Source organism: Oreochromis aureus, linkage group 3, assembly GCF_013358895.1.
Source record: "Oreochromis aureus strain Israel breed Guangdong linkage group 3, ZZ_aureus, whole genome shotgun sequence".
NCBI lineage: Eukaryota > Metazoa > Chordata > Actinopteri > Cichliformes > Cichlidae > Oreochromis > Oreochromis aureus.
Window position 1 is genome coordinate 58,993,500 of NC_052944.1, and position 72,089 is coordinate 59,065,588.

The window sequence follows — 72,089 nt, forward strand, 5'->3', positions numbered from 1 at the left end:
GTCAAAGTTCTGTTTTATGTTATATTAATACATCTTTCTTTCTTTGAGTTACCTGGGGTTTGGCTTTTCCTTCTGTCTGGCAAAAAGGTGTGGCAAAGGGCTGGGAGAGCTGAAATACTACTGACAGCCTAATTGGATAGCACAACATGCTTCATTGCCTGGGGGGTGTTTCATGTTTGTTTAATTGTTTTGTATTAGTTGGTTATATGGCAGCCATTTTGTTTTCCCCCGTGTGTGTCATATGGTTTAGCTAAACCAGTATTTAAGTTCCCCCGTGTGTCATTTCAGGAGGTCAGTTTGTCCTATGTTTGGTTTGAAGTTTTGTTAATTGTTATCTTGAGTTTAGTCTATTGAGTTGACCTCTTTTATTGGTCGGCCCGTTTAAGTTTTGGCTTTGTTAAATATTCTTTTCATACTTTTGGGTCAATAAAACCTCTTTTTTGAATTAAACACCTGTGTCCTTTATGCCTTACTGCTTGGTCCCTGACAGTCTGAAGGTCATGAACAGTAAAAGTCAGAATTTCAGTCATTCTGCAATCAGATTTTTATTGATGTAATTTTAGTTTGATTCATACATTATTTTTGTTTATATTATGATCCTAACATAATACTATTTTGCAGGTGTCTGTATTTTTTACTCACACTTTCTATGGATGTAGCATAAGATACGATAAGACAAACCTTTATTGGTCCCACACATGGGAAAGTTGTTGTGTAGGGGGACCATATTTTGATTTCCAAAAAAGAGAACACTTGTCCCAGTCATGAAGAACTTTAATAATACTGTTTGTTTAAAGTAAACTTTAACATATTTAATCGATGCTTTGTCTGTGCGGTTAATGTCATGTCTGTGTGTAGGCAGGCAGGAAGAGAGCACCCAAAATGCAGGACTCACGGAGGCAGAAGTAACTCAAAATACACAGCTTTATTGCTGGTAAGAAGCAGAACAGGAAAACACTAACTAAACTGGGGAAACAGAATAACTAGGCAGGTTGACAGGCTGGCGAACAGAACACACAGAGGAAGCGAGGGTGAACAGACGTTAACGACGCGACACCGAGTAGGGGAAGACACAGACACTAAATACAAGAGGTGAATGGAGCGAAGAGGAAACAGCTGGGAGACACGGCTGACGCTGATTACACACAGGGAGAGCACAAAGCTGAACGCACTGACATAGGACACGGACCTACAAAATAAAACAGGAAGCACATGACAGAGACACAGACGCAGACTTATAAGCAAGCATAATGACATCATGGACAGACAGAGGGACATACGGACAGAGGAGACTAAGCACAGGCAACCTAAACTAAACATGAGGACAAGATAACAAAACCTAAACCAGAAATAATAATCATCATCGGACGGCTAAAGAATCAGGATATAATTATAATCAAAACAGTATCACCAAAGAATAAGAACTAATCCATAATGCAAAGATAAACCAAAACCTAAGGAACTCAAAATGCTGGGTCGAACCGACCCAGGACCGTGACAGTTAATGAATGGGGAAAATAAAAAATGTCATATCGGCTTTTACAAGCCAACAAGTGCAACAAAAGAGGACGGTTGGTCACCCTATTGTTGTGTCACAGCAGAAAGTGGACAGTGCAAAGTTACAGGAGCAAAAATTAAGAAAAACAACGGAATAGGATAAGATAAAAAGAATAAAAAACTACATTGTCAGAAAAAAATTACAATTAGTATAGCATGTTCCAGCTAATTCCAGTTTTCATTAATTCATAACTCAGTGATCGCTTCTGGCAACAAAAAACAACAGTTGTAAAAAAATTGAAGCTACAAATTAAGTCATCCAAAATCAATCGATCTTTCATACTGTCCGTGACAGTATGAAAGATGAGGCTGGCTGTGACAATGTGGGGGCTCGCCTGGGATTCAGACCTGGGGCCTCTCACCCAAAACCCAGTTTTTAAAGCTATGATAAAAAGAGGGCAGGGGGCCATCACAGCTAAAACCACATGAGCTGTAGGTACAGATACTAAAGAGTGACACAAACAACAGGAGAAGTTTAAAATGTTTCACAGGATGTGACTTTAATATCAAAAAAGCACCAATAAGAAACATTCTATTTCAAGGCTCAGTGAAAATTTTCAGCTTGTGCTGATTCAGGAAGAGGTGAAAAGACAAAAACTGCATTAGTCCAGTCTGAGGAATGTGATCATGTGTTTACAGTTTATCAGGCACCAAAACATTATGACAGTATCTGTGAGAGACAGGTAGATTGAATTCCAGTCAGAACCATCCGGACACCAGCTACACCAGTGAGGGGATCAGGTAGGATGTGGAAACATGAAAAACCAAAATCAAACAGTAGCATGACTGTATCGGCTTTATCTTTGATATCTGACCAGAAAGTGTCTTTTGTGTAAAAAAAAGCTGAAACTTCTTTCAATACATTAGTGACAGAGCTGCAGTGGTGCACACACACAGTACATGATGGATCTCCTCCTCTGAGCAGGAATATTTACTGTTTATCTACATAAAAATATCCAGAGATGAACATCAGAGTCCATTTATTCAAATAATCTCCACATCAGAGATGGAGAGGACAAAGATAATGAGACTCGCAACAGACACAACAGAGCTCTGATTTAGAAGTGATACTCTGTGGTGACATCATCACGCTCATTTAATCCCTGATCAGACCAAGTGGGTTTGGTTGAATCACTGATTTCATTTCCTGTAAAAAGAACAAATAAAAATGTAGAACGTCTATCCACTGTTAATTCTAGAAGAGTTCAGACAGAGACAGGATTTAATAATCAGCATTTTAATTTATCAGTGAATGATTCAGAGTCTTACCTTTGGCTCCACATCGATGTAAAGACACCATGAGGAGAGTGGAGATGAAGTATGGGCAGAACACCACAAGGTAGAGGACCACTCTGAATGCAAGCTGGAAGGGGCCGTAGCCAGGGGGTAGTGCAGATGAAGACGGGGGCACAGCAGTGCTGGGTTTAACTGTAGGTGTGGGTGGTGGTGTGGTAGTATGTTTTTCTGCAGAGAGAATCCCACCTGTTCAGGTGAATATGTGGATGAAATAAGAGGTGAAATCAGAGTGAAGCTCCTCACCTGTGACAGTGATCCAGCTGGATGGAGACTCTCCATGACCGCTGATGTCACACTTGTAGAGGCCTTCATCAGACCTGGAAACATGCTGGATGGTCATGTGACCTGTAGGCTGCTTCCTGATGAGGGAGCCATCTTTATAGAAAGCAGCTGGGAGGTTGGAGGGAGTGGTCTTTGTTTTACAGAGCAGAGTGACGTCATCTCCCTCCATCACAGGGAGGACAGGACTCTGCAGGATCACTGATCCACCTCAACACAGAGACAAACTACAGCATTTCATCCATTTACACACAGCTTCATCAACACTAACTCCACACACTCAGCTTACCAGTGACTGTCAGGTTAACCATGTTACTGATGGGACCCTCTCTGGACTCACACCAGTAAACTCCACTGTCATGAGGGAACACAGTGATGTTACAGGAAGAACCAGCTCCTTCTCCCCACCCATCTCCACACTGAGTCCTCTGTTGTTTGCTTGTGTTTCTCCTCAGAGTCCATCCAGCAGAGCTGTCGTCCTCCTCACAGCTCAGAGACACAAAGTCATATTCAAAGAACTGAGAGCTGCTGGGACTCACAGTCAGACGGGCTGTGAGGAAGAAGAGAGGGGACACATACATTGCATTGTTGTTAGACATATTTTACACTCACTGAATTCACATTGTGAGCTGTTTTTTGCTGACATTCAGTGATGGGAAATTATCACTTTCATTCTTGCACCCCACATTCATATAACATCTCATCATTTAGACTGATATAATAACATGATGAAATACACTGACAATGACTGAGGAGGAGTCTGCAGTTAGCTGCACCCTGTTCTTAATAAATGTCTCCGGGAAGAGTGAGTCAGGTTTACAGTGTGACAGAAGAAGGTTACTGACCTTGGTTTGTGGTGCAGCTCAGCAGTGAGATCAGAACTAAAGAGAAATTAAACTCAGGTTAATTCAGTTTTACATTCAACAAGACAGCAGACGCATGAAAAACTCAGAGTGAACTTACAGAGCAGACACAGCAGAGACGTTTCCTCCATCCTGTTGCTCAATTATATCAGACCAACACTGACATCAGTTCACGCCAAGTAAAACCCTCCTCTTCCTCTTTCTGTTCTTCCCTTTTCTCTGTCTCTGGGTTTCAGACTTGTGGTTATAAAAAAAAATGTGTGTAAAAAAACTTTGTGTTTATTAGTCTGCTACTCTGAAGCCATAATTTTAAAACACAAAGTAAAGATCAAAAGCAACAAAATCTACAACTGACATTAGACCCTGAATGCAACATCAGTACCTGTATGATGCTTTCACTGACTCTCCGACCTCCTTGGAGGGAAGGTTTCGCAGCTTTTTCTTGACAATTACATTGTCAAATGTATTGACTATGTTAATGTAATTATTGATTTAATTATTAATATGACAGATTAAGCCAAACAAACTGTGTCTTCCTGTAGTTGACTGCCCGTTAACTCTGAGGTAGAAAGCTTTAGTTGGTTTTGTGCATTTCTCTGTTCCAACCACTGACTTGTGGTCAGAAAGAGTAAACACACTGAGTGGCTGCAAAACATCAGACTACACGTCACGCCCTGGTTAACATTTAGAAAGGTGTAAAGCTGACATGTGCTGGATACAGAGAGCTGTGTTCATGTACCTACAGTGAAAACACAGAGTCAAACATTATCTACAAATAATGTTTATAGGAGACACTGTGACATGAATGAAAATGGCTAAAAATTCACTGATTTGTTGACATTCAAAGGACAATGCCTAAAAAACACAGAGGTAACAGAAAACATGGACACTACCTTACGTAAACTTAGACATTTGTGGATTCCTCTACAGATATCAGATGTAAACCAGAGATGAAGAGGAGTTCATCATCAGCAGCATATTATATGGATGAATAATTCAGAGTGTTACCTGTGGCTCTCTGGCAATATAAAGACATCATGACATGAGTGGAGATGAAATATGGACAGGACACCACCAGGTGGAGGTGGATATAATTTATATCAGTGCTTTTCTTCTTTGTTGCCCATTTGATGTATAGCGTGCAATGTTCATAATTCAACATGCGAGGTGCCACACAGTCAAACAGCATTGATTCATTACTGAAGATTAAAACTTTCAAATGCCTTTGTTATTTGTTTTCGACAGCGATTCTTAGATTTACCTTAATATCAGAGTGTTTCTTAGTTTTTGAATTGTTGATTTGTATGACCTTTTTTTCCTTGTTTAGTTTAGACTAAGAACTTAGTCGCCAGTAATAGAATAATAGAAACACAAATATACATGTGTTTAAACAGTCACACATTTTATAACCTCTGAGTTCATTACATTAGCTACCTTTGCAACTACTGAATTTACGATAGAAGTAGATATTATTTCTTAAACTACAGAGGAATTTTTTTAAATGTTTGAATTAAATATAACAAGAAATTGTTTAGACTTAAATACTACTACTACTACTACTAATAATAATAATAACTTTATTTATAAAGCGCTTTCAAACAAAGTGCTGTACAACTATTTGAAACTAAAAAGAAAAGTAAAATAAAAGCGATACATAGCAATACAGATAAAAGACACAATACAAGTTAAAAACAATAAAAATTTAAAAACTAAAAGCAATAGAATTAAGACATGTAAGATAGGGTGAACAAATGTGTCTTCAGCTTAGTTTTAAAAGCCTCCAAAGAGCATGCCTGCCGGATATCTTGAGGGAGGTTGTTCCACAGAAACGGGGCACGAAAAGAAAAGGCACGATCTCCAATTGTCTTTTTTCTGGCTCTAGGAACCTTTAGAAGGCCAGAGTCCTGGGATCGGAGAGCACGGGATGGAACATAAAGATGTAAAAGGTCGGAGAGGTATGTAGGTGCCAATCCGTTTAAAGCCTTGTAGGTGAGCAGCAGGACCTTAAAATCTGCTCGAGCCTGACAAGGCAGCCAATGCAGACAGTTCAGCACAAGGCTAATGTGCTCAAATTTCCCAGTTCAAGATTAAATAACACTGATGTGACTAAAGAGGAGTCTGTCTGCAGTTAGCTGCATCATGTTCTTAGAAATTGTCTCCCACAGTCTCCTTAGAGAGTGAGTCAGGTTTAAACTGTGACAGAAGAAGGTAAGTAAGCAAATTATGTAAGTAAAGTTTTATTTATATGTCACCTTTCTAGATAAAAGATCACAAAGTGCTTCACGAAGGGATAACAAAGTATAAAACAAAAACAGACACAAGTTAACAAAATGCAATTCTAAAAAGATGTTTCCGTTGTTTTTTAAAAGAGACCACTGAGTCCACAGATCTTGAGCTGAGTGGGAGAGAATTCCACAGTCTGGGAGCCACTTGGAGCTCTGTCTCCCTTAGCTCTCAGCCTCATATGCTGAATCACAACTAGGCCGTGATCACATGACCTCAGGGCCCTTTTAGGGACATGGGGCTGTAAAAGTTCAGTGATGTAGGCTGGTGCTTGTCCATGAAGAGCTTTAAAGGTCAGAACAGAATCCTAACACGGACTCTGAATTCGATGGGGAGCCAATCCAGTTGTAATGGTGTCTGTAATGGCAGCTACCAGTTTATGAGATGACAGCCGAACAAAATCTTCAGGGAAACTGTCTTCTTGTAGCTTATAGGAGTGCTAGCTCTGCTTGCCTGTAATCCTCTGCTGAGGGTGTCGAGTCAGCAGCTGTCCCATGGACGGCTCGAATGTAAGCTTCCAGCAAGTCCTGGAAGCCACTAAAAGAACCAACATCAGCTAGATGTGGATCAGATATTCTGGTGATGTTTCCACAGAAGCTCTCCTTCCGCAGCTCTGATGAATCATCAAGGGAAACATGGTTCGGGAGCTCTGGGCAGTATGATGCAGTCTGCCAGAGAAAAGGTGGGCCCCGGCGCCACCGATGATGAGTGGTGAGCTGCGAGAGCATTAATCCCCGAGTGATGTGGTCGGCAGGATTGTCACCTAATCTGACATATCTCCACAGGCCCCCTTCAGTTAACTCTTGAATGTCTGCGACTCTAGAGCCCACAAAGACCTTGTAGCGGCAGGATGGAGCCAGTTCAGGACTGTAGTGGAGTCAGCCCAATAGATAATGCTGGAGATACGAAGGGTGAGTTCTGTCTTGAGAACGGCAGCAAGCTGGGCTCCCACATGAGCAGCAGAGCTCCAACCTCGTAATGGACTGTTGACGGACGGGAGCAACTCGAGATTGGGCAGCTGGAAGGCTACCTGGATTCCCCCCATATGATCTTCTGTCCGAAGGTAAGCTACAGCTCCGTATGCCTTCTCAGATGCATCGGAGAAGATGTGGATGCTTTGCTTGCAAAGGGATAGGTCTGTCTCTGGCTGCACGTAACAACGTGGCAGGGAGACATCAGGGAGCTGAATCAATTCACTTTCCCATGCATGCCACAGCTGCAGCAGGTCGATTGGCAGATTCGGATCATCCCAGTCTCCCCTTTTCCTCCAGAGATGCTGCACCAGGAGTTTGGCCTGAGTGGTGTAAGGAATGAGGAGGCCAAGCGGATCATACTGCTTGGCCAGAACCCGATAGATGTTGTGCATTGTGGGCTCCACCAACTGCTCAGTGTGCCGAATCTGATATTTGAGCTCGTCAGAGTGACAGTGCCATTGCAGGCCCAGAGTCCGCTCTGGTACATCAGTCCCATTGGGGGGAAACCACAGTTCACTGCTCTGTGAGACTGATCCAGGTGGCATATAACTGACAAGTTCTGGGTAGTTGGAAGCCCGCTGGCGTAATTCAAAGCCACTGGTGAGCACCAACTGCTGGATTTTGTTGACCAGTAGCTGGGCTGAGGGAAATGATGCGAAGCTCTGGAGGAGACTGTCAACATAGAAACATCCACTGTGTGATATCTTCGCTGGGGCTGCTGTGAGAGTAGACACTGAGCAGACACAGCAGAGATGTTTCCTCCATCCTGCTGCTCACTGACATCAGACCAACACTGAGATCAGTTCACACTCACATCAAGTTAAACCCTCCTCTTCCTCTTTCACTGTCTCTGGGTATCACACTTATAGTTAGATAAAACCTTCTGTGAAACACCTTTATTTGTCTGCTTCCCTGAATCCAAGTTTTAAAAGTTTAACTGAACATGAATAAAGGATGAAAACTAACAAAAAATTAAAACTGACAGTAGACCCTGAATGCAACATCAGTACCTGTATGACGTCTTCACTGACTCTCTGACCTCCTTGGAGGGAAAGAGCTCTTCCTTGACAATTAAATTTTAAGTAAATGTATTGATTATATTAATAATATGACAGATTGAGCCAAACAAACTGTGTCTTCCTGTAGTTGAATGTATGTTAACTGTGTGGTAGAAAGCTTTAGTTGGGTTTGTGCTTCTCTCTGTGCCAACCACTGACTTGTGGTCAAAAAGAGTAAACACACTTAGTGGCTGAACAACATCAGACTACACATCACGCTCTGGGTAAGATGTGTGATTGTGTGAAGCAGACATGTGCTGGATACAGCGAGCTGTGTTAATGTAACTGCAGTGAAAACACAGAGTCTGACATTATGTCCATAATGTTTATAGGAGACAGTGTTACATGAGTGTCTATATCTGAAATAAAGATTTTTAAGAACTCGGTGATTTGTTGACCTTTAAAGGACTTTGTGCCTAAAAACAAAAAATAGAGGTAATACAAAACACGGACATTTACTTACTTTCAGTCACAAGTTTGTGAAATCCTCTACACATTTAGCAATGCAAGTACAGACATGGATTTTAGTGCACAGACAAAATGACATTTACAGACACACATGCATTTGCTGCAACAATATCCACATAGAATCTTCTATCACATGAGCTGGACAATGAAAGGAAAGTTCCATGTGCGAATTAAGGAGAAAGCTGTAAGATGTCAGCATTAGCAATCGATGGAAGAAATCTTACATTTTAACATTAGCTTTTTAAATTGTATTTTAATCCTCAAGGTTCTCAGAGGTTTGTGCTCAGTCAGGTAAGATAAGAAGCGATCCATGAATCCACTCCCAGTCACATGATGTTATTTTTAACATCTACTGGACACCAATTAAAGTAACATGTCAGTATCTGTGAGTGAAAGTGCATGATCCTCATCTAAGCAGGAATATTAATTTTTTTAGGGGCAGATGGAGCAACCAGACTGTCCACTGATTTCAGTCACAAAGCAGCAAATACTATAATAAACAGACCTTATCAATAACTCTTTTATTTATTCCCCAAATATCACTGCAGGTTTCATTTAGAGATAAACTGGATGCTACTGTCAATAATTAGTTACAGAGTTGCTGTCGTACACACACAGTAATGATGATAGAAATCCTCCTCTATGAAAGAATATTTGGTTTTTAATTTAGATGAAGATCAAACTCAGTTTATTCTAACAATCTCCACAACAGAGATGGAGAGGACAAAGTCAGTGAGACGCCAACATCATCATGCGTATTATTCAGTCCCTGCTCAGAGTGAGCAGATAGGATCAAGGTATAAAGATTGTTGAGTAACGAGTCCATTAGCTGAGCTATGCCAGAAAGCAGTTAGTGAACACCACAGTGGTTTAAATCATGTCCTCTCTGTCATCCTCTACAGGAGTCCTCAGGGTCCATTTCTTGTTCAAATCACTCTGCTGTAAATTATGATTCAAATAAAGACTCCAACGTAGAGTGAATTAACAAATAGTGAATGTTTACTAAGGATTACATTGCAAAGATCCAACTAACTCCAAAGGTTAAATTAAAAAGACGAATCAGCAAACCAAAGTCCAGGTAGTTTCAGGGAAAAAGCTTCAGATGGAGGCACCACCTGGTAGTTATGATTCCAGTCAACCACCAGGAGTCTAATCAGCTCATCAGAAAAGGACAAAACAGGAAGTACCAAAATAAAACAAAATGTACCAAAACATGTTCCTTTAACACCTGATCTGAAAACATCTGCAGGTTTCATTTAGAAATAAGTTGGATGTACAAAACAGTAGTGACAGAGCTGCAGTGGTAAACACACAAACAAACAAACCAGGAGATTTAAGCTAGAATACAAAACAAAATATGACAAGAATTTTAAAAAAAGAACAAACAAACTAGGCATAAAGCAGGATAATAAATATGACTTAAATTTTAAGTTAAACAGTACTGGAGCAAAGACCCAGGCCTGTGAACAGTCCATGGACCTGAGAAGGAAGGAGAGGGACTGAGGAAATATCCAGATGAAACATTATCTATATAGCAGATGTTTGGTGGTTTTTCTCCAACATCAGATCTGAAAACATCTGCAGGTTTGAATTTTTAGAAATAATCTGAATGCTTTGAAGAATCCCTTAGTTACAGAGCTGCAGTAACACACACAGTATATGATGAAAATCTGCCTCTTAGGATCAATTTATTTGATCTCCCCCTGCCAGTGGCAGACGCCCTCAGACATCGGTGCATTGGTGGTTCTTTTGTGTCCAGGGATGGGCGTCCGGGTACCCACCGGCTCACTCCTGGTGGCTGCTTGTCGGTGCCTGGAGCCTGGGGCTCTCTCGGGCCACTTCGGGGATGGGGTGCCCTCGGCCTCTCGGCCTGGGGCTCGGTCACTCAGGCACAGCTGGCTGCCGGTGGAGCTCACGGGCATGTCACTGCAACCCCCCCTGGCTTCTGCTCCGCGGCTCCTGAGTGACCCCTCATCTGGGACTCTCCTCAGCTCTTTCCGGGATAGTGGCGCAGCTGCCCCTCCGTTGGTCTTCCTTGGTCTCTTGTGCTCTGGGGGTCTCTGGATGTCTGGAGCCTGGATCTCCTCCATACCTGCTTCATGCCCTGGTGGACGGGGCAGTGGCCCCCCACACCCTCTAGCAGATCATTACATGAAGGAACCTTTTAAATACAAGCGCGTTCATGCTCACAGGTGTACACACGGCTGCTCACACACACAAACAACACCCTTTTTGGCTCCTACCTCAAAGCACACTGTGCGCTGTCGATATTACGTGCTGCACAATAATGTTTAACATTTAGTATTTACTGTTATATTCCTATATATCATTGTGATGTTGTTTATTCTATTCTCTATTTTTTGCTTGTTTTCTCTTTTTTCTTTCTCAACAGGTGATCCAGGTGATTGATATATGCATTTTTTTGTCTGTTTGTTTTGTTGGTTTATGTTTTTTGCCCTCTATGACAGTTCCTCTTTCCCACTGTTTTTCTTTCCCTCTTTCTTTCTCGCTTTTCCTTTCCCAGTCAAGTCTGTCCCATATCTAGCAAGTGAAAATAGAATAAAATAAACAATAAAAGCAAAGGTGAATCAAATAGACCAATACGGCAAGGCTGGGATGGTCTAGTTGGCAAAGTAAATCCGTTGGGCATCTTTCTTCGCCTTTAGACAATAATTCTGATGGCAAAAGAACCAAACGGGACGGGCAAAAAAACAAAAAAAACAAAAGGATCAATCTATTTGTTTAGCTAGATGAAAATATCCCGAGATGAACATCAGAGCCCATTTATTCAGATGATCTCTATGTCAGAGGTGAAGAGGACAAATTTATTGAGACCCACAGAGACACAACAGAAGTTTGTTTCAGAAACGATGCTCTGTGGTGACATCAGTAATTACATCCTCATGTTCATCATCGAATTCCTGGTCAGGATGAGTGTGCAGGTTCAAGATGGAAAGTTTGTTCCCTGCACATACAAAATTTGAAAATGTATCAGATGTGAACCAATGAAGAGTTCAGATGAAAAGAATATAATCATCAGCATATTAAGGGATTGATTCAGAGTGTTACCTTTGGCTCTGTGTCGATATAAAGACATCATGAGGAAAGTGGAGATGACGTATGGACAGAACACAAGCAGGTGGAGGACCACTCTGAATGCAAGCTGAAGGGAGCTGCAGTCAGGGGGTAGTGCTGAGGTGGTTGGTGTGGATGGAGTTGTAGGTTTTTCTGCAGAGAGAATCCCACCTGTTCAGGTGAATATGTGGATGAAATTAGAGGTGAAATAAGAGTGAAGCTGCTCACCTGTGACAGTGATCCAGCTGGATGGAGACTCTCCATGACCGCTGATGTCACACTTGTAGAGGCCTTCATCAGACCTGGAAACATGCTGGATGGTCATGTGACCTGTAGTCTCATTCCTGATGAGGGAGCCATCTTTATAGAAAGCAGCTGGGAGGTTGGAGGGAGTGGTCTTTGTTTTACAGAGCAGAGTGACGTCATCTCCCTCCATCACAGGGAGGACAGGACTCTGCAGGATCACTGATCCACCTCAACACAGAGACAAACTACAGCATTTCATCCATTTACACACAGCTTCATCAACACTAACTCCACACACTCAGCTTACCAGTGACTGTCAGGTTAACCATGTTACTGATGGGACCCTCTCTGGACTCACACCAGTAAACTCCACTGTCCAGTGTGTCAATGTAACTGATATTACAGGAAGAACCAGCTGGTTTTCCAAACCCAGCTCCACACTTTGCTCTGGTGTCTGTTGTCGTGTTTCTCCTCAGAGTCCATCCAGCAGAGCTGTCGTCCTCCTCACAGCTCAGAGACACAAAGTCATCCTTAAACAACTGAGAGCTGCTGGGACTCACAGTCAGACGAGCTGTGAGAGAATTCAGTGTATTTTTACTAAATAAATTGACCTGCTGACTTTTACAATTCATTAATGGATGACAGGAAGACATTACCTTAAGCAAAACATTACAGTATTTACATTGGATTCAGCATAAAAATCGCAGAGTGATCTCCACTGTGTTTATCTCATCAGGACATGTAATTATGCTAATATGTCTTCATCTATATTTTACCATTAAGTTTTTTGCTGACAGTTGCAACACGATGCATCTTTGTGTGCAATTAATTATTTTCTAAAGGCAGTAAATAAGCATGACTCTTAAAATAATTAAATAAACACTTTCAGTCTCACAGCCTTTATGAAAGGTTCATAAAATTAATAATCTGTCAAGTTAGTTCATCTTTTTCAGCTGTAAAAATGGATGAATAAATACAGAAATGAGAAAAGAGTGTGATCCTCATTATGCTTATATTTCATAACTGTCAGACTTTAGCTGCATGAAGTATCTGAGAAATAAATTAAAACACATTCTGGTCCTTTAGATTGATACATGATGATGTTACTGACCTTGCTTTGTGTTGAGGCTGAGCAGTGAGATCAGAACTAAAGAGAAATGAGTCTCAGGTTAGTTTAGAGTTTGTGGTGTTTAATGAAGTGATCAGAGAGCAGAGCAGACACAACATCTCTGTGAGCTGATTGTAAGAAAATACTGAAGCAGAATCAGAGCAGGAAGGAGGAAGGTTGTTGGATTCAAACATGTGAAGAAGATTCATGTTACAGACAAACATCACTGAAAACTAACTACAGACAGACTGGGACATAAAATCAGCTCTGGCATTAAGAGTGGCTCATGTTCAAAGTTGAATCTCTCCCTTTCTAATTACATTCCTCCATCTATTTCATCTATTTTCTCACCTTGTTACTTTCACCTCTTTGTCTCTTCCACTCACTTATTGTTGGGACTGTGCTCCCTCCTCCTGCACTTCTACCAGGAGTGGCTGTAGCTCAGGTGACAGAGCAACAACATCTTCTACTAATTGGAAGGTTGGTGGTTCGATATCTGACTTCTCCAGTCTGAATGACAAATATTCTTAAGAAAGATATTAACTCTAAGTTGCTCTCTCATGTGACCATCAGAGTGTAAATGTTAGATAGGAAGCACTCAGGGCAGAAAAGCACTATATTAAAATAAAAATCCAGCCCTGATTACATCTTTTTGTTAGATTTCTTCAGCAAAAAACACACAGACTGAACTTACAAAACAGCCATAGCGGCAATGTTTCCTCCATCCCAATCACCCAACGTTATGTTAAATAAAGTTGATCCTTTTCATCGGGAAGCTGTCAGAGGACGATCGTAAGCACAAAGTCTGATCTTCCTGTTAGTCACAGCAGGTCGGCTGAAACGAAATGAGGTGGAGATGGTTTTGTTGCTGCTTGTCAGTTCTGAGGTCAGAGAGACAATAAACTGTGTGGCTGCCACTGCACCTTACATCACCAACAACACACTGACTTTACTTAAGTTTAAGCATCAAAAACTGGCTTCAGTGCGAGTAAACCCTGCACGAGCCTAAAGCAGGAAGCAATAAACCAATAAATGTTCACATAATCTCATAACATGAATCCTAGAAAAAAAACAGATGACATAATTTAGAGTGTCGGGAGCTCATGTTTAGTGATGTGACTGAAAAACAATTTCTGCATTTCTTAATAAATGTGTCCCACAGTCTCCTGGAAGAGTGAGTCAGGTTTACAGTGTGACAGAAGAAGGTTACTGACCTTGGTTTGTGGTGCAGCTCAGCAGTGAGATCAGAACTAAAGAGAAATTAAACTCAGGTTAGTTCTGAGACGTTTCCTCCTGCTGATCGCTGATATCAGACAAAGACTGAGTTCAGGTCGCTGTCATGCAGAGTAAAACCCTCCTCTTCCTCCTCCCCTGTGACTGGGTGCCAGTGTTGTGGTTTCCTCTCTGAACTTCATGCAAAAGTTTAATTATTTGGTGTAAATTAAGTAGAAATACAAAGTTTTAAATGAAAAAATTGAACCAGAACATGAAGTAAAGATCAACAGTGACAAAATCTACAACTGACAGCAGAACCTGAAGGCAACATAAGCAGCTGTGTGATGCCTTCACTGACTCTCCGACCTTTATTTGTGAAATAAATGCATCAAACAGTGTTTCAAACAGGGGCGATTTTAGCATGTGCCGATATTGAACCCAAGGTACTAACTAGTAGTGATGGGATTTCCGACTCTTTTTAGAGAACCGGCTCTTTCGCTCGGCTCACTAAAAAGAGCCGGCTCTTTCGGCTCCGAACCGGCTCTTCAGGTTGTTTTGTTGCTTTAATTAATTTATTATTAACAATAATATAAAATTATGCACAAAAGGAATTACTAATGTAAAAAAAAGTGGTTTTATTTATATATGTTTATATATAAATATATGCGGTGGCCCCTAGAGACAAAGCATGTACAAATTCCAAAGCACATTTCTAGGGTTAACTGACCTTCCAAAACAGAGCTACCTACAGTAGATCACTTAAATTACACAATTGAAAGCATATGTGTATTGTTTGTGTATTTATACACAAGCACTCATATATATTCAAATAATAAAAAAAAAAATGTTCATTTACCTCTTACTAGGTTTGCCAACTCCCTGAAAAATAAATAAAGGACACCTCGTGGCCAGGGCCGGGCAACCCAATTGTCTTCACCCTTCCCAGTGTGGTGAATTTTTTAGCTCATTTTTTTGTGTGTGTGAAATTATTGTTTTAACCATTTGACTTGAAGTTGATTTAAGTAGATGCATATTCTTTGTGATATGAACACATGGGAAACAAATGATCATTTAGCCATTTATTTTTAGCACAAAATGACAACATTAACACAATAATGTGCAATAAATAACACTAATGTGCAATAATCTTTTCTGGCATCGTTGTATTTTTACTCAGTTGTATATAGCATTTGTATTCTATTTTTATCTTATTGTATATTTTATTCTATTTTATTCTACTGTATATAGTATTTTATTTTATTCTATTCTGTACAGTTGTGTACTGTATTTATTCTTATTTTATTTTATTCTAATTTTTGCTTCATAACTTTTGCACTGCACTTCCTGCTGTGACAAAACAAATTTCCCACGTGTGGGACTAATAAAGGTTATCTTATCTTATCTTATCTTAAAACAGGTCTCTTTCTTAAACAGAAGCCTGTCATGCTTAACTTTTGAGAATATAACTAAATCTTTCTTTAAAAGAACTCTGTCCTGCTTAACTTAAAATTATATAAATTAATAGAAAACAATAGAACGAAAAACATTCTTGTAACAGTGCACATATAGTGTATTTAGTGCAGTTGGCTTCAGTTGAGCCATTATTTCAGCTTTTCTAATGCTAATCAGCTGCTCCCGTTTGTAAACCCGCTTTCTCTCACCCCCTCTCTCTCTCTCTCTCTCGCACTTTTTTTCCCGCTTCACTCCGCACGCGAGCCTTGTGCTTTGCGCTGAGCAGAGGGGGGAGGGGCGGTAGTTACAGTCGCAGTAGCACAGGAACAGAGCGGGAGGGAGAGAGAGAGAAAGAGAGCCAGGGACAACAACGTCACATTAGAAAGGTATAGTAATCATCCACAACTACTTTCAGTTGCAGATGATAAAGGATACAAATTAACTGATACAAATTAACTGACGGGACCAGGTGGACGCAAAACTAGAAACATCAACATAAGACACAGACGTTCAAAGTAAAAAAGGAAATCCATAGACAAAAGTCAGCGGCATCGCACCAAACTTATATTAAACACCAGAAAAAAATTACAGTAATAATAATAATAATAATAATGATAATACGCAAAACACAGAATCCATAACCAAAAGTCCATCAGAAATGCTAGAGCCCATGACACAGTCCAATACAACACCCACAAAAGGCTCCGGGGCCGCCAAAAAACGGTCTATCACGGCCATGCGGAAAAGCAGTGATGGCGTGGAAACTGTTCAGGCGGTCGGCCACGCGGAAGGCAGTGGCGGCGAGGAAACCGTTCAAGCAGCCGACCACGTGAGAGGCTGTGGTGACGACGGGGATATTCTGGAGGCTGACTACGCCAGACAAGAAGTCTAGTCTGCGGCCTGGAAGGTGGCTGCTGATGCCGAACCAGACACGGATAAGGCAGCAGCATGGCAGCGGCAGGACCAGACGGCAGCATGGAGTCACCAGAGCCGCCAGTGAACACGAGGTGCTGGAGCGCCCCCCAGCAGGAACTGAAGACGGCTGGACGGGCCACTCGGACCCCCCAGTGGAGGCAGAAGGCTGGACGGGCCCCGCGGACCCCCAGTGCAGGCAGACAGCTGAAACAGTTCTCCTGAACTACCAGAGGAGACAGACAGCGGCATGGGGGCCGTGGAGTGCTGGATTGGCTCACTCAAGCCTCCAGCAGGAACAGGTGCAGGGTCAGAAGGTATTGGGACCCCTGGCTGAGTGTGTAGCTGACCAGGTGGCTGAGTTGGTGACAAAACAAGTGGCAGAGCTGCAGGTTGCACTAACGACTGAGCAGCGGTTTGCACTAATGGCAAGGCTACAGGCTGTGGCTCCTTAGTCTCCAGGGGTCCACAGCTGAGGTGGGTGGCTTGGCCTCTGGGGAAGCCCTGGGGGGGTGACAGTCTCTGGCAGAGCTAGATCGGCAGGCATATTAACCGTCCTTGGGTTAGTTTCTGCTGGGCAGACTACACTAGAGTTTTCTAAGAAGGGGCTAACAGTCAGTGAGGATATAACTTTATGTACAGAAAGAGCAGCAGAAACAGTGTCTTTAAACTCCAAATCTATTCCAGGAAAAACCGTTCTGGGCAGAGCTCCCACAGAACTATCCATAGCCTCTGCAGAACATGCAGAAACTTTCCTTGTAGAAACAATGTCTGGCTCAGAGTGAGCAAAACAAACAGTCTTTTACATCCTCTGAGTTAGAACACACCACCTCTGAGGGAAGAGTCTTAGCAATCCCAAGCCCAGAAAACGTTTGAGTCGAATAGTCTTTTTCATTCCCCTCACAACACATCACTTAGGATATACAAAGCCGACCTCAGAGAAAACAGAAAAAGTATCTTTGCCACTTACCACAGCTGGCTGTGTTGACATCAGGCCCCCACCCCAACACACCTTCCACTTCTCCCTCCTTCACCCTCCCCCTCCCCAATCCAGTCTCAACGACCACCCCCACCCTCCCCATTTCAGACTCAACGACCACCATCACCCTCTCCAATCCAGACTCAACGACCTCCATCACACCTCTAACCCCCCTTTCCTCCTCCCTGAAACTCAGAATACACACTGAGGATGTGAGCCGACTATTTCAGAAACAGAAGCCCAGGAAAGCCCCCGGACCAGACGGTGTCTCACCCTCCTGCCTCAAGACCTGTGCTGAACAGCTGGCTCCCATCTTTACTCGCATCTTCAACAGATCCCTGGAACTGTGTGAAGTTCCCTCCTGCTTCAAACGCTCCACCATCATCCCTGTTCCCAAGAAACCCACCATCACAGGACTGAATGACTACAGACCTGTTGCCTTGACGTCTGTGGTCATGAAATCCGTTGAACGACTGGTGTTAGACCATCTGAAGGACATTACAGGCCACCAGCTGGACCCTCTGCAGTTTGCCTACCAGGCAAACAGGTCGGTGGATGATGCAGTGAATATGGGGCTGCATTACATCCTGCAACACCTCGACCGCCCGGGAACTTATGCCAGGATCCTGTTTGTGGACTTTAGTTCGGCTTTTAACACCATCGTGCCTGAACTTCTCTCTTCCAAACTCTCCCAGCTCAGCGTGTCTCCAGCTACCTGTCAGTGGATCACCAGCTTCTTGACAGACAGAAAGCAACAAGTGAGGCTGGGGGAGATCACCTCTGAAACTCGGTCCCTCAGTATTGGTGCCCCTCAAGGATGTGTCCTCTCACCACTACTGTTCTCCCTCTACACTAATAACTGCACCTCCAAGAACTCAGCTGTAAAACTCCTAAAGTTTGCAGATGACACCACCGTCATTGGCCTCATTCAGGATGGTGATGAGTCTGCATACCGGCAGGAAGTTGAGCGGCTGGTACTCTGGTGCAGTCAGCACAATCTGGAGCTGAACACTCTTAAAACTGTAGAGATGACAGTGGACTTCAGGAGACATCCCTCAACTCTGGCCCCCCTCATCATATCAGACAGCCCTGTGTCGACTGTGGAGATCTTCAAGTTCCTGGGTACCACCATCTCCCAGGACCTGAAGTGGGAGACCAACATCAACTCCATCCTCAAAAAGACCCAGCAGAGGATGTACTTCCTGAGACAACTGGGGAAGTACAGTCTTCCACAGGAGCTGCTGATCCAGTTCTACACTGCAGTCATTGAGTCTGTCCTGTGCTCCTCCATCACAGTCTGGTATGGTGCAGCTACTAAACAGGACAGGAGCAGACTGCAGCGGACTGTACGGGCAGCAGAAAGGATCATCGGCGCCCCCCTGCCCTCCATCCAGGATCTGTACCTCTCAAGAACCAGGAAATGGGCAGGGAAAATCATCACAGACCCCTCACAGCCTGGACACAGACTTTTTGATCTGCTGCCCTCTGGCAGACAGTACAGAAGCCTGCAGACCAGGACCAGCCGACACAGGAACAGTTTCTTTTCCCTCGCCATCTCCCTTCTAAACAGTTGACCAGTCACACTGCTCCCACTGCCAGAGTGCAACTGCACCTTATGTACATTTTGTAGTATTCATTCCACCTCATTTCATTTCTGTATTTTATGTATATACGTTTAGATTAGTTATTTATAGTTGGTTTACACAGCTTTGTGTATGTATGTGTATGCATGAGTAATGCATATATAGACACGTGTGTGTGTGTGTGTGTGTGTGTGTGTGTCTGTGTGTTATTTACATTGCTGTGCTCGAGAGCCACCATCTACCGGAACCAAATTCCTTGTATTTGTCTGCACATATACTTGGCCAATAAACACGATTCTGATTCTGATTCTGATCTCAGAACCCGGCTGTGGGGGGGAGCGCCGGCGGCGCATTCGTCGCTTCTTGCTGGAGGGGGAAGTGGCCGTGATGACAGATGGTGACGAGTTGGAGGCTGGTTCCTCATCCTCCAACCACATTGCCGCCAGGCAAAAAGGGCAGGCAAATGCAGGCTGGAGGCGGACGTGGAGGGAGAGGAATTTTGTGGCAGCGGCAGGCTTTCCCGCTGTGGTGGCCTCTGTTGTATCACTGTAGGTGCTGCCACTGATCTGCGGCATGTTCCGCCTGCTGCTACCGCTGCTCTGTAGCAAGCTCCGTCCGCTGTTGTGGCAACTTTGAGGTAGAGCTCCTGGAGCAGACGAACTCTGCCAGCTTCTGAGCTTGAAGGGTCTCCCGCGCCTTGTGCAGCTCCTCCAACACGTGCTGGAACCCACTGAAGTGGCGAAAAAGAGAATTCCCTTCAAGGATTGCCTCAACGGCATTTATTCTAACAGTCATTGTCTTTGTATCTGAGGCCGTCCGTGTAATCAAACACATGATGCGGCCAAAATCTCTCTCCAGGGCGGAGTCCACTGGATCCATAACCAAAAGTCCATCAGAAATGCTAGAGCCCATGACATAGATAGATAAAAAGCCCACAAAAGGCTCTGGGGTCCCCAAAACACTGGGTCACAGACCCAGGACTGTGACAAGCAGTCCTTTCGCAGAAGGGGATAGTTAAATCAAATAGTCTGTGTATCTGTGGAGTATATTGTTTGCGTGCATGTGTGTGTGTGAGTGAGTGTGTAGATAGGGGGCATTACAGTCCACTTGTGGACCTTACAGTGTAGCTATGTGAATAGTTGAGTGGATGGGGAGGGGGCACACTCCATTTATCAGTCTCACGACTTCTGCAAAGAGCTCTTCCAGCATCCTGGTGGTTCTGCAGTTGATCCTCCTGTAGCTCTTGCTAGACGGCAGGAGGGAGAACAGGCCATAAGAGGGGTGGTGGGAGTCTCTGATGATGGAGATAGCTCTTGTAACCAACTTTAAAGGTATGAAGGTGAATTACAGCACAATAACTACTTGGGCTCGTAATAAGACCCTGGGCAGATTCAGAAAAGACCAAATTTGTGAGGAGCCAAAGTTTTGCTTTGTTTCACAAAGCCTGAAAACACTGTTATTGGAACTGGAGCAGCTCTCCGGATGAAGCGTGAGTGGTTAGACAATGTTACTCCTCTCCTTCATCCAGTCACTCTGTTCCGGACTTCCAGCAGGTAATTAAGCTGGCTTTTCCTTTCCCAAACTCTGGGTTTTCCTCTCTTTCGTTTCTGTGTTTCTCAGTTTAAGCAGTAATGCCTTCACTTGTGTTCATGAGATGGGGAAACCCCGGGAGGACCACACGCCTTCACCTCACTTCCTAGCTGACAGGGTGAATGCGGCCTGGAAGGCTCTGATTGGCTGAGTGCTAGGTACCCTCACGTGGGATGAACTGAGAGGTGCATTCAATTGTCATGGGAACTATGACACTTTGTTGATGTGAACAGCTAAAATAAAGAGAATAAATACTCAGTCTCTCTTTTTTTTTATCATTGGTGTAAATTAATTCTGTTTTTTTCCCATCTGGGCTACACTCTGCATATGCAGTGCTGTTTGTAGATCTCCTCCATAGATGAGAGAGGGGCACCAACAATCCTCCTGGCAGTCTTAACAATCGCATTGAGTTGTCACTTCTCATAGGACTTGCAGCTGCCAAGCCAAGATGTAAAACTTTGTGTCAGGATGTTTTCATTGGTGCCTCTGTAAAAAGTTGTGAGGTGAAGTGTGGAGAGTCTGCTTTTCTGAGTCTCCTGAGGGAGTGGAGATGCTTTATGCTTTTTTGATAACTGCTGTGGTATTAATGGAGAAGTACAGATCATCAGCTAGGTTACACCCAGGAACTTAACACTGCTGACCCTCTTCACGGCAGCACCATCTATGGTGAGGTCTATGTGGTGATCTCTGCCAGACTTCCTGAAATCGATCACCATCTCTTTTGTTTTGTCCACATTGATGATGAGATTATAGGATGTACACCACACTTCAAGCTGCTCCACGTCCATTCTATAAGCGGACTCATTGTTGTCAGTGATGAGACCAACCACAGTTGTGTCGTGTGCGAACTTGAGCTCTGGGCAGTATGATGCAGTCTGCCAGAGAAAAGGTGGGCCCCGGCGCCACCGATGATGAGTGGTGAGCTGCGAGAGCATTAATCCCCGAGTGATGTGGTCGGCAGGATTGTCGCCTGATCTGACATATCTCCACAGGCCCCCTTCAGTTAACTCTTGAATGTCTGCGACTCTAGAGCCCACAAAGACCTTGTAGCGGCAGGATGGAGCCAGTTCAGGAGCCAGCTCAGGACTGTAGTGGAGTCAGCCCAATAGATAATGCTGGAGATACGAAGGGTGAGTTCTCTCTTGAGAACGGCAGCAAGCTGGGCTCCCACATGAGCAGCAGAGCTCCAACCCCGGAATGGACTGTTGACGGACGGGAGCAACTCGAGATCGGGCAGCTGGAAGGCTACCTGGATTCCCCCCATATGATCTTTTGTCCGAAGGAAAGCTACAGCTCCGTATGCCTTCTCAGATGCATCGGAGAAGATGTGGATGCTTTGCTTGCAAAGGGATAGGTCTGTCTCTGGCTGCACGTAACAACGTGGCAGGGAGACATCAGGGAGCTGAATCAATTCACTTTCCCATGCATGCCACAGCTGCAGCAGGTCGATTGGCAGATTCGGATCATCCCAGTCTCCCCTTTTCCTCCAGAGATGCTGCACCAGGATTTTGGCCCGAGTGGTGTAAGGAATGAGGAGGCCAAGCGGATCATACTGCTTGGCCAAAACCCGATATATGTTGCACATTGTGGGCTCCACTAACTGCTCAGTGTGCCAAATCTGATATTTGAGCTCGTCAGAGTGACAGTGCCATTGCAGGCCCAGAGTCCGCTCTGGTACATCAGTCCCATTGGGGGAAAACCACAGTTCACTGCTCTGTGAGACTGACCCAGGTGGCATATGACTGACAAGTTCTGGGTAGTTGGAAGCCCGCTGTCGTAATTCGAAGCCACCGGTGAGCAGCAACTGCTGGATTTTGTTGACATGTTGCTGGGCTGAGGGAAATGATGCGAAGCTCTGGAGGAGACTGTCAACATAGAAACATCCACTGTGTGATATCTTCATTGGGGCTGCTGTGTGAGTAGACACTGAGCAGACACAGCAGAGATGTTTCCTCCATCCTGCTGCTCACTGACATCAGACCAACACTGAGATCAGTTCACACTCACATCAAGTTAAACCCTCCTCTTCCTCTTTCTCTGTCTCTGGGTATCACACTTATGGTTAGAAAAAACCTTCTGTGAAACACCTTTATTTGTCTGCTTCCCTGAATCCACGTTTTAAAAGTTTAACTGAATAAAGAATGAAAACTAACAAAAAATTAAAACTGACAGTAGACCCTGAATGCAACATCAGTACCTGTATGACGTCTTTACTGACTCTTTGACCTCCTTGGAGAGAAAGAGCTCTTCCTTGACAATATAATTTTAAGTAAATGTATTGATTATATTAATAATATGACAGATTGAGCCAAACAAACTGTGTCTTTCTGTAATTAAATGTATGTTAACTGTGCGGTAGAAAGCTTTAGTTGGGTTTGTGCTTCTCTCTGTGCCAACCACTGACTTGTGGTCAGAAAGAGTAAACACACTTAGTGGCTGAACAACATCAGACTACACATCACGCTCTGGGTAAGATGTGTGATTGTGTGAAGCAGACATGTGCTGGATACATGTGCTGTGTTAATGTAACTGCAGTGAAAACACAGAGTCTGACATTATGCCTATAATGTTTATAGGAGACAGTGTTACATGAGTGTCTATATCTGAAATAAAGATTTTTAAGAACTCGGTGATTTGTTGACCTTTAAAGGACTTTGTGCCTAAAAACAATAAATAGAGGTAATACAAAACACGGACGTTTACTTACTTTCAGTCAGACGTTTGTGAAATCCTCTACACATTTAGCAATGCAAGTACAGACATGGATTTTAGTGCACACACAAAATGACATTTACAGACACACATGCATTTGCTGCAACAATATCCACATAGAATCCTCTATCACATGAGCTGGACAATGAAAGGAAAGTTCCATGTGCGAATTAAGGAGAAAGCTGTAAGATGTCAGCATTAGCAATCGATGGAAGAAATCTTACATTTTAACATTAGCTTTTTAAATTGTATTTTAATCCTCAAGGTTCTCAGAGGTTTGTGCTCAGTCAGGTAAGATAAGAAGCGATCCATGAATCCACTCCCAGTCACATGATGTTATTTTTAACATCTACTGGACACCAATTAAAGTAACATGTCAGTATCTGTGAGTGAAAGTGCATGATGCATATCCTCATCTAAGTAGGAATATTTATTTTTTTAGGGGCAGATGGAGCAACCAGACTGTCCATTGATTTCAGTCACAAAACAGCAAATACTATAATAAACAGTCCTTATCAATAACTTTTATTTATTCCCCAAATATCACTGCAGGTTTCATTTAGAGATAAACTGGATGTGTTGTGGAAGTTTTCCATTAAATAAAGCCTGCAGATGAGCGGTGAGCGGTAGCTAACATTCTTTAATCAAAACACAAAGAACAGACAACCAAGCTTGTGGAGAGCCTGCATGACCGCGGGGCAGGGTCAGCAGAGTCTCACTGAGCCTAGCATGGCTCTCAGTTAAATACCTTCTCCAGGAACAAAAGGCAGTACAGTTGTTTTACACCTTAAGGTTCACACTCCCTTGCTACCTCCCAGAGTCCTCGAAGAGACAAAAGACTCTTCCTGTGGAGTTGTCTGCTTCCCCCCCCAACTTCCTTCTTACAGTATGGGTGTCAGACATGTTAAAATCCAGTGGCACCAAGGCATTATATAATAAAATAATGTGATTAGTACATAAGTGAAAGAAATTCCATTACAGATGCTACTGTCAATAATTAGTTACAGAGTTGCTGTCGTACACTCACAGTAATGATGATAGAAATCCTCCTCTATGAAAGAATATTTGGTTTTTAATTTAGATGAACATCAAACTCAGTTTATTCTAACAATCTCCACAACAGAGATGGAGAGGACAAAGTCAGTGAGACGCCAACATCATCATGCGTATTATTCAGTCCCTGCTCAGAGTGAGCAGATAGGATGAAGGTATAAAGATTGTTGAGTAACGAGTCCATTAGCTGAGCTATGACAGAAAGCAGTTAGTGAACACCACAGTGGTTTAAATCATGTCCTCTCTGTCATCCTCTACAGGAGTCCTCAGGGTCCATTTCTTGTTCAAATCACTCTGCTGTAAATTATGATTCAAATAAAGACTCCAACGTAGAGTGAATTAACAAATAGTGAATGTTTACTAAGGATTACGTTGCAAAGATCCAACCAACTCCAAAGGTTAAATTAAAAAGACGAATCAGCAAACCAAAGTCCAGGTAGTTTCAGGGAAAAAGCTTCAGATGGAGGCACCACCTGGTAGTTATGATTCCAGTCAACCACCAGGAGTCTAATCAGCTCATCAGAAAAGGACAAAACAGGAAGTACCAAAATAAAACAAAATGTACCAAAACATGTTCCTTTAACACCTGATCTGAAAACATCTGCAGGTTTCATTTAGAAATAAGTTGGATGTACAAAACAGTAGTGACAGAGCTGCAGTGGTAAACACACAAACAAACCAGGAGATTTAAGCTAGAATACAAAACAAAATATGACAAGAATTTAAAAAAAAAAAAAAAGAACAAACAAACTAGGCATAAAGCAGGATAATAAATATGACTTAAATTTCAAGTTAAAAAGTACTGGAGCAAAGACCAGGGCCTGTGAACAGTCCATGAACCTGAGTAGGAAGGAGAGGGACTGAGGAAATATCCAGATGAAACATTATCTATATAGCAGATGTTTGGATGTTTTCCTCCAATATCAGATCTGAAAACATCTGCAGGTTTGATTTAGAAATAATCTGAATGCTTTGAAGAATCCGTTAGTTACAGAGCTGCAGTAACACACACAGTATATGATGAAAATCTGCCTCTTAGGATCAATTTATTTGTTTATCTAGATGAAAATATCCAGAGATGAACATCAGAGCCCATTTATTCTGATGATCTCTACATCAGAGGTGAAGAGGATGAAGTTAGTGAGACCCACACAGAAACAACAGAAGTTTGTTTCAGAAGTGATGCTCTGTGGTGACATCAGTAATTACATCCTCATGTACATCATCGAATCCCTGCTCAGGATGAGTGGGTGGGATCAAGATGGAAAGTTTGTTCCCTGCACAAACAAAAATATGAAAATGTATCAGATGTGAACCAATGAAGAGAATATAATCATCAGCATATTAAGGGATTGATTCAGAGTGTTACCTTTGGCTCTGTGTCGATATAAAGACATCATGAGGAAAGTGGAGATGACGTATGGACAGAACACAAGCAGGTGGAGGACCACTCTGAATGCAAGCTGGAGGGAGCTGCAGTCAGGGGGTAGTGCTGAGGTGGTGGATGGAGTGGTATGTTTTTCTGCAGAGAGAATCCCACCTGTTCAGGTGAATATGTGGATGAAATAAGAGGTGAAATAAGAGTGAAGCTCCTCACCTGTGACAGTGATCCAGCTGGATGGAGACTCTCCATGACCGCTGATGTCACACTTGTAGAGGCCTTCATCAGACCTGGAAACATGCTGGATGGTCATGTGACCTGTAGGCTGCTTCCTGATGAGGGAGCCATCTTTATAGAAAGCAGCTGGGAGGTTGGAGGGAGTGGTCTTTGTTTTACAGAGCAGAGTGACGTCATCTCCCTCCATCACAGGGAGGACAGGACTCTGCAGGATCACTGATCCACCTCAACACAGAGACAAACTACAGCATTTCATCCATTTACACACAGCTTCATCATGAAGAGAGATCGATCAACTGCAGACCAGACAACAAACGACGGAGGCACCAGACAACTGCAATCAAACGATGAGTTTATTAACACAGGAGAACATCCATCAGCATATGGCCTGTTTTGCTCTGACAAAAATACACTGGGTTCTGGTTTTATAGCATGGAGGATCACGCCCCCACGTACACGTCAAAAATACATTGTTTACAGACAAGGGTACATCATGTACATCTTAATAACTATAAAGCATGCATGCAATTAACCTGCTATGTTCTCATCTTCCCTCAACATGTATCAGCTGGACACTCTCACCAGTGAAGCTTAAAACCCTCTTGGATGGAACATCAACTCTAAGCACAGATATGCAATGTGTATAAAATGAACTCTACCTGTGAATAGAATGAATGTGATGACAAACATATTCAATGCAATATGAACCCTCTAAGAAATATTACTGATAAAATAATACTGTAAACCATGTTATTAATGCATTCATCATAAGGCAGATTATATCGTAGCAATAAAAGAATCTCTGAATCCCAACAATCAACACTAACTCCACACACTCAGCTTACCAGTCACTGTCAGGTTAACCATGTTACTGATGGGACCCTCTCTGGACTCACACCAGTAAGCTCCACTGTCCCACTCAAGAACCCTGGTGATATTACAGGAAGAACGATCATTTTTTCCCCAGTCAGCTCCACACTGAGTCCTCTGTTGTTCACTTGTGTTTCTCCTCAGAGTCCATCCAGCAGAGCTGTCGTCCACCTCACAGCTCAGAGACACAAAGTCTCCTTTAAAGAACTGAGAGCTGCTGGGACACAGTCAGACGAGCTGTGAGGAAGAAGAGGGGACATATGCATTGTTGTTAGACATATTTTACACTGACTGAATTCACATTGTGAGTTGTTTTCTGCTGACCTTCATTGATGGGAAATTATCACTTTCATTCTTGCACCCCACATTTATATAACATCTAATCATTTAGACTGATATAATAACATGATTAGATAACACTGACAATGACTGAAGACGAGTCTGTCTGCAGTTTGCTGCACTATGTTCTTAATAAACATGTCCCACAGTCTCCTGGAAGAGTGAGTCAGGTTTACAGAGTGACAGAAGGTGGTTACTGACCTTGGTTTGTGGTGCAGCTCAGCAGTGAGATCAGAACTAAAGAGAAATTAAACAGGTTAGTTCAGAGTTTCACGTTCAACAAGACAGCAGAGGCATGAAAAACACAGAGTGAACTTACAGAGCAGACACAGCAGAGACGTTTCCTCCATCCTGCTGCTCAATGATATCAGACCAGCTCTGAGATCAGTTCAAGCCAAGTAAAATCCTTCTTCTTCCTCCTTCTCTCAGTGTTTGGGTGTTATTGTTGTGATAAGATTTAGAAAAAGGAAACATGTCTTTGAGAGACGACTTATTTGCAGTTCTTTTTGCTAAATGAAATGTGACTAAAGTTGTTTTATTGACATGATTAATGTTTAAGTTGATAGAACTAAACTGTGTCTGCAGCTGATGTCTGTCCTGCTCTCAACTATATGAAGCAAGTAAGAGGTGCTGTGTGCTTCTCTCTGTATCAACCACTGACTTGTGGTTAAAAAGCCCAGAAATAAACTGACTGCACAGTCATACTCTGACTAAAGTTTTTGAAGGTTTGAAGCAGAGGTGAGCTGTGATAAAATCATTTTCTTCTCTCACACTGACAGTTTTTGTAAATTGTAATGTTTACCCTGAATCTTCTTACTGCTCTAATCTACCAGAGACAGCCCCCCCCCTACATTGCCGAATTGATTCGTACACATACCTCCACTTGTAACCTGAGGTCATCAAACCAAAACCTTTTAGTGGTCCCCCACACTCGTTTTAAAACCCGAGGGGACCGATCTTTCCAAGCTGTTGCACCCAGACTGTGGAATGCACTTCCCCCATTTCTACGGGATTTGGACTCAGTGGAGACCTTCAAAAAGCAGCTAAAGACATTTTTATTTCAAAAAGCTTTTAATTAGACCAGAGTTGTTATGATGTATTTTATGACTGTATTATGTCTTTACCTTGTAAAGCACTGTGTGACATATGTCTGTGAAAGGTGCTATATAAATAAACTTTACTTACCATAAATCGATTTATACATGTGTCAGAGAAACCACATCACAGACAGGGAGCTGTGTTCATGTAACTTATTCACTTAAGTCAGTCTTTCTCAAACTGTGGTTTGCGTAGCACTAGTGGTTCTTAGGCTCTCCGGTGGTATGCGGGAAATCTTTTTTTTTTTAAGATTAAATAATATAGCATTGTGGAGGTTAGCAAAACACCACGAGACTTCCCGAGGTTTTTCTGGGAGCCGGAGTCAACCAGAAAACGCCTGCCCGAGCGCGAGTCCTCTGTGAAGAGCACCCGTTCCTTATCACCAGCGGTGGCGGCCGCTACAGCACGCTGGCAGGCTCCTTTCCCTGGGCCTTAAGACTGCAAAGGTGGCATGGCGCTGTCATGATGATGGTAAAAACACTGCCCCTTTCCGCGGTGCCACGATCCCAGCCACCATCGATGAGTCGGAGGCCGCCGGGAGAATCGGTAATGACGCAGGAGATGCCGTCAGTGAGTTGCGAACTATCACCTGGATGACAAAGCTTCTGGTAGCAAGGAGAATGCCATCTTCTTCTGCAAGTGAGCGGTAATCCTTCCTGGCTAGCAGTGGGGAGTTGGCGAGGCCAGCTCGCACCGGCAACTGTCGGAGGAAGACATGAGTGAAGAGGAATCCGCCGTCATCCGTTCCTAGCAAGGACAGCGTGCTCCCCATGAGCTCGAGAGCTGTTGTTACGGCCGAGAGGGCTAGACTGTGGGTGTGGACTCAAATGCAGACACAGAGGGAGGAAAAACGGGCGTGAACACAGTGCTTAGTTAAATTACAAAGCAGGAAACTATGAATGCTATGAACTGTGGAAGCTATGAACTGAGAACTATGAGGCCAAACTATGAACATGAAACTCTGACTGAGTGCTATGGCTAGGTGCAAGATTTCATAGACGGATCCTGGGAATGGGAAAAGGGGCAGCAGCTTGGGTGGAGGTACACAGTCACTATAATGAGAAGAGACAGGCAGTCAGTGGCAGTCTAGTGAATCGTAGCCAAAGGATTAGACTGTGGTGGTTAGGGCTTACGCGTTGCAGGTGAAAGTGTCATGCCAGGAAGGGGTGTCCAAGGGAGAAGGTCCAGAATATACTTGGAGTGAAGGACCTGGCAGGGAGGCAGGCAGGTGGAGTCTTAAGATGATAAGGAAGCAACCCGATGACAGAGAACCAGCGTCCAGACGGAGATGTGTGTTTTCCAGCTTGTGAAGCGTGACAGCCAGGTGGGTCCTATGACAAAGAAAACACGGTGAGGAGAAATGCAATTGTTAAGAGGCTCTCACAAGGGCTTGGCAACCTAGCACTAACGTGAGTTAGCAGTAGATCTGGCAGAGGTCTGTTGTGAGTGCTGGTCTTATATACTGGTGACTTGATTGGAATCAGGTGTGAAAGCTGATTGGAGTCTCTGCCTGAAGGTGGAGCCCAGCAGAGTGGAAAAACCCCACACTCACCTGGACCATGACAGCTGTACCATCATCCAGGCCTAAGAGAGAGGAGTTTCTCGCCCACTCTACGTCAGAGAGGGAGTAGCGCCGAAGCAGCAGCGCCTTGAGAGCGGTGTATTTCCCTTGGGGGGGATCCCGGAAGAGGGTCATCACACGGTGGGTGGACAGTGGATCCAGCGAGGCCACTAGATGATGGTAAGCAATTGAAGAACAAACTGATCTTTGACATGCATGAACCACGAAGGAGGGTCATGAAGCCAAAAATTAGGCAGCTTAACCGCCAAAGCAAAAATTAAAAGATGCAGCTCTGCTATCACTTCCAACATAAATGAAGACAGAAAACTAAACAGCAGTGGTGTTTGTAGGGTTACTGAAGTTGGGCTAGCTGGTATATAATGATGTGCTGTGTGGTGGATAGCTACAAAGCTATGTTAGCATAATATAAACACAGTGAAACCGGAGGATGAACGCCAACTTTTTTCCACTCGATAACAGTTAACATGAGGGTTACTGATGGTTAGGGACAAATGCAATTGCATGGCAGGATGCTGTAAAGGGACCAAACTTCAGTCAGGAGTACAACTGCAATATGAAGTTAGTCATTTATATATTGCTGCATGGGCTGGGCTGTAGTTACATCGTAAGGTTTTAAAAACTGAGCTTTAAAATGAATAGTGATGATTAAAGACCGAGAGAGGCCAACAGTGATCACTTACTGTTTTTAGGGGCTTGTTCAGATTAAATAGAACAAAATATAAAGCATTAAAACATGTTAAAAACACAACAGCTTAATAAATGCAGAGTAGTTTAGACCCGGAAGCAGGGTTCATCAGGTCATTACTTAAAGACTGGATATCCAACTTGCTGTGAATGTTTTACTGCAGTACAGTAATTATTATTATCACTTGTCACTTCCTGTTTATGACAGTTAAAATAAATAACATTCATATAAGAAATAAAATTGTATTGTGTAAACTGCATGTGGTGTTAAATAGGCCTATCTCCTCCCCTTTTGTGACTGTGGACGCTTCCTCTCTTTGCTCTTTAAATGCTTTGCTTCTTTTATTGATTTTTATGCTGATTTTTTCCCTTTTTTCCTTATGAGCTTATCTGCGATAGCTTCTGAACACTTATAGATCATAAAGTGTTCTAAACAGAAACAGCAACATTTTTATAGTTACGTTATCTTCAGCGCTCCGTGTGTCTGTGGCCTACACACAGCTGAAGCCTGATTTACAGCGTCTGGGCACCGAGCAGCCTCAGTAGCCTGGAAAGGTGCTAACCGCTAGGCTAACTAGCAACAAGATGCCTTCCCTCTCCACAGATGACTACCACAGACCTCTGCAGAAGATTGCAGTACTGGAGACAAAAATTCATTGCTTAGAAGTAAACGTGGAGGTAAATGGACTGTGTGGAAATGAAACAACCTTGCCATTGATTCAAAACAATGGCAGTGAGCAAGCTAGTACACAGCTAAGGAGCACAGATAACATGACCAAGAAAGTAGACTCTGTGCAAAGCCTCAAGCGATAATCCCCCCTTGGACTGTCTTGGTGCAAAACCAAGACATAAAACATGTCTCCTGGAAGGGGGAGGACGTATCACAGGTAGGGCACAGCGAGCTGAAATCTCTGAAACCGACTGGCCTTCACTTCCTACGAGACAGAGAAGCTCTTCTACCCCTGTACATGGGAGGAAACAGGACTGAACAACCATGAATGGGAAGGTTAACAACAAACCTCCAAAACAACTGAATGTGAAACTGCAGAACAGATTTGCTCCACTATCAAAAGACCCTGGATCTATATCGGACAACCATCCATCTAAAAGTAGCGAAGTAAGGTCTGAAAATCTGTTGAAAAGTATGAATGCAGCCGTATTCATCAGTGGACCTTTACCGCCTGTCAGAGGAGGAGACAAGAGATTCAGCAGGTTGTTTGCACTGAATAAATGGCTTATGTCAGCATGTACTGACCACTCAGTGCATTTTATGAACAATTTTAATATTTTTTGGGAATGCAGGCATCTGTTTAAAGCAAATGGATTTAATTTTAACAAGTCTGGGGTGAAACTGTTCACCTCCAACTTGTTTTATTCCATACATCATCCATCTGTGCTTGGTGCCAAGGCTGAGATAAACGAGGAGTTATCTCATAAAGAGGAACAAACAGTACTCCGAGAACAGACAAAGCCCAGCAGAAACCTTGAGGAGGAGCTTCATCTGTCCCCACCCGGGAAGAGCTTCGGAAAGGAGAGACATCTGAGGCAAGAAGAGGGGTCCCTATTTGCCTCCAACTCTCTCAACAACACCAACGACCAGGACCAGGGACCACGACCTTCCCCACTCCCCCAAACCCCTGACAGGTCATCATCCTCCTCCCCCTTCCTTTCTCCCTCCTCCCCACACCTGAAATTCACTGAGGAGATGATGGAGCGGGTCAATGCTGGGCTCAGATCTACCCCGCGGCCCAACCGCTTTTTGTTCCCCATAAACCCCCCACTAGAGCAGCCAAAGGTTCGCCATCGAGCCCCGCCCTCAACAGAGCAATCAAAGTTACATTGCCCAGCCCCGCCCCCCTTAGTTCCTCCTTACCACCTTCATGCTCTGTCTCCGCAGTCTGATGTGTGATGTGTGGAGGGTCCGGGCTGCGAGGATTATGGCAGTGGTGACTTTTTACTTTTTACCTGTTTACTAGAAGGTTTTAAAATTTCTGTACTTTTAGGTGACAGAAGGAGACATGTGGCCTGGTCAAAACACAGAGAGCTGCACTCTAAAAGATCTTTAAATATAGTAAACATACCTTGTGTGCCACAGACTGCTCCCAAACACGAGGGGGCAAATAATACCTCTAAAACACTTAAGTTGGCTTTATTAAACGTTAGATCTTTAGCTGGGAAAACATTTTTAATTAATGATTTAATCACCGAGCACAGCCTTGATTTTATGTTTTTTACTGAAATTTGGTTGGACCAAAGTAACAGTGGAGCTGTTCTCATCGAGACGACCCCTCCTAACTACAGTTTTATCAGTGAGACCAGGGTGAGCAGGAGAGGAGGAGGCGTTGCTGTCTTATTTAATGAATCATTTCAATGTAAGCAGCTATCTCCTGGAAGTTTTCAGTCTTTTGAATATGTGGCTTTACAGCTGAAGGCCCCATCCAGAGTTGTGTTTCTTAATGTTTACAGGCCTCCCAAATACTGCACAGACTTTTTTAATGACCTCAGTGAACTGCTGTCTGTGATCTGTGTTGATTTTGACTGTGTAATTATTATAACTCCATCACTTGCTGGAGGTGTTTCCTTATTGTTTCAGATGCATCACATTTTTTAATTTCTTTCACTTTATAGACTAATAACACATTCAGGAACTCCACACTTCATGTTTTGACATATTCTTAAAAAAAGGTAAAAAAACAAAAAAAAAAAACCAGGATGTAAATCTGCTATAATGTTTGTGGTTGCAGACTTGTTTCATTTGCTTTCCACTGAACAAAGAGCTGTAATCCACCAGTATCACCAATACATAGAATCAGACCGTAAATGTAAAGGGTCATTTCAAGCTTCACTGACAGTTTTCACATACTGTGGAGTTTGTATCTATTCAAGAGCTGGAAAAGAAGAATATAATTGATCAAGATGTCCAACTTGCCTCACGTGTTTGTGATAGCTACAAATTTTAATTTGTTTTAAGAACTTATTGGTGTAAGCGGCTTGTTTCATTGCGGTGTTACACCGACTTTTAGTTGAGGTTTTGAGATGCAGTTGTTCGGTGTCACCACAAAAGAGAAGAAGCACTAACTGCATTAGGCTTCTGCAAAGCCACCGTACCTCATACGAGGAAGAGCCTGCAGCTCAAACACAACACATCTCCTTTCTCTACTTTTTCTTTATAACACAAGTCAGTAGTGAGAGTTAGTTAATCACAATAGAGCTCGAAAATGTGACGTCAAAACCGCAAAGGATTGTAGGTATGATTGGCAAGTGGTACTAGCGGACGCAGGCTTTCACAAGAAAACAGTTACACAGTGATAAAAAGAAACACAAAGCTGTTGTATTATTAACTGCAAAAGCCGGTCACATGACAGCCACGGGAAGCCGACGGGTAAAGAGATCGGTTTTTATCGGATTCCATCGTGGAAGAGAAATTGTTGATGCCATGTTTCCGAAGTAACAATTTTGCCTCTGTCTTGTAAGATTCTATAATAGATTGAAACAATAATGCCAGTTATAAATAAAGACAATAAACTGAATGAATTATGAAACACTTACTTTATTTCTATTGGATCTGAAAATGTTGTGTAATACTACAACTTGAAAAGACAAATAGATTGCATTGGCTGTTGTGTATGCATAATTGTCCCTGGTACATTTGTTGTATGGGCAGTATGTGTTTATTGTCTGATTGTGTAATTACGTGTTACGCACTGGCAATGCATGCCGGTAAGACAGTGAGTAAAGAGTTGGTCTTACGGCGCACAGTGGTCCCGCGTACTTATTCCGATTCAGAGTAAGAATCACACATGGTGTCAGAAGTGCTGCGTGACTTGTAAGACTCCATACATCTGCCAAGTGCGAGGAGAAGGGGAAGGTGAAAAGGAAATGCCAAATAACGACGCAGACGATCATCCGAGGGCAGGAGTTAGCATCGCGGCTAGCACTCCCAGCGCTACGTTTAGCATCCAACCACCGGAGCCCTTTGATTTTTCCAAACCACATGAATGGACAAGATGGGTCCGTCGCTTCAAGAGATTCCGCCAGGCAATTAATCTGTGAACACTCTCATATATTGTATGGGAGACGAAGCAGATGACATCCTGAGAGGACTACAACGGGACTATTCTAAAGTGAGAGACAGCTTCCACAACTTTTTCATTGTCAGGAAAAATGTTGTTTATGAGCGCACACGTTTCAATATGCGCAAACAAGAACCAAATGAGACTGTTGATGCATTTGTGACTGCCTTGCATACATTAGCAGAGCACTGTAACTACCCACCGCTCCACGATGAGCTGATAAGAGACAGAATAGTAGTGGGCTTGGCTGACACAAGGCTGTCTGAGCGTATGCAGATGGAAAAAGACTTGGACTTGGATAAAGCTATAAATATGGCGAGACAGTCAGAAGAAATCAAAACGCAACAGTCAGCTTTAAGACGTGAAACAAATGTGATGCATGTAAATGTGAATGCAATTGACAGAGTGATAAAAAAGCATGACAAAACAAAGTTAAACATGTTCAGAAATAAAACTGTCAAAACACAACAGCAATATAGCAAGAGACAAAGTAACAAATGCTACAAGTGCGGAGGCTCTCCACATCTGAAACTCGAGTGCCCAGCAAATGATGCAAAATGTCATTTATGTGGGAAAAAAGGTCACTACCGGTGCGTCTACAGACAAAGGAAGACAGTGCAAAGTATTGAGGAGGAAGAGGAGCAAAGTTTCTTCCTAGGCTCAGTTTCCAGTGACGGCCAGGCGTGGTCAGCCAACATACAAGTGAAAGATGCAAAAATCACTTTAAAACTGGATACTGGAGCAGATGTAACTGTAATAGCTGACTCGGACTTGTCAAAGAGTTTTGCTAATGAACAAAGACCAGTTCTCCAGCAGCCAGAAAAACCTTTGTTAGGCCCTGGAAAAACACCACTGGACGTTGCAGGTTTTACAAAGCTACAGCTCAACTACGGAGCAAAACAGACTACAGAGAAGGTCTATGTTGTAAGAAACCTGAGCACTCCACTGCTAGGCCTGCCTGCCATTACAGCTCTTGGCCTGCAGGTGCAAGCTAACGTGGTTTCAATGGACACTCTGAAGACTACTTACCCTAAACTTTGCAATGGTCTAGGGAAAGTGCAGCGGGCCTATCACATTAAACTCAAACCAAACGCTGTGCTGTACTCGCTCAAAACTCTGAGAAGGCTTCCTCTCCCTCTAATGGGAAGGGTAAAGGAGGAACTCCAATGAATGGAAGAGCTTGGTGTCATTACCTGAGTTGAGGAACCAACGGATTGGTGTGCCGGCATGGTTGTTGTTCCAAAGAAAAACAGCCCTAGGCTGAGACTTTGTGTAGACTTTACCGGACTAAATGAGTTTGTGTGCAGGGAAAAATATGTGCTGCCATCAGTTGAACAAAGTCTCGGAATGCTGGCAGGAGCCAAAGTGTTTAGCAAACTGGACGCTAACATGGGCTTCTGGCAGATTCCCCTGTCCGATGAGTCTGCCAAACTCACCACCTTCATCACTCCCTTTGTGCGGTTCCATTTTAACCGCCTACCATTTGGGATCAACTCAGTGCCCGAACACTTTCAGCGCACGATGGCGGAGGTCATTGAGGGTCTCGAAGGAGTGGTGTGTCACATTGATTATGTGTTGGTGTGGGGACGTAACCATCAGGAGCATGATTCATGCTTGCAATGTATGACCCCAACAGAGACATTAAAGTATCAGCAGATGCTTTATCCTATGGTCTCGGAGGTGTTCTTTTGCAGCTGTCGGGAAAAGGATGGCGACCAGTGGCGTAGGCGTCGAGGTCCCTTTCTCCTACTCAACAACGATATGCACAAGTGGAAAAAGAGGCACTGGCGTCTACATGGGCGTGTGAGCGATTTCCTGATTTCCTGATTGGTAAACATTTTTGTCTCGAAACGGACCACAAGCCTCTCGTTTCCTTACTGGGAGGACAACCTCTGGATCTCTTGCCACCCAGGATCCAGCGATTCAGAATGAGACTCATGCGTTACTCGTACAATGTTCAGTATGCCCCAGGGAAATCGCTCTGGACAGTAGATACTTTGCCCCGCTCGCCTCTGAAAAAACTAATGGGCATATCAGACAAAGAGCTGATGGAAAGCATAGACATATGTGTGGACAGTATTGTAACAAACATGCCTGTAAGTTCCTCATATATGCAAACACTGAAGGAACAATTGAAAAGCGACAGTGTGTGTGCTCGCGTCATGGACATGTGCACACAAGGCTGGCCAGAACATGCAAAACAAGAGCCTTTATTGAGAAATTACTGGCCTGAACGAGCCACGCTCACTGTTGAAGACGGCCTTTTGCTAAAAGATACATGGCTTGTCATTCCTTCAGCAATGAGAAACGAGGTGCTGCAAACTACATGAAGGACATGAAGGTGTTGTAAAATGTAAAGCTCATGCACGCCAAACAGTGTGGTGGTCCGGACTGAGTCAACAAATCTCTGAGATGGTGCTCAAATGCAGAACGTGCATTCAAGAAAGACACAATCACAGTGAGCCACTCATGCCAACAGAATACCCTGCCCACCCATGGCAGAGAGTGAGCACAGACCTTTTCAAGCTGGGGGGGAAAACTTACCTTCTCGCTGTTCACTGTCACTCTAGATTTGTTGAGATTGCTTTGTTAAACAGAACAAAATCAAACAATGTCATTACTCACCTGAAATCTTTCTTTGCCCATCATGGCATCCCAGAGGTCCTCACGTCTGGTAATGGGCCACAGTATTCAGGTCAAACCTTTGCAGACTTCGCAGCAGCGTACGGCTTTAAGCACATCACAAGCAGCCCCAAGTTTCCACAAAGTAATGGAGAAGCAGAATGTGCTGTACAGACTGTAAAAAATCTTCTGAAAAAAGCAGCTGATCCTTATCCAGCTCTTCTTGCCTATACACCACTGCAGTCCGGATACAGCCCCGCAGAGCTTTTAATGGGCAGATGTCTGAGACCCACACTGCCGATACTTCCATCGCAGCTGGAGCCTACACTGCCGGACAGCACACTGCTTGCTCAAAAGGAAAGGGAGAAGAGGATGATGGACATGGCAAACTTTAACAGGCGCCACCGCGCAAAACCTTTATGCAGCCTGTCCCCAGGAGAACAAGTTTGGGTGACTGATGTCAAAACTCCAGGCACTGTTATCCAAAACAACTCTACACCCCGATCATACACAGTGGAGTTACCACAAGGAACTGTGAGGCGTAATCGCATGCATTTGATTCCTTTAAGTTCACCAGTGCACAAACCTTCTAATGTGCCTGTGTTGCAGAAACCACAAACACCCAGTGTAATTCCTGCTACACCTGTTAACACTGATGTTGTCAAAACCAAGTCAGGGAGGACAATAGTTAAACCTAAAAAGTTAGATCTGTAAGAGAAAAAAAGGTTGTTGTTATATAACTGTGTTTTATAACTGTGCACAGTTGTTATATAACTGTGTTATATAACAACTGTGCATGTTCCCTGTTTAAATTTGCTTATTGCTTTCCAACCAATTGTTCTACCTGAACTAGAGAAGCTTGTGTTAACTGCTAACCCATGTGGTTCTCCAAATGATGTCGCTCATCCCCGTTTTCTAAAAAAGGTGTTTCCTACTGTTGGACCACACATTCTGGACCTAATTAATACCAGCCTCTCCTCAGGTCAAGTACCAAGCGGGTTTAAGCATGCAGTTATTCACTCCTTACTTAAGAAGCCAGGCTCAGATATTTCAGTAATGTCAAACTTTAGACCCATCTCTAAACTTCCTTTTCTGAGTAAGATCTTGGAAAAGGTTGTTCACACTCAGCTGATGGATTATCTAAACAACTCTCAAATGTTTGAAGTTTTTCAGTCTGGCTTTAGGCCGTTTCATAGCACAGAGACAGCTCTCATAAAGGTTATGAACGATATTCTGGTAGCGACAGACTGTGGTAAACATGTAGTGCTTATACTACTAGATATGACTGCTGCATTTGACACAGTGGATCACGACCTGCTGATCTCTTGATTACAGCATTGTGTGGGCATTTCTGGCTTGGCACTCCTGTGAATAAAATCATATCTCTCAAACAGGAGCTTCTGTGTTAAGTTGGGCTTGTCATCGTCCTCTGTGGCCCCTCTGCCATGGGGTGTACCACAGGGATCTATTCTTGGGCCATTACTGTTTTCATTGTATCTCCTGCCACTGGGTATGATCTTTCGTAAACGCAAAGTTTCATTTCATCTATATGCTGATGATTGCCAGCTTTATTTTCCTTTCAGTCATTCTGATAGCTCCCCAATTAGACTCCTGCTTGATTGCCTTAGTGATGTTAAGTCATGGATGGCTCTAAACTTTTTAAATTTTAATGAACGTAAAAAGGAAGCAATTCTGTTTGGCCCGAATCGTTCCTCTGATATCCCTGATGTTGACCTTGCTGCTCTGACCCCTCACCTGAAGAGCTCGATTACCAATCTTGGGTTAAAAATCGACTCTGCACTTACCTTTGATGGCCACGTGAATGGGGTGGTGAAATCGTCATTCTATCAACTCAGGCGTCTGTCGAAGGTTAAACCTTTTCTTTCAAGGCGTGACTTGTAGACTGTTATCCACGCTTTTATAACCTCACGCTTGGATTATTGCAACTCCCTTTTAGTAGGGGTTGGACTGGGGAACTAGTACAGAATGCTGTGGCACGGTTTTTATCTGGTAAAAGGATATTTGAGCACATTACTCCGGTCCTGGCCTCCCTGCATTGGCTTCCAATTGAATTTAGGATTCATTTTAAAGTTATTTTATTGGTTTCTAAATCTTTAAATGGTCTGGCACCTACATATTTGTCTGATTTGCTGAAGCCCTATGTCCCCACTCGTTCGCTCCGGTCAGCTGAGCAGCTGTTGCTCTCAGTCCCCAAATCACGGCTGAAACTGACAGGAGACAGAGCGTTCTCTACTGTGGCTCCTAAGCTTTGGAATAATCTTCCTCTTCACATTAGGCAATCGATATCGGTGCCGTCTGACACCTTGGATAGATGCCTTAGTGATAGTCGGGGGTCCGAAAAGAGAATCTCATTATTTTATAACTCACTACAGGAGATGAGTATACCTTCTACTCATTCAATAAAAGAGGAGTGGGGAAAGGAAATTGGGATCTCTCTATCAGAAGATTTTTGTCAGGAGGTCTTATGCAACATAAATACGCTTTTTATTAATTCCCGTCATTGCCTAATTCAGTATAAAATTGTACACGGGTTACATTACTCAACAGAAAGAATTCACAAATTTATCCAGACTGCTCTCCCTTCTGTGAAAAAACGTATGATACATTATGGAAATCTGTTACATAGTTTTGCACTTTGTCCAAGGCTTCAGAGTTTTTGGTGTGACATCTTCACCTATCTGTCTAATATTCTTAAAATCAAGACTGATCCAAATCCAACAGTAATAATCCTTGGGATCTCCAAAGAAACACAAAGCTTACAACATGCTCAAAAAAGTCTTATGTCATATGCACTGATCATTGCAAAGAAACTGATCCTGCAGCTTTGGAAAGGCAAAGAGTTTCCTGTGTTAAAGATGTGGCTCGCAGAGCTTACAAATACATTTCACCTTGAAAAAATAAGATATACCATGAATGGCAATGTGAAAGATTTTGAACGAATCTGGCATCCTTTACTCGCATATGTGGGGAAAATGTAACTTTCTGGCAGTCAGGGGATTGGGGTCCAGGGTGGGTTTGGTTTTTTTTTTCTTTTTTTCTAAGACATGTTGGGTTCACTTCAACGGACTTGAAGTCTACTTTAGATGCCATCTAAATCATCGATTGGTGGATTTTTTGTTTTTTTGTTCTTCTATTTATTTATTTACTATGTATTCAATTATTGTCCTGTTTAGAGAAAAAGGGGGCATAAGTCCTGTTAACCTGTAACAACTGTGATCCTTGCTCCTAATAAAAGATATTTGAAAAAAAAGATATAAAGACAGATATAAGGAGTTTGTTTTATAGATTTACACTCTTCAAAAAGCAATGTGACTGAGTGAGTTTAAGAAGTTAACCCTATTTAATGAGATGGTTTTTTTAACAAGAAAAATGTGTGAGGAAAAATGAATGTACATGTGTAGATTTTTAATAGATGAGGAAGACTAAACATATCAAGAGTCCAGTTACTCCACTCAGCAAATGGGTAAGTAGGTGAAAAAAGGAAAGCTCTAAAAAAACAGGATGTAATATTAGTGTGTTAAATTTTGCTCCTATATATTATCTGAAGTTAGACAGCATTAGTATTAAACACACAGTGCTTTAAGGATATTCTCCTCTATGGATGAATATTTGCTGATTATCTATGTAAAAAATATCCAGAGATAAACATCAGTCCTTCTATTCAGATGACCTACATACCAGAAGTGAAGAAGTTAGTTAGACCCACAAGGACACAACAGAAGGTTGTTTCAGAAGTGATGCTCTGTTGTGATATCAGTGATTACATCATCACACTCCTCATCCAATCCCTGCTCAGGCTGAGAGGGAATTACTGAAGCACATTTTCTGCAGAAATGTAAGAACTGTGTCAGCCGTTTATTGATCAAGAGTTCAGATACATAGAGTTAATCATCAGCATATTAATTTATCGATATGAATATTTAATGTCAATATAAAGACACCACGAGGAGAGTGGAGATGAAGTATGGACAGAACACCACCAGATGGAGGACCACTCTGATCACAAGCAGTAAGGAGGAGTCAGAGGTCAGATCTGGAGCAGTGGGAATAGTTGTGGTTATTGGATTACCTGCAGAGAGAATCCCACCTGTTCAGGTGAATATGTGGATGAAATCAGAGTGAAGCTCCTCACCTGTGACAGTGATCCAGCTGGATGGAGACTCTCCATGACCGCTGATGTCACACTTGTAGAGGCCTTCATCAGACCATCAGTATCTGTGAGTGCACAGCAGCAACAACCTTAATGTTTCTGAATTTAGTCAGAAACATTAAGAATAGGACACCAGTTAGTTCAATCTGATGAGCTCCTGCTCAGACCAAGCAGAGTTGGCAAAAGTACAGACATTCTGTACTTAAGTACAAGTACAAATACTCCTGTAAAAAATATTCCAGTAAAAGTTGAAGTACTGATTCAAGTTCCTTACTCAAGTAGAAAAGTGCAGGCTCTGAAATGTACTCAAAGTAAGAAAGTATAAAGTAGCTCTTTTTAGGACTTTTCTGTTTTTCTTCAAAGCTAACTGAACTTTGAGCTATGTTAACATAATAATAAAATAATATAGGGGATGAGAGTACAAATTTAAGTCTGACTTCTTTTAATTTTAATCATACTAAGCTTGAATCTGAAGGAAAACAAGGAAAATAAAAGCTATATCTTTATTTTCAGTCACCGACATTGTAGACGGTGACTTTGCCTGCAAACAGTAAAATGTGCACAGTCAGAGGTTAAAGTGGATTCAGCAGGTGGAGGAACCCTAAAATTGGTTGTAGTGACTGAGTGTGGGACATAAAATCATAAGTCAATATAATTTCTATTGAGAGCTCCAGCAGATTTTCTTGGGAACATTTGTTGTTTATCTACATAAAAATATCCAGAGATGAACATCAGAGTCCTTTTATTCAGATAAGATTCACAACAGAGGTGGAGAGGACAAAGTTAGTGAGACCTAAAGAGAAGCACCAAAGCTCTGATTCAGAAGTGATACTCTGTGGTGACATCAGAGATTACATCATAATGCTCATCGTCCAGTCCCTGCTCAGGCTGAATGGGCAGGATTGAGACACGGATGTTTTTTCCTGTAAAAAGTGTTTCAGCCATTAATTTATAGAGAATTCAGCATATTGATTAATCAATGAATGATCCAGTGTTACCTTTGGCTCTCTTTCGATACAACGACACCACGAGGAGAGTGGAGATGACGTATGGACAGAACATCACCAGGTGGAAGATCAGTCTAATCACAAAGTGGAGTAAGGACGAGTCAGGGGGCGTGGTTATATGTTTTTCTGCAGAGAAAATGTGTGGGTATTTCAACCACATGTGAATATATAAATGAAATAAGAGGTAACATAAGAGTGAAGCTCCTCACCTGTGACAGTGATCCAGGTGGATGGAGACTCTCCATGACCGCTGATGTCACACTTGTAGAGGCCTTCATCAGACCTGGAAACATGCTGGATGGTCATGTGACCTGTAGGCTGCTTCCTGATGAGGGAGCCATCTTTATAGAAAGCAGCTGGGAGGTTGGAGGGAGTGGTCTTTGTTTTACAGAGCAGAGTGACGTCATCTCCTCCATCATCACAGGAGGACAGGACTCTGCAGGATCACTGATCCACCTCAACACAGAGACAAACTACAGCATTTCATCCATTTACACACAGCTTCATCAACACTAACTCCACACACTCAGCTTACCAGTGACTGTCAGGTTAACCATGTTACTGATGGGACCCTCTCTGGACTCACACCAGTAAACCCCACTGTCCCATGGGTCAGTGTAGCTGATGTTACAGAAAGAACCAGACGGCTCTCCCCATTCTTGATTGTGATCTCCACACTCAGCTCTGGTTTCTTTGCTTGTGTTTCTCCTCAGAGTCCATCCAGCAGAGCTGTCGTCCTCCTCACAGCTCAGAGACACAAAGTCTCCTTCAAAGAACTGAGAGCTGCTGGGACTCACAGTCAGATGAGCTGTCAGGAAGAAGATATATTATATATATTATTCATATTTTTCAATATCCAGATTTTTTTCACAGCTGTTGATTTCCTCACATCAGCTGCTGAATACTTAATAAAATGGATATCATTCATAACAAAGTCTGAGTTATATGTGTTTGAAAGACATAAAACCTGAAATCCTTTAAACCGTCAGAAAGTGTGAGTTATTATGGACGTGAATGAGGAGGAGTCTGTCTGCAGTTAGCTGCACCATGTTCTTAATAAATGTGTCCCACAGTCTCCTGGAAGAGTGAGTCAGGTTTACAGTGTGACAGAAGAAGGTTACTGACCTTGGTTTGTGGTGCAGCTCAGCAGTGAGATCAGAACTGAAGAGAAATTAAACTTAACACAGTTAAACTGAGAGTTTTTACATTGAACAAGACAGCAGAGGTATTAAAAACACAGAGTGAACTTACAGAGCAGACACAGCAGAGATGTTTCCTCCATCCTGCTGCTCAATGACATCAGACCAACACTGACATCAGTTCATGGTCACACTGAGTAAATCCCTCCTCTTCTTCTTTCTCTCTCTCTGGGTTTCAGACTTGTGGTTAGAAAAAAACATGTGAAAAACTTCCCGTGTTTATTTCTCTGCTTCCTTAAAAGTGTCAACTGAACATGAAGAAAGGATGAAAAGCAACATTATCTATGACTGACAGTAGACCCTGAATGCAACATCAGTACCTGTATGATGTCTTCACTGACGCTCCGAACTCTTTTTTTGACAATTAAATTTTAAGTAAATGCATGGATTTAGTCACTAATATTGCAGATCGAGCCAAACAAACTGTGTCTTCTTGTACTTGACTGCACGTTAACTGTAAGGTAGAAAGCTTTGGTTGGTTTTGTTCTTCTCTCTGTCCCACCCACTGACTTGTGGTCAGAAAGCAAACAACCTAACATTTGTGAAGGTGTGAAGCAGACATGCTGCATACAGCGAGCTGTGTAAATGTAACTGCACTGAAAACACTGAGTCACACATTATCTCCCCAGAAACTGTGTGTTTAGGCAGGCTTGCACCCAAATGCAGACTCACAGGCAGGATTTGAAAAACCAAAACTCTGCTTTATCGCTGGCACGAGTTTATACAAAAACTAAACTGGAAAATCTACAAACTAAACTATTAACAGGACACACAGCGTGGTATGAAGAAGACGCTGACATATATACACAGAAGGATAACAAGGGAATTGAGAATGCATGGGACACAGCTGACACAAATTAACATGACGTCACAGGGAAGCAAAAACCAAACACACCGAACATGGAAACACAAGACCTTCAATAAAGCAGGAAACAAAGGAACACGACACAGGAGTGGAGGAAATACAGAGAGGAAGCGAGGGAACATGAAGGGACATGAGGGAGAGAGAACAGACATGACAGACTGGGGAAACGTTGTAAACATGACAACACAGAATGAAACACGAGGAGGGAAACAAAACACAAGAACTCACACAACATATATAAACACAGACACACAGAGACACACAGAGCAAAGACATGAGAGTGAATCTAATAATCTAAAGCTAAACAGAACAACCTCGGCAATACAGAACAAACACAAGACTAACAAAGTGGACTTCAACACAAATCATAATACAAAATGACAAAAACACAAGAAAATTGAAAACACTGGGGCAAATGATGCAGGACCATGAGATGTTCATAGTAAACAGTGTGACATGGGTATCTTTATATCTGAAATAACAATGGTTAAAAACACAGAGGTAATACAAAACATGGATACTTACTTAATTTAACTTTGTTGATTCCTCTACACATTTATAATCTCATTACACGCACGGATCAGTATAAACAAACACACACACACACACACACACACACACGGGTCTATGTGGTATGGAGGGACTATACTACGTCAATCCGCCCGGCGGTGGTTTAAGGGGACTACCGTTTCCAGAGGACTTAGAGCCAAGGGAGCGAGGTTAAAGTGTTCGAAAAAATCTGAAAAAAATTTGGGTCACTTCAGACCTAATACACTCCCTATAGAAGTCTAGATACACTGATACACACCAACCAGACTCTATTGTGTTTTCTGGAGACATTGTCCACTTGACAACGATGTGTTCTATGAGGTCCAAAAAAAACAATATCAGGACTTTAAAGGGACAATGATGTCATTATTAAATAGCTCATCATTACCATGAATACACATCTGACAGGACACAGGATTACTGGGACATTATTTTATTAGTGTTCTTGGATCTGAACATTAATTTTAACCATAAATAAAAAAAGAAATCTATGGACAAAAATGCCCACGCTAACCACAGAAATATAAAAATATAGAAAACAGAAAAATTAAAACATTTAAAATGAATTTTAATAGTTTAAAGGTAAATATTAAGGGAGAAAATATGCATTTATATTTTTTTTATTTTCAATATAACCGGTCAAAAAATATATATTAAAGAACCTGTCAAAAAAAAACTAAATAAATTAAATTTAAAAGTTATGAAATACAAACTACTTCTGTAATTAACAAGAACTTTTTCTTTAAACAGAACATCAGTGAGGCAGCCTGCTGCACAATAAGTCAGTTTTAACAACAGTTCGGCAATCTGACCAAGATGTAAAACCACATCTGGCTAAACAGTTATTTTAGTTCATTTTTTTCTGCCTTTTTGCAGTTAATCCTCTGTTTCTTACAAAATCTCTTATGTTTTGAACTGTTCTTCCTGCCAACACCGGATCTTCTACCAATTTGCAATGACTGCATTCATTTTTGGTGGCCAGTTTCCCTTCGTTTATGTGGTCTTTAAAATGCCTCATCACTGCAGCAACCTCCGCCTTGGACCACATGTTTTTGGGAGCTCTTCGGGAATTGTGGGATTGAGCAGCATTTTTATCTGGAAGATATATAAAGTAGTAGTTAAAATAAACAAACCAAACAAAAAAAAACCCAAAAATCATTTGCTTTTTAAAAGAATGGATGTTACCCTGTCCTAACTTCTGAAATGTGTTGGTACCATCAATATCAAAACGAGCTAAAATTCTCTTTGAAAATTTATCAAATTTCTAAAATGAGACAACATTTGGTGTTCCACTGTGAATAAAAGACTGAATAAAACATTGAATAAAAGTCTCTTGATGCATGCTCAATCATCCAGGTAAGTAAATCCCAAAACGTTGATTCTGTTAATCTGGACGTAGCGTTTTCAGTGGGAGAAACATTTTGTCACTCATCCAAGTGACTTCTTGCCACCACTCTGCAGTTTGCCATATGTTGCAAAGTGATGAAACAATAGATGATGAACAATTCAAAACCTTAAGCACAAACATCTAAGTGACGAAACATTTGAGAGCCATTGAGAGCATCCTCACTGGATGCATCACCACCTGGTATGGCAACAGCACCGCTTACAACCGCAAAGCTCTCCAGAGAGTAGTGCGGTGTGCTGAACGGATAATTGGAGGTGAGCTTCCCTCCCTCCAAGACATCTACAGGAAGCGGTGCCTGAGGAAAGCGGGGAGGATCATCAAGGACTCCAGTCACCCCAGCCACAAACTGTTCAGACTACTTCCATCAGGAAGGAGGTTCTGCAGCATCCGGTCCCGTACCAGCAGACTGAGAGACAGCTTTTTCCACCAGGCCATCAGACTGCTGAACACTTCATAGACACCTCACCCTCACTACTGGAACTTCAACATTATGCACTCCATACTGTACATTAATGCCACTGTTTTGCACATACCAACCTCTGTATATTTTATATATCTTATTTTATTGTTTACTTTATTTCATTTGTAAAACATGTATATACACACACTATATACACACACTCACACACACGTAGAAAAACATATTTAGTACACACATTCAGTAATGTATATACCTTTATATATTGTACATATATTTATTACTTTTTAGATTAGCCATTTTTATATTTTGCTTGTTTTACGTTATTGTATTTTTTTGCACAACTCTGTTGCTTGTGAAGCTTGCACACAAAAATTTCACTCACATGTACTGTACTAGTGTACCTGCACATGTGACGTGACAATAAAAGTGATTTGATTTGATTTCTCCCACTGAAAAAACTACGTTCAGATGAACAGAATCAACCTTTTTACTTACTTAACTGGATAATGAGAATGCATCATGCAAGCACCATAGTATGTCACATGAAGTAGTCTGTAGACAGGCCTCACCCAGTCATTAAATTGTTTGTCAGCTATACAATTACCCTTGAGCTTCTAAGAATAATAGACTATGCATAATGGTTGTGATGTGATGATTCCGTCAAATCCCTAGAATTAAAGCAGGAAGTCTACTTTAACACATATGGATATGGTTTGATTTTAAAATCCATTGTGGTGGTGTAGAGACAGAATTGCAACGCAATTACAAAGAACGTGTCCATAAGCTTAGAGAACCAACTGCACCCTTACCTTCAGAGGGAGCAGCAGTCTCACTGCTGCAGGCATTATGAGTGGTTCTTCATCTGCTGATTACACAATTTGATTAAGTTTTAATATTTGTTACAAACATTTTATCCACAGAAATCAAGCTAGTGGTAACTTACCACAATCTACAGCGTCTTGTAGCTGCGCTGTGTTTGTGGAATCAGCTACTGCATGTACAGGCTCACTGGTGCCACACGCTGACATTGTGAGTGCTGTGTCATCATCATCTGATTCACTCTCACTGTCCTTTGTTTCAGCATCACTTAATGCAATTTCATCTGAGAAATTGTGGGAAAAAACACAAAAAAACCCCCAACACAAACACAAACCCCCCAAAAACCTCACATTAACAACGACATATGACAAAATACAGAACAAATACTGGAAATTATACTTTTTCCACAGTACATAGTTTTACTATTTAAGGCCACCACTCTGCAGTTTGCCAAATGTTGCAAAGTGATGAAACAACAGACTTCAAGAACCTTAAATCATGGACATTTAACAGAATGGTCTGTGCTTTTAGGTTTTAATTCTGTTGATAAAGCATAATATTCAACTACTGCCCTAATATTTGCTCCTTTCAATACAAACCTTCAATTTCGATCTCATCCAGTGATTTCCCTGGATCTGGGAAAGATGTCCTTTTCCAGTGTTAAAAGCAGTTTGGAAATCTTGGCCAGCTGTGTTGTGGGAACTGGTAATCTGTAGAATTCGCGGTGAACGCGAATATCATGACCCAGGAAATCTGCAACCTGATCAAGTTCATTGTTTTTCAAATTAAGGACTTGTGAGAGTGTGGCAACATGTTTTCTGAGCTGTGTCGATCTTAGATACTCAGGGTGCTTTGCTCCACACTGGTATGCATGAACACGCAAGGAGTCCATTCCTCTGTAATGACTCATTGATCGGGGTCTTGCAAAGAGGTAGATATTAGTGGCACAAATACCACAGTCAGGCCTCCTAACCAGTAGTGACAGAGCATCCAGCATGCTTGGTGTTAGCAGAACTGGAACATTTCTGTCCCTTTTTCCCATTATTTCTATTCTACAGAAATAGTTACAGAGTCTCTGTTCCATTTCTGAAAGCCCCATGGCAACATCTGTGTGGAGTGCTGTTTTGTCTCTTTCAAGAAAACTTTTGAGGCGCATCTTTGAAACCTCTCCAGAACGTCTTCGATTGAACACAATGATCTGTGAGAGTGTAACTTGTGCAAGTTGGGCATAATTCTGAGCTGTGGCTTCGTTCTCCAAGCTGCAAAAGGCACTTTCTGCAGATTTTTGAAGGTAGTGATGGAGAATCCGAACATCTTCTGTAAAGGGCAATGTTGATGGCTTGTTAAACTTTGCCTCGCTCAGTGTGTTCAAGGCACGGTGAGACACCATCTCGGACCATTTGGAGACATGCAACTTCTTGAACGCATCAGTGGACTTGATTAGGGCTTCATCCTCTGTCATGAGGGCACGACAATGGATAATGTCAGACATTTTATGCAGTGTATGTCCCAGTTTCAGCGCAAGGCTTGGAGTTTTGTATGACAGTGTCTCTTCATCAAAACCTGAAACTTTCTTTACTGCTTGCACAACTCTCTGGAAGTTAGCAGGCTTAATAGCTTCTTCCATGTTATGCACTGAGAATTCTGTGCGCAGACACAAACACAAACGTCCCCGCTTCACGAAGCTTCTGTCGTATATAATCATACTTTGTAGGGTCTTGTCCATGTTTATTGTAGAGGGACTGGGCAAACTGAATAACAGTAAAGTCATTTCGCACAGCTGAGGCAATCTCATCTTGTTTCATAACAGCAAGAACCTTCCACACTCCACTTGACACCTCATGGATAACACTGAGACTCCAGAGTTAAAGCCAGGCCGAGTACTTTGGTTCTTCCAGGTTCTTTATCTGTGTCATCTTTTGGTTTGTTAGGACATCTGCGGACATGTCTCCAAAGATCCTTGCGAACATACATCCCTTGACAATAAAAGCAATGAGCAAACTTTCCCTCTACTGCTTTAATCTTGGGTCTTCTCTTCACTTTCAGTGGTCCCACTCCACCATGCAAAACTGCAGCATTATGCTTAAAATTTCCTTATTTCTCAATTTCTCTAACAGGCTTTTACGCTCGTTTGAGTCTCTAGGCAGGAAAATGCATGCACAACATCAGGAGCTGTTTTGTGCGTTTTCAGGTGGCGGAAATTTTAGCTTGTGGTTTGCCACAAAAATAGCAGTAATTTCTTTTACTTAAAGTCATTTTTTCTGATTCAGTTTCATAAAAGCTCACTTTTATCTTCTGGCTTGTCTTTTGTCAAGTTGTGGATTAAATTTGTTGAATCCGATTGTTCATGCGCTTTGGAGATGTCATCTTGGCATAGCAGACCTTTTGATGTGCTTGGCAATAATGAGATGTCTTTATCTGAATCTTCATCATATGACTCTGAATCTGGCACATATTCTTCTTCTGATATGCTGTGGTTGCCATCATCATCGCTTGATATTTGATCCAGAACTGAATGTGGCAATCCATCCTCCCCTGAATATTCAGAAATTTCTTCTTTCTGGAATGTAAGAATAAAAGTTATTTTAATTGATCAATACTTTAGACAGGTAAAAAATAAACTGAAAAAATCAAGCCAAATATGAATGGGATACACACCTGTGTTGGACTGGTGACAATTCTGATTTGCCAATTTTGCAAGGCAGGATTTGTGCCAGACCCCTAAACAAACTGAAACACATTTTGATAGACTTAATTTAGCTTTGCAGTTCTATTTAAGTGAAGTAGTTTTTTGTCAAAGCATTGCAGTAATGTCAAATGCTGAAAAAAACAAAACAAACTGTTCACACTTAAGGATATTTTAATGACTACACATACACTGCTAACCCCCCCCCAAAAAAGGACATCCCAGATATGAATGAATGAATTCTTCTTATTAAATACTTTGTTCTTTAGGTAGTTGAATGGCATGAAAATGTGTAGTTGAATGTGTGTGGCCTCCAGATGCCTGTATGACTTCCCTACAATGCCTGGGCATGCTCGGGATGAGGTGGCGGACGGTCTCCTGAAGGATCTCCTCCAAGACCCGGACTAAAGCATCCACCAACCCCTGGACAGTTTGTGGTGGATGGAGTGAGACATGATGTCCCAGATGTGCTCAATTGGATTCGGTCTGGGGAACAGGCGGGCCAGTACATAGCATCAATGCCTTTGTCATGGAGGAACTGCTGACATACTCCAGCCACATGAGGTCCAGTGTCCTCTCACATTAGGTGGACCCCAGGGCCAAATACACCAGCATGTGGTCTCACAAAGGGTCCGAGGATCTTATCTTGTTACCTAATGACAGTCAGGCTCTCTGGCAGGCACAGAAATGCCACCCACACCATTACTGACCCACTGCCAATATGATCATGCTGGAGGATGTTGCAGGCAGCAGAACGTTCCCCACGGCATCTCCAGACTGTCACATGTGCTCAGTTTGAACCTCCTTTCAGCTGTGAGGAGCATAGGGTGCCAGTGCCGGAGTTGCCAAACTTTGTGTTTTCTGGCAAATGACAAACATCCTGCATGGTGTTGGGCTGCAAGCTCAATCCCCACTTGTGGACGCTGGACCCTCAAGCCATCTGACCATTTGAGCAGACAGATGCACATTTGTGGCCTGTTTGAGGTCATTCTGCAGGGCTCCTCTTGTTCCTCCTTGCACAAAGGTGGAGGTAGCAGTCATGCTGCTGGGTTGTTGCCCTCCTATGGCCTACTCCACATCCAGGTAGCACCTCCATGCTCTGGACACTACACTAACAGACACAGCAAACCTTCTTGCCACAGCTCACATTGATGTGCTACACTAGATGAGCTGCACTACCTGAGCCACTTGTGTGGGTTGTAGACTCTGTCTCATGCTACTACTAAAATGAAATCACCACCAGCATTCAAAAGTGACCATAACATCAGCCAGAAAGCATAGGTGCTGAGAAGTGGTCTGTGTTCAACACCTGCAGAACCAGTCCTTTATTATGGTGAATTGACTATAATTTCCACTTGTTGTCTACTCTATTTGCAAAACAGCATGTGAAACTGGTTGTCAGTGTTACTTCCTAAGTGAACAGTTTGATTTCACAGAAGTGTGAATGACTTGGAGTTACATCGGATTGTTTAAGTGTTCCCTTTATTATTTTGAGCAGTTTATATTATGGAATGGGGAATTGAGGACAATCCCAAGTATACCATTTTACAAGGTCCTGCAACAAAGAGGTAATACTACATTTCTTTAATTAGACGTGACCACCCACTGATTAAAAAGGGAGCAGTGTTCATTTCAGGTAGTCTTAACTTGTTGAACTCTATTAATGCTTTTTACTATATACTGTACCTATTCACTAAATGTCTCACCTTTGCACTTATAGCCAAGCCACTTGAGGGAGGAAACCGGTCCCACACACTGAATGCACTTGTCCAAAGATGATATTGTTGTGCACACCAGACGATGACTGTGACACTGTTAGCAAAATATTGCAACATTTATTTGTTTTGGACAGTTGGAAAGGTGAGGTGTTTTCAATTCAGTTGCAGATATCAACTAATACACTTCATCCCAGTATAAAATTTGAACGCAATCAACCTCTTCACTTTTTTCTACTGGAACCATTTTACTGGGATTAGGGGAATTGATTCTTTCACTTTGTTGTTATCTAGAATAGTTAATTGACTTAAAACACTGCAACTTCTTAAAATGGCACATGCATTCTTATCTGTGTGGAGTGGGTCAGAGTAAAAAAAACAACAACAACAAAATTTATAAAACAATCCTTCCTTATTTGCTTATCCTTGCGGCTGGAACCTCTATTCCAAATATGGTGGGTGCACAATGCCTCTCACCCGACTTGTATCTGCCAACTACAACTTCCGCCCAAAGACATGCAGTTAGTGGGGTTTGCTGGACTGGTAATTCTAAATTGCCCATAGGTGTGACTGTGTTAGAGTCTGTCAATGTGATACCTTGCGACAGCCTCTCACTCCAATTAACAACTGATTCCGTGGCAATCATCCATCCTCTTTCACTTATCCTTATCAGGATTGTGGGGTAGCAGGTTTGGGGCCTATACCAGCTACCAAAGGGCAGTACAACCTGGACAGATCACCAGTCTAACATGGAAGGACAGGCATTTGCATCCACACCAAAGGGCAGTTTTGAATCATCAGTTAACCTAACCCCATAAGCTACATCTTTGGACTGTGGGAAGAAGCCAGAGTACACAGCCAGGGAGAACCCATGCACTACAGCAGTAAAACGTGCCTAAAACAAGTTAAGCAGTTGTATAGTACTATCTTAATGTTCAAGCCTGAGTTTCAAACCATTTCAACATAGAAACAAAGCACATGCAGTCAGTTCTGCGTGCTGTAGGTCAAACTGTCAAAAAATAAGAGAAGACCCTCCTAAAACCAGAGTGATGTCACCATGAAGCAAACTTTGACGGAGTCCCCAATAACAGTGTGGTCCTCCTAAGTCACATTTGGGTGGTTAACACACACACACACACACACGTTATCCAGACTTGCACTTTGAAACAATGAAAAGGACCTACAAGCCACGGTCCATGTAAATCACATTACACCCAGGTGACTGCCAAACACACACACACACAGCATCCATAAAGAATGATGATAGATTAAATTATTAGCTCATTAAGTGGTACACTGGATTATATTTACCCTTTCAGGCTCTGGATGTTTCAGGTCCAGATCATTGTTTGGAATGCAGTTTGGTTGCGGCTTTAGGCAGCTCACAGTCTTCTCAATCTGGCTGGTCTCAGTCTTCGTGTGTAACAGATAGAGAATGAAGACAAAAGAACAGTAATCTGACAGTTACTAAAAATGCATCACTCAAGAGGATGAATAAACCATTTCACTATCGGAAAATAGCGTAAGGTACACATCGTGCATGAGAAACATTCATTAAAATCTGTCCTAGGTCAATGTTACCTCTTCAGAATCTTGCACTGAAGAAGAATGCATGGCTTCTGAGCCTTGCTGAGGCATTTCTTCATCAAGATCCTGCAACAAAGAAAAGATGACACAAAGATTAGACCAAGTGCTCTTCTTGCAACAGTACTGGGCAGGCCTGTGCTTCTGTTTTTAATTTGCATGTGTGGGGGCTTTCCACTCAAATGTTTTCTTCTGAAAAAATACTGGCTACAATAATTAACAACTGATTCCGTGGCAATCATCCATCCTCTTTCACTTATCCTTATCAGGATTGTGGGGTAGCAGGTTTGGGGCCTATACCAGCTACCAAAGGGCAGTACAACCTGGACAGATCACCAGTCTAACATGGAAGGACAGGCATTTGCATCCACACCAAAGGGCAGTTTTGAATCATCAGTTAACCTAACCCCATAAGCTACATCTTTGGACTGTGGGAAGAAGCCAGAGTACACAGCCAGGAGAACCCATGCACTACAGCAGTAAAACGTGCCTAAAACAAGTTAAGCAGTTGTATAGTACTATCTTAATGTTCAAGCCTGAGTTTCAAACCATTTCAACATAGAAACAAAGCACATGCAGTCAGTTCTGCGTGCTGTGGGGTCAAACTGTCAAAAAATAGAGAAGACCCTCCTAAAACCAGAGTGATGTCACCATGAAGCAAACTTTGACGGAGTCCCCAATAACAGTGTGGTCCTCCTAAGTCACATTTGGGTGGTTAACACACACACACACACACACACACACACACACACGTTATCCAGACTTGCACTTTGAAACAATGAAAAGGACCTACAAGCCACGGTCCATGTAAATCACATTACACCCAGGTGACTGCCAAACACACACACACACAGCATCCATAGAGAATGATGATAGATTAAATTATTAGCTCATTAAGTGGTACACTGGATTATATTTACCCTTTCAGGCTCCGGATGTTTCAGGTCCAGATCATTGTTTGAAATGCAGTTTGGTTGCGGCTTTAGGCAGCTCACAGTCTTCTCAATCTGGCTGGTCTCAGCCTTCGTGTGTAACAGATAGAGAATGAAAATACATTTATATCACTGGATGCTCGGCTGCATTGCTATAGTGACCAAAGTCACAGTAGGTGATACTCAATTTCAATGGAAAACTAGATGCCCTAAGTCACGTTAAGCCAATTTGAGTTGGTACAAATGTAACAATGGCTTACGGTATGCAATTTATCAGTTCCAAAAAGTACAATTGTAGAAATACCTTGCATCTCCAGGGCCAATCCGAGTCACCATAATTATAGTCTATTTCTTCGCCTGGACTTATGTCTCTGCTTGCAAATAAGCATAGATGGGGCTTTCCATTGATATTTAATATTTTCATTTTAGCACTTGGACTGATGTGGTTGTCGTTGACAAGTCTGCCTAATGACCCATCTTCTTGAGATGCATCCACACTGTGGGGTTAGGCAAAAAAGTATTAGCTTAACTAGTTTTTGTTAGGAAGCTTTTTTTTTCATAAATCAAAAGCAATGTGTAATTTAATCTTAATCAAACTACACTGATATAATACGCACCACCAGAGTTTTCCATCAAACTTGAATTCAAACATGAACACCTTCAGGCTGTCATGATAAACTCTGTGTCTCCGCTCACATTCTTCTTTTGGTATGAGTTTACCTCTGTATTCCAAAAGGAAGTCTCCTTTTGGAATGGAACAGTCGTGAAAATGCCCGACCTGAATTGCAGAGGCATACCAAGTGAGTGACAAAAGACAAAGTGACAAACTCCAAATCTAATCCAAACTAAAGACCAACTTACCTTTGAAGGCATTTATGTAGTGGATATCAAGTCCCAGTTTGTCCCTTCCAGCAGAAACATGACAGACTGCATCCTCCGTGGAGGAATGCGTCTCCTTCGCATGTTCTCCTGTACGTTTTGGTTGCCTGTATTACCAAAGCATATAAAGTATTACGATTATCGTCATCATTGTCATCATCATCAGTAGTAGTGGAACTAGCAGTAGTGTAGTTTACAGCATAAACACAGCTGACTTATTCATAGTCCTAATTTATGCCTTCTTTTAAAATGTTAAAAGCCAAGTTCTCAAAATGGCGACATGTGACATTTCTGTAATGGCGACTGCAGAGAGTGATACAAGTACTGAGAAAGCTTAGGCATCAAAACTGTAAGAAGTTTTTCTTCAGGCATATAAATAAATACACGATTAAATACACTTATACCCCTTGCTTTTATTTTAGGGCTGTCAGCACAATGGACAGACATTGGACAAACTGCCCGAAATTAGCTGACAGCGACATCAGGGATTTTGACTCAGACTGCGCTGGTTTAATTGTTAATCACGTTAGTCGCGATGTCGGCATTAACACGTTTAAGCCACATTAATGCTTTAACACCGAGTAAATCCTAACACGGGTTAGCCCGCTTTATCGCGTTGACGCGGTTAGTCATCAGCCCTATTTTATTTACTCAATGACAAACGCTGAGGCAGTTTTACTTCTTCAAAAACTAGCTAACAGTCCATAAAGCATATATTAAACCAGTTTAATATAAGCCTGTGCACCTATAATTTCATATAGTATTAAAGTCATGGTGCATTTTACATTAAAAAGGCTTACCTTTGTGCTTTTAATCAGTCTTAAATATTGCCGTCGACATGTACTTGTTAAAGGGCACGCATAGCAAATCGTATCCGGTAGGTACCGCCTATATATATAGCCTACCAATCACAATGACTTCCGGCCGTGTGTATTGAAAATGTGTATTAAATTGTAGTACTTACACACATCCACTCTAACTCGAAACGTCGCTGTGCAATAAACTGGAATACACAAAAATCAGGTGAGTGGTATAGGTGCACTTTTAAGAAAATCAGAAAATCTTTTAATTATAGTTTAATAAATAAATTTACACTAGAGTTTAAGCAAATACAGGTCAAAAGATAAATAATGACCTCATAAGAAGTAGAAAAAATTATTATTTAGACACTTAAAAATGCATTTACAATTCATGTTTTAGGGGGACACATGAATACACAGCAAAAAGTCGAAATGTCCCTGTAGCCCAGGTACAGCGTCAGGTCAAATGTCCATCCATACCACATAGACGCACGCACACACACACACACACACACACACACACACACACACACACAGTGACATTTACAGACACACATGCTTTTATTACAACAACATCCACATAGGATCCTCTATCACGCGAGTTAGACAATGAAAGGAAAGTCCCATGTGATGGATTAAGAGGAAAGCTGTAATCAGCATGACTTGTAGATGACAGCAGATCTTAAGCTTTTAATATCTGTTTTTTGTTTTTCATTTTATTTTTAGCTTCAAGGCTCTCAAGGGTTTGTGCTCAGTCAGGAACAGATGAGAAGTGATCCATGAAGCCACTCTCAGTCACATGATCTTATCTTTGTCCTCTATTGGACATCAATTTAAGTACCATGTCAGTATCTGTGAGTGAAAGGCAGATGGACCAACCAGGTTGTAGACTGAATTCAATCACAAAACAGGAAATACCAAAATAAAACAGGCTCTATCTATAACTGTTTTAAGTATTTCACACATTTCACTATAGATTTTATATAGAAACAATCCAAAGTCTTCGATGAATACCTTAGGTACCGAGCTTTGGTAACACACGTGGTAAATGATAGATATCCTCCTCCATCTATTCAGACGATCTCAACATCAGAGGTGAAGAGGACAAAGTTATTGAGATCCACAGAGACACAACAGAAGTTTGCTTCAGAAGTGATGCTCTGTGGTGACATCAGCAGTTACATCATCGTGCTCATCATCCAATCCATGCTCAGGATGAGTGGGAGAGATCAAGATGCAAAGTTTGTTTCCTGCAAAAATTAAAAGTCAAAAAGTATCAGATGTGAACCAGAGATGGAGAGGAGTTCATCATCAGCATATCAGGTGAGGAAATGATTCAGAGTGTTACCTTTGGCTCTGTGGCGATATAAAGACATCATGAAGTGAGTGGAGATGAAGTATGGACTGAACACCACCAGGTGGAGGACCACTCTGAACGCAAGCTGGAGAGAGCTGCAGTCAGGGGGTAGTGAAGAGGTGGCGGGGATCACTGCGGCTATAGGTTTTTCTGCAGAGAGAATCGCACCTGTTCAGGTGAATATGTGGATGAAATAAGAGGTGAAATCAGAGTGAAGCTCCTCACCTGTGACAGTGATCCAGCTGGATGGAGACTCTCCATGACCGCTGATGTCACACTTGTAGAGGCCTTCATCAGACCTGGAAACATGCTGGATGGTCATGTGACCTGTAGGCTGCTTCCTGATGAGGGAGCCATCTTTATAGAAAGCAGCTGGGAGGTTGGAGGGAGTGGTCTTTGTTTTACAGAGCAGAGTGACGTCATCTCCCTCCATCACAGGGAGGACAGGACTCTGCAGGATCACTGATCCACCTCAACACAGAGACAAACTACAGCATTTCATCCATTTACACACAGCTTCATCAACACTAACTCCACACACTCAGCTTACCAGAGACTGTCAGGTTAACCATGTTACTGATGGGACCCTCTCTGGACTCACACCAGTAAACCCCACTGTCTGATGGGAACACAGTGATATTACAGGAAGAACCAGACCCTCTTCCCCACACATCTCCACACTGAGTCCTCTGTTGTTTGCTTGTGTTTCTCCTCAGAGTCCATCCAGCAGAGCTGTCGTCCTCACAGCTCAGAGACACAACGTCTCTAATAAAGAACTGAGAGCTGCTGGGACTCACAGTCAGACGAGCTGTGAGGAATTCAGTTCATTGTGACTAAAGTAAAATGACCTACTGAGTTTTACAGTCTGTCAGTGTGTTAGCAACGAGAAGACATTACCATAAGTAATACAGTACAGTATTTACAATACATTTGTCTTTAACATAATAATTTAATGAATGATATTTTTTAATTCAATAAACTCCATACATTTAATAATCACATTTTTCAGTTAGTTGTGTAAAGGGCAGATAAACATGAAATTCGTTTTTACTTCACCTCAGGTCATTGAGATAGCAGCACAAAAATCACAGAGTGGTCAACAGTATTTCATTGAGTTTATCTTATCGGGACATTAATTTATGCTTATATGTCTTCATCTACATTTTATCATGTCATTTGTTGAAAGTTACAACACATCTGTCAGTCCGTCTTTGTGAAAGGCTGATTAAATTAATGATCTGTCAAGTTAGTCTTTTTCAACTGTAAACCCTCATTTTACTGATATTTCATAACTTCAGCTCAGAGATAAATTTGAAAACATTCTGGTCCTGCTTCCTCATTGGCTGCAGTAGTAATACTAATGGCTTTAACGACTGTAGCTTGTGACATGATAAACTCACTGACCTTGGTTTGTGATGCAGCTCAGCAGTGAGATCAGAACTAAAGAGAAATTAAACTTAAGGCAGTTAAACTCAGAATTTTTACATTGAACAAGACAGCAGAGGCATGAAAAACACAGAGTGAACTTACAGAGCAGACACAGCAGAGACGTTTCCTCCATCCTGCTGCTCAGTGATATCAGACCAACACTGATATCAGCTCACGTCAAGTAAAACCCTCCTCTTCCTCTTTCTGTTCTTCCCTTTTCTCTGACTCTGGGTTTCAGAGTTGCGGTTAGAAAAAAAACGTGTGTGAAAAAACTTTGTGTTTATTTGTCTGCTACTCTGAAACTATAGTTTTAAAACATGAAGTAAAGATCAAAAGCTACAAAATCTACAACTGACAATAGACCATGAATGCAACATCAGTACCTGTATGATGCGTTCACTGACCTCCTTTGAGGGAAAGAGCTCTTTCTTCACAACAAAATTTTATCTAAATGTATTTAGTATGATAATGTAATTATTGATTATATTAATAAAATCACAGGTTAAGGCAAACAACGTGTGTCTTCCTGTAACTGTCTGCAAATTAACATTAATGTAGAAATCTTTAGTTGCTTTTGTGCTCCTCTGTCAGAACGAGTAAATAACCTGAGTGGCTGCACAACTTCAGACTACACGTCACACTCTGGTTAATGTTTGTGAAGGTGTGAAGCAGACGTGCTGCATACGGGCGAGTTGTGTTCATGCAACTGCAGTGAAAACAGAAACAGCCATTATCTTCATAATGTTTGTAGGAGACAGTGTTACATGTGTCTCTTTATATCTGAAATAAAATCTGCCTAAAAAAGAAACACAGAGGTAATACAAAACACTTACTTTAACTTACGCATTTGCAGATTCCTACACACATTTACAATTCTCATTACACACACAGATCAGTATACACACACATGCTTTTACTACAATAATTTCACATAGAATCCTCTATCATATGAATTGGACGATAATAGGAACGTCCCATGTGACAGACTAAGGGGAAAGCTGTAAAATATCAGCATTACCAATCAATGGCAGCAGATCTTAAGTTTTTACATTTTATTTTTAGCTTCAAGGCTCTCAGGGGTTTGTGCTCAGCCAGGAACAGATGAGAAGATGTGAAGTTATCCATGAATCAACTGTCAGTCACATGATCCTTTTTTACCATCTATTGGACACCAATTTAAGTACCATGTCAGTATCTGTGAGTGAAAGTACATAATGAGAGAGGAGAAAAAATGATGGAGAGGACAAAGTTAGTGAGACACGGCAGAGACACAATAGAGCTGTGTTTCAGAAATTATACTCTGTGGTGACATCACTGATGACATCATCATGTTTATCATTCAATCCGTGCTCAGGGTGGGCGGGATCGAGACACAAAGGGAATTTCTTGTAAAAAAACCAAAAGTATTAAAAATGTATCAGATGTGAAAAACTGAAGAGTTTACACAGACAGAGGTGTTAATCCTCAGCATACTGACTGATCAGTGAATGAGTCCAAGTGTTACCTGTGGCCCTGTGTCAACATAAAAACAGAATGAATGAAAGATGAGAAGGGGATTTGGTTGGAAGTTTTCCTGCAAACAACAAACTTCAGGCCTCTGCTGGTTAAAGAGGGTACAGCCCCCTCTGAGGTCATTTCTGTAGATGACCCGGCCCCTTTAACACCTGGTTTTGTTTTAAGACGACCAAGCAGTGAAATTATTCTACCCACTTCAACCTCTAATAACATCAGTCCTCCCATTACTGACAGACCAGTTCCAGTTTTGTACCCTGAACACACTGAAGTCCAGAGGATCACTGTGGAGCACATTGTCAAAAGTACTGACATGTTCCAAACTTATCCAAGCTCTGCAAAGTTCAGCTCCTTTTCTGGAAAAACTCCATGTCCTAATATGGAAGCTGACTATGACATTTGGCAAAGTCATGTTGAGTTTTATCTTGCAGATCTGTTCCTGGAAGACAACTAGTACGGAAGTTCATTGAAAGCCTCTCACCCACACTTGACAACCTTGAGACCTCAGAATTAGGGAGACATTCAAAAGGGCTGTTGGGGGGGGAGTAGTATATATATACATATATATGTACAAAAAACATGAATTTTACAGTGTTTATTTATCGGATAAAATAAGTTAAATGTCACCGTTATTATTGTCCGCCCGGACACAGCGGAGGTGTCCAAATTCAGAGACTGTGTCCACCTGAGGATCCGGCCTTCGCGATCTAAGTGGTCCGGGTCCTCTGAAAACCGAGTAGGCCGGAGGTGAGTGAGTGTGAAAATGGACAGTCTAGCGTTCAGAATTACGTCACGAGCTCTCTCGGTGGAGTGAAACTCTGACGTCTGCTTCTTGCTATCTAAATAGCAAGAAGCAGCATAAATTTTCGACCATCTCACACTTCTGTTTAATCAGTTTTCTGTTTGACGTTTATTCAGCTGCGTGAAAACCCCGGAAGAATCCTCCCGAGGGATAAATAAAGTTTTATTTAATCTAATCTAATCTAATCTAATAACTTTAATCTCAGCCAAACCGATTTACTCACGAACGAATAAAACACTGAAAAAGGCCAAACAATAACATGTTTAAGTTATGTAAGTGACTTATATATCATGTTTAACCTGAGTAGCGAAAGACCGCAGCGGTTTGAAAACGATGTGCGGGGAGTTTGCTGTTCTCGCTGGCTCAGACATTTGAAGTTTACACAGAAAATATGTTAAAAGTTTATTTTGCGACCCACAAAGAGTAATATTAAAACTAAGTAGCTGCAGTAGTAGTAGCCATTGTTGGAAACTGGAATTGGCTGGGCCAATCTGGGATATGGTTTTTCAATTTTTTTGTCCGGGTGGAAAATCGGGAGAAAATTGGGAGAATGGTGGCTCCGGGAGATTTTCGGGTGGGGCACTGAAATTCGGGATTCTCCCGGAAAAATTGGGAGGGTTGGCATGGATGCTCTCACCACCAGCTGCCAACATTGTTAAACAACTGGGTCCTTTGTCCAGCAGCAAAGACTTTTTTAGCTTGCTTGATTCTGTATGTGGAACTGTAGATGTCGTTGATGAACTGTTCACAAAATTCTTGCGTACAAACCAAAATGCCAGAGAAAAACCTTCAGCCTATGTGCACAGGCTCCAGACTGCCCCTGACAAAGATGTAAAAGGGGGAGGAGTCCCAGTCAGTGATTTCTATTGGCAGCTTTTGAAACAGTTGTGTACGGGGGGCTGGGATGATAACCTAATCGCCTAAACCTGCTACATGTTCAAAGTTCAATTCTCTCACATTCCTTTTACTCCTCTTGAATCTAGTCTATAAACCTAGCCTAACTGTACTAAGCAGGTGTTACAAAGTGATAAAAAAAATCTTTCTTCATCTTTCTGCACTGTTACATGTCAGAGCATCAATGTGCTTTTCTCTGAGAATACAAGTGTTAAACCCACAAACAACTAAACACCGGCAAGCTGACACAAACACTGAAAAAATGAACACTGGAATGTATGTTGACCTTCACCTGAATCTCAAAAGATAAAACAAATGTGTCCCACAGTCTCCTAGAACTAAAGACCATGTTTACTCCTACCTGCTGCTTCCTGATAATCAGATCATGATCAGTTCACGGTCACAACAAATAAAACCCTCCTCTTCCTCCCTTGTGACTGGCTGTGAGTGTTGTGGTTCATGCATCATTTAGTATCAGGAGAAACTTTAATTATTTGACTGAAAAAAGTGAAAAATAAAGTTTTAAGGTTCAAACTGGAACAGTAACGATTAGCAACAACTGACATCAGGACCTGAAGGCAACATAAGGCAACATAAGGACATGTGTGATGATCTCATTGACCCTCTGATGCTGTTTTTTTAAACAAATAAAATAAAATTCACTAAAATTGTTTAATCCATTATTGACAATACATTCAATGATTTTATCAATCCTCTTGCAGATTGTTAGAAACCAGCTGAAAACACACAAAGGTTTCTAGGTCTGATCAACTGTCTCAGCCGTGGGCAAAAAGATGACAGGCAATATAATTCTAAACGGTAATTTATTAATGCAATCATCCAAAAATAAGATAAAACAGTCCAGTTTCCCACTTGGGTATAGAATAAAAAACAATCCAAGGCCAGAGCCAGCTATGCCACAAAGCCAGTTGCAATCCACACGTCGAACACAGCAGAGATAGCAGTTGTCCTCTCAGACCCCCCACACTGTAAGTAGACGGCCAGTAATCACCCTGGCCTCTGAAACTCAACTGCCTTCAGGCTGCATCATATAGTATGCCCTGACATGCGGAGAGAGACGAAGTAACACCATTTCATTATACAACATGCAGAGCAACAAACCATCCGTCCCAAACACATCAGGTCATCCTAGGTTTCATCACATTACATACTTGCACAGAGAGACAAAGTAATACAGCAGTGTTTGTAGTGTGGGCTCTAAGTAGACTAGTGTATCAGTGCAGTCAATTACACCTGCCTCCAATTAGTCCAACCCCATTACAGCCATTGGCTCACTGTGAATGTTACACACACACAACCACTCCCAAACCAGTGCAACTTCACACAATAATATGGACATGAATTAATACAGGCACATTAGTCTACCATGTTACATCTTCCTGTAGCTGAATGTAGGCCAACTGTGAGGTCTGAGTTTACTCTGCATGTTGTCTGAACTCTGATCTCACTGAAATCCAACTGAATGTGTTGCACAGAAACCACATCACACAAACTGAGCTGTGTTAATATAACTGCAGTGAAAACACAGACAGAGTCAGTGTTTATCTCCACATAATGTTTAAAAGAAACAGTGTGATATGGGTCTCTTTATATCTGAAGTAGAAATGTTCATTAATTAGTGATTTGATAATAAAAACATTGTTATCAAATAAATGTGATGTACATGAGGACATCCTGCTTGAAGAACATACAGCAGATGGAAACATTTATCCTGACCTACTTAGAAATGTCTGACAGTCATGAACAGTAAAAATCAGAATTTCAGTCCTGCTGCAATCAGATTTTTATTGATGTAATTTTAGTTTGATTCATACATTATTTTTGTTTATATTATGATGCTAACATTATACTATTTTGCAGGTGTCTGCATTTTTTACTCATACTTTCTATGGATGTAGCATAAGATACGATAAGACAAACCTTTATGGGTCCCACACGTGGGAAAGTTGTTGTGTAGGGGGACCATATTTTGATTTCCAAAAAAGAGAACACTTGTCCCAGTCATGAAGAACTTTAATAATACTGTTTGTTTAAAGTAAACTTTAACATATTTAATCGATGCTTTGTCTGTGTGGTTAATGAATGGTGAAAATAAAAAAGGTCATATCGGCTTTTACAAGCCAACAAGTGCAACAAAAGAGGACGGTTGGTCACCCTATTGTTGTGTCACAGCAGAAGGTGGACAGTGCAAAGTTACAGGAGCAAAAATTAAGAAAAACAATGGAATAGGATAAGATAAAAAGAATAAAAAACTACATTGTCAGAAAAAAATTACAATTAGTATAGCATGTTCCAGCTAATTCCAGTTTTCATTAATTCATAACTCAGTGATCGCTTCTGGCAACAAAAAACAACAGTTGTAAAAAAAAATTGAAGCTACAAATTAAGTCATCCAAAATCAATCGATCTTTCATAATGTCTGTGACAGTATGAAAGATGAGGCAGGCTGTGACAATGTGGGGGCTCACCTGGGATTCGGACCTGGGGCCTTTCACCCACAACCCGGTGTTTAAAGCTATGATAAAAAGAGGGCAGGGGGCCATCACAGCTAAAACCACATGAGCTGTAGGTACAGATACTAAAGAGCAACACGAACAACTGGAGCAGTTTAAGATGTTTCACTGGATGTGACTTTAATATCAAAAAAGCACCAATAAGAACAATTTCAAGGCTCACTGAAAATTTTCAGCTTGTGTTGATTCAGGAAGAGGTGAAAAGACAAAAACTCCTCTGAGCAGGAATATTTACTGTATATCTACATAAAACATCGAGAGATGAACATCAGAGTCCATTTATTCAAATAATCTCCACATCAGCGATGGAGAGGACGAAGATGGTGAGACTTGCAACAGACACAACAGAGCTCTGATTTAGAAGTGATACTCTGTGGTGACATCATCATGCTCATTTAATCCCTGATCAGACCAAGTGGGTTTGGTTGAATCACTGATTTCATTTCCTGTAAAAAGAACAAATAAAAATGTAGAACGTCTATCCACTGTTAATTCTAGAAGACTTCAGACAGAGACAGGATTTAATCATCAGCATTTTAATTTATCAGTGAATGATTCAGAGTGTTACCTTTGGCTCTGCATCGATATAAAGACACCATGAGGAGAGTGGAGATGAAGTATGGGCAGAACACCACCAGGTGGAGGACCACTCTGAATGCAAGCTGGAAGGAGCCGTAGTCAGGGGGTAGTGCAGATGAAGACGTGGGCACAGCAGTGCTGGGTTTCACTGTAGGTGTGGGTGGTGGTGTGGTTGTAGGTTTTTCTGCAGAGAGAATCCCACCTGTTCTGGTGAATATGTGGATGAAATAAGAGGTGAAATCAGAATGAAGCTCCTCACCTGTGACAGTGATCCAGCTGGATGGAGACTCTCCATGACCGCTGATGTCACACTTGTAGAGGCCTTCATCAGACCTGGAAACATGCTGGATGGTCATGCGACCTGTAGGCTGCTTCCTGATGAGGGAGCCATCTTTATAGAAAGCAGCTGGGAGGTTGGAGGGAGTGGTCTTTGTTTTACAGAGCAGAGTGACGTCATCTCCCTCCATCACAGGGAGGACAGGACTCTGCAGGATCACTGATCCACCTCAACACAGAGACAAACTACAGCATTTCATCCATTTACACACAGCTTCATCAACACTAACTCCACACACTCAGCTTACCAGTGACTGTCAGGTTAACCATGTTACTGATGGGACCCTCTCTGGACTCACACCAGTAAACTCCAGCGTCCAATAGGAAAACATTGTTGTTACAGGAAGAACCAGCACCTTCTCCCCACCCATCTCCACACTGAGTCCTCTGTTGTTTGCTTGTGTTTCTCCTCAGAGTCCATCCAGCAGAGCTGTCGTCCTCCTCACAGCTCAGAGACACAAAGTCTCCTTCAAAGAACTGAGAGCTGCTGGGACTCACAGTCAGATGAGCTGTGAGGAAGAAGAGGGGACACATACATTGCATTGTTGTTAGACTCATTTAACACTGGCTGAAGTCACATTGTGAGCTGTTTTATGCTGACATTAAGTGTTTGGAAATCATCATTTTCATTCTTTCATCCCACATTTATATGACATCTAATCATTTAAACTGATATAATAACAAGATTAGATAAAACTGACAATGACTGAGGATGAGTCTGTCTGCAGTTAGCTGCACCATGTCCTTAAAAAATGTCTCCTGAGAGAGTGAGTCAGGTTTACAGTGTGACAGAAGAAGGTTACTGACCTTGGTTTGTGGTGCAGCTCAGCAGTGAGATCAGAACTAAAGAGAAATTAAACTCAGGTCAGTTCAGAGTTTAACATAATAATAATAAATTAAAGCTGCAAGCAGCGATATGAGGGCCCTCGCACCCCCGGCGCGTCGAGCCAAGCCCAACACCTAAAACCAGCGCTTCCGATCTGATGTCACATTGATGGAATTCATGCATTTAACCACCAGCTAAAATTTCATCTCATTCAACCATTATTATAGTCGTCCCACTAGGTGGCGCTCTAACCATTACTGACAAATGGCATAACAAACATTTCCGAGCTCGAGTCTCATCACGCCTGCGACCTTTGGGAGAGATTGGACATTGTGTTTTTGAGCGACAGCAGGTTACTGCTTTTTGGCGGTGATTGAAACTCCACGTGCCGCCATGACCACCCGTTTCCCTGAGCGTAAAAAGCTTCGCAATTTAACATCACAAAGGTCTTTAGATTCCACACACAGGAGATCGCGTAAATCTAATGAAATCCCTTGGAGGAGTTCGTCAAAGTATGAGGCCTGAAAAGAGGGAAAATGTCGCCAAATTTACACATTAATTTTAAAATGGCTGACTTCCTGTTGGATTTGGGATATTGCTCCAAGAGACTTTTTGTACATCTTGATATCTCCAATAAGCTTGCCAGGTTTCAAACTCATACATAAAACACAGAGCAGGGGCTGTTGTTTTGAAATTTTGTAGGGGCGCTGTGGAGCCATTTTGCGCTGTTCAAGGAAAATGAACATATAAAAGAAATCCCTCATCACATTAGAGGTGTGCGCCAAATTTCAAGACTTTTAAACTTTTCAAGCCCCTCAAAAGCCACTTCATCTTTCATGGTGAACTGCGTTGCCACCAGGGTGCGCCGTTCAGTTTATAGTCACAATTTTCTCACTGAAGCATCAAGAGGGACTGATGGTGATATTCACCGCTTTTGAGGTGGCCACGATGAACCTGTGAAAATCAGTACAACAAAATGAAAGACATGACATTTCCTGGTGCCACTAGGTGGCGCTCTACGTATTCCTGACAATGGGCATATCAATCTGTTCAGGGCGGGTCTGACATCATCCCTGTAAAATCTGGTACTGATCAGATTGGATTTCATTGAGTTACACTAATTTGTTTCTTCATGGCGAGACCTCAATGTTCGCCATGCTGCTGAGGTCACACCCTTCAGCGAAAACTCACAGTTTTCTCTGTAACCCAAGACCAACTCCTTAAGGCTTTCCTGGAGAAATTTGAGGCTGCAGATGTCACCCATTACAATACTGTACCCCAAAGTGTAAAACATGACATTTCCTGTTCCCACTAGGTGGCGCTGTCCTTGATGTCAAATATGGCAGTTGAAATATGTTCAGGGTGGAGCCTTATCATATGTGTCCACTTTGGTCAAGGTCGGACAATGTATGACAGAACGAGAGGCAATAAGATTTTCATGGCGAGTCATCGAAATTCGCCGTGGCGCCACGGCCTCACCGTATCCCGAAAACTCAAAAGCTCCGCAATTTAACATGGCCCAGGTGTGTAGTTGACACTGACCAAATATGAAGCTTGTACAATGAAATTCCAATGAGGAGTTCGCAAAAGTTCGAGGCATGGAAATGGCAAAATTAGAGCCAAAATGTCACCTTCACTTCCAAATGGCGGACTTCCTGTTGGGTTTAGGACATGGCCATAATAGACTTTTTTGTGCGTCTCCGAAGGTTAGGTATGTGTTCCGAGTTTTATACATGTAGGTCATACCCATCTCGGGGGCTCGCGTTTCTCATTTTTCTAGGTGGCGCTACTGAGCCAATTTTCCCTGGACATGTCTACGGACATTAAAATACGTAAATTTTCACCAGACCTGACGCGTGTGCAAAATTTCATGAGTTTTCGAGCATGTTTAGGCCCTCAAAAGGCCGATTCATTTGCCGAAATAATAATAATAATTAAAGCTGCAAGCAGCGTTATGAGGGCCCTCGCACCCCCGGCACGTCGAGCCACGCCCAACTCCTACAACCAGCATGTCCGATATGTTGTCACATTGATGGAATTCATGCATTTGACCACCAGCTAACATTTCATCTCATTCAATCATGATTATAGTCGTCCCACTAGGTGGCGCTCTAACCATTACTGACAAATGGCATAACAAACATTTCCGAGCTCAATTCTCATCATGCCTGCGACTTTCGGGAGAGATTGGACATTTATTTTTAGTGACAGCAGATTACTGCTTTTGGCGAGTGATTGAAACTCCACGTGCCAGCATTACCACCCGTTTCCCTGAGCGTAAAAGCTTCGCAATTTAACATCACAAAGGTCTTTAGATTACACGCGCTTGAGATCAGGTCAATCTGATGAAATTCCTTAGAGGAGTTCGTCAAAGTATGAGGCATGAAAGGAGGGGAAAATGTTGCCAAAATTACACATTAATTTTAAAATGGCTGACTTCCTGTTGGATTTGGGATATTGCTCCAAGAGACTTTTTTGTACATCTTGAAATCTCCTATAAGCTTACCAGGTTTCAGACTTATAGATAAAACACAGAGCAGGGGCTGTTATTTTGAAATTTTGTAGGGGGCGCTGTGGAGCCATTTTGCGCTATTCAATGAAAATGATCACATAAACGGATAGCGCTAGTCACATTGGAGGGGTGTGCCAAAATTCAGGACTTTTTAAACTGTCCAAGCCCCTCAAAAGCCACTTCATTTTTCATGGTGAACTTCGTGGCCACCAGGGTGCGCCATTCAGTTTAAAGTCACAATTTTCTCACTGAAGCATCATGAGGGACTGATGGTGATATTCACTTCTTTTGATGTGGCCACGATGAACCTGTGAAAATCAGTACAACAAAGTGAAAGACATGACATTTCCTGTTGCCACTAGGTGGCGCTCTTCGTATTCCTGACAATTGGCACATCAATCTGTTCAGGGCGGGTCTGACATCATCCCTGTAAAGTCTGGTTCTGATCAGACTGGATTTCATTGAGTTATACTAATTTGTTTCTTCATGGCGAGACCTCAATGTTCGCCATACTGCTGGGGTCACACCCTTTTGCGAAAAGTCACAGTTTTCACTGTAACCCAAGACCAACTGCTTAAGGATTTCCTGGAGAAATTTGAGGCTGCAGATGTCACCCATTACAATACTGTACCCCAAAGTGTAAAACATGACATTTCCTGTTCCCACTAGGTGGCGCTGTCCCTGGTGTCAAATATGGCAGTTGAAATATGTTCAGGGGTGGAGCCTTATCATATGTGTGCTCTTTGGTCCAGGTCGGACCATGTATGACAGAATGAGAGGCAAGAAGAATTTCATGGCGAGTCATCGAAATTCGCCATGGCGCCACGGCCTCACCGTTTCACGAAAACTCAAAAGCTCCGCAATTTAACATGGCCCAGGTGTGTAGTTGACACTGACCAAATATGAAGCTTGTACGATGAAATTCCAATGAGGAGTTCGCAAAAGTTCGAGGCATGGGAATGGCAAAATTAGAGCCAAAATGTCACCTTCACTTCCAAATGGCGGACTTCCTGTTGGGTTTGCGTCAATGGCCCCATTGACTTTTTTGTTCGTCTTGGCATGATACATATGTGTGCCAAATTTCATACATGTAGCTAAAACGATGTGTTCGTAGGGCTGCATTTAACAAGGCATAGGTGGCGCTACAGAGCCATTTCCCAGTGCTCATATATAAAACCATTAAAATACAAAATTTTTCACCAGACCTGGCATGTGTGCAAAATTTCATGAGTTTTTGAGCATGTTAAAGCCCTCAAAAAGGCAATTCATTTCAATGAAAAATAATAATAATAATAATAATTAAAGCTGCAAGCAGCGATATGAGGGCCCTCGCACTTTTGGCGCTAGCGAGCCAAGCCCAACACCTAAAACCAGCGCTTCGATCTGATGTCACATTGATGGAATTCATGCATTTAACCACCAGCTAAAATTTCATCTCATTCAACCATTATTATAGTCGTCCCACTAGGTGGCGCTCTAACCATTACTGACAAATGGCATAACAAACATTTCCGAGCTCGAGTCTCATCACGCCTGCGACCTTTGGGAGAGATTGGACATTGTGTTTTTGGCGACAACAGGTTACTGCTTTTTGGCGAGTGATTGAAACTCCACGTGCCGCCATGACCACCCGTTTCCCTGAGCGTAAAAAGCTTCATAATTTAACATCACAAAGGTCTTTAGATTCCACACACAGGAGATCGCGTAAATCTAATGAAATCCCTTGGAGGAGTTCGTCAAAGTATGAGGCCTGAAAAGAGGGGAAAATGTCGCCAAATTTACACATTAATTTTAAAATGGCTGACTTCCTGTTGGATTTGGGATATTGCTCCAAGAGACTTTTTGTACATCTTGATATCTCCAATAAGCTTGCCAGGTTTCAAACTCATACATAAAACACAGAGCAGGGGCTGTTGTTTTGAAATTTTGTAGGGGGCGCTGTGGAGCCATTTTGCGCTGTTCAAGGAAAATGAACATATAAAAAGAAATCCCTCATCACATTAGAGGTGTGCGCCAAATTTCAAGACTTTTAAACTTTTCAAGCCCCTCAAAAGCCACTTCATCTTTCATGGTGAACTGCGTTGCCACCAGGGTGCGCCGTTCAGTTTACAGTCACAATTTTCTCACTGAAGCATCAAGAGGGACTGATGGTGATATTCACCGCTTTTGAGGTGGCCACGATGAACCTGTGAAAATCAGTACAACAAAATGAAAGACATGACATTTCCTGGTGCCACTAGGTGGCGCTCTACGTATTCCTGACAATGGGCATATCAATCTGTTCAGGGCGGGTCTGACATCATCCCTGTAAAATCTGGTACTGATCACATTGGATTTCATTGAGTTACACTAATTTGTTTCTTCATGGCGAGACCTCAATGTTCGCCATGCTGCTGAGTCACACCCTTCAGCGAAAACTCACAGTTTTCTCTGTAACCCAAGACCAACTCCTTAAGGCTTTCCTGGAGAAATTTGAGGCTGCAGATGTCACCCATTACAATACTGTACCCCAAAGTGTAAAACATGACATTTCCTGTTCCCACTAGGTGGCGCTGTCCCTGATGTCAAATATGGCAGTTGAAATATGTTCAGGGGTGGAGCCTTATCATATGTGTCCACTTTGGTCAAGGTCGGACAATGTATGACAGAGCGAGAGGCAATAAGATTTTCATGGCGAGTCATCGA

General features: G+C 42.2%; 1 protein-coding gene and 2 long non-coding RNA genes across 4 annotated transcripts; all 3 read right to left on the minus strand.

Annotated features, from left to right (window-relative positions):
- Window positions 1-27,404: 27,404 nt before the first annotated feature.
- On the minus strand, window positions 27,405-30,052 carry LOC120435875. Of its 2 annotated transcripts, XR_005609987.1 has the most exons (5): window positions 30,038-30,052; window positions 29,762-29,959; window positions 27,850-29,680; window positions 27,732-27,767; window positions 27,405-27,428 (listed from the first exon to the last, which is right to left on the minus strand). It is a non-coding gene; the product is annotated as an uncharacterized LOC120435875 (long non-coding RNA). The 2 variants fall into 2 exon arrangements; XR_005609986.1 differs by having other exon boundaries at window positions 29,762-30,046.
- A 17,990-nt stretch (window positions 30,053-48,042) lies between these two features.
- On the minus strand, window positions 48,043-48,658 carry LOC120435867. Its single transcript, XR_005609982.1, has 3 exons — window positions 48,628-48,658; window positions 48,153-48,311; window positions 48,043-48,074 (listed from the first exon to the last, which is right to left on the minus strand). It is a non-coding gene; the product is annotated as an uncharacterized LOC120435867 (long non-coding RNA).
- Window positions 48,659-50,571: 1,913 nt separating this feature from the next.
- Window positions 50,572-55,818, minus strand: LOC120433983 (histone-lysine N-methyltransferase EHMT2-like). The gene is made up of 9 exons (XM_039601312.1): window positions 55,807-55,818; window positions 55,563-55,723; window positions 55,250-55,442; window positions 54,934-55,035; window positions 54,011-54,082; window positions 53,741-53,842; window positions 52,421-52,526; window positions 50,687-50,758; window positions 50,572-50,588 (listed from the first exon to the last, which is right to left on the minus strand). Exons 1-9 carry the CDS (start codon window positions 55,816-55,818, stop codon window positions 50,572-50,574), a joined length of 837 nt encoding a protein of 278 aa, XP_039457246.1.
- Window positions 55,819-72,089: the final 16,271 nt, after the last annotated feature.

What these genes read in the sequence shown, in the direction of transcription:
- LOC120433983 (XM_039601312.1), bottom strand. An exon ending in CAGTGCAAGATTCTGAAGAG is followed by an intron (nt 53,843 to 54,010) that starts GTAACATTGACC and finishes TTACACACGAAG; the next exon opens with ACTGAGACCAGCCAGATTGA. An exon ending in AACATCCAGAGCCTGAAAGG is followed by an intron (nt 52,527 to 53,740) that starts GTAAATATAATC and finishes TTTTGCTAACAG; the next exon opens with TGTCACAGTCATCGTCTGGT.